This window comes from Pelodiscus sinensis, chromosome 25, assembly GCF_052426305.1.
Source record: "Pelodiscus sinensis isolate ZL-2025 chromosome 25, ASM5242630v1, whole genome shotgun sequence".
NCBI classification, from domain to species: domain Eukaryota; kingdom Metazoa; phylum Chordata; order Testudines; family Trionychidae; genus Pelodiscus; species Pelodiscus sinensis.
Genome location: NC_143076.1, coordinates 21958822 through 22028866, shown reverse-complemented (window position 1 = coordinate 22028866; position 70045 = coordinate 21958822). Strand labels below are relative to the sequence as shown.

General features: G+C 59.1%; 1 long non-coding RNA gene across 12 annotated transcripts; it reads right to left on the bottom strand.

Annotated features, from left to right (window-relative positions):
- Positions 1–28842: 28842 nt before the first annotated feature.
- Positions 28843–65336, bottom strand: LOC142825627 (uncharacterized). 12 transcript variants are annotated; one of them, XR_016347824.1, is made up of 16 exons: positions 62432–65336; positions 61568–62120; positions 61261–61390; positions 60832–60981; positions 59696–59900; positions 50151–50269; positions 49287–49839; positions 48980–49109; positions 47415–48700; positions 38327–38445; positions 37463–38015; positions 37155–37284; positions 35590–36875; positions 31681–31769; positions 30657–30928; positions 28844–30360 (listed from the first exon to the last, which is right to left on the bottom strand). It is a non-coding gene; the product is annotated as an uncharacterized LOC142825627 (long non-coding RNA). The 12 variants fall into 12 exon arrangements; XR_016347831.1 differs by lacking the exons at positions 61568–62120; positions 62432–65336 and having other exon boundaries at positions 28843–30360; positions 35590–35794; positions 36726–36875; positions 61261–61549; XR_016347830.1 differs by lacking the exons at positions 61568–62120; positions 62432–65336 and having other exon boundaries at positions 28843–30360; positions 47415–47619; positions 48551–48700; positions 61261–61549.
- Between the last annotated feature and the right edge of the window lie 4709 nt (positions 65337–70045).

Below are 70045 nucleotides of genomic sequence, written 5' to 3'. Positions count from 1 at the left end.
ACCATCGGCCACCCCCTGCCGCTGCCACTACAGGAACGGGGAGAGAAAGGAGGCTTTGAATCTCTATCCACGCTCTGTTGAACCGCCTACTGCCCCTTCACCAGTCCCCAAGCCACCAGGCTCCGTGCCCCAGCAGGAAGCTCTCTGCCTCAGAAGAAACATACTGCCAGGACGCTTGAAGATTTCAAAGCACGCATCTCTTACTCACTCTTACTCAGAGCCATGGGAAGGCCGAACGCTGAGGACCCTTCACGTGTTCCGATAGTCACGTCCAGGCAGCTCAAGTCCATCTCGGGTGGTTTCTTCTCCGCCCACGGCCCCGCACTGATTCCTCTGCAAGGGCGGCAGAAAAAGCGCAGCGTGAGCTCTCACTCACTAAGGTCTGTGGCTGCGGGAATTCTTGCCTTTAGCCCCATGGTCACCAACCAATGGATCACGATCTACCGGTAGATGTTGAGGCTCTAAGAGTAGCTCTTCAGCCCTCTCTGAACTGCGTGCATGTGCAGTACATTTACATTAGATTTCCTCATTTGAGGAGCAGCTACTCACCGATCAACAACACAGGTGAGTAGCTGCAAGGAATGGTGGGAGCTGGGAGGCCTGGAGGGCTGAAACACCCCAGCCAGCTGACTGTGGCTTTCAGCAGAAAGACGCTGCCCCGCGCTCCAGCTGATCGGCGGCTTCTCCTCTGCCCCTGCCCACGTGGAGCTTGGTGCACCCTGGCTGACCGCCATGACCAGCTCTCCGGGCAGCCGCTTCTCTTCACTCCAGCCTGGCTGCCCTGCGGTCAGTCCGGAGGGAGCGCGGGTCGGAGGCTTCCCTCCGTGGCTGGTGTAGGGAACTCCCTGCCCCCAACCTTGTTTCCTCTCCTCTGCCCCAAACCTGTCCCCCGCCCTCCTGGCCCCGTTCCCTCTCCCTTGCCCCCCCCCCCCCACCCCGCTGTCTAACCCTTCCCCACTCTGCAGAAACTTGTCCCACGGCACCCTGCCCCCCCTGCAGGAACCGGTTCCCTCTGGCACCCTGTCCCCTGCTGCAGAAACCTGTCCTGGCACCCTGCCCCCTTCTCCCCTGCCCCCACTGGAACCCTGTTCCCTGTCCCAGAACCCACTAGCACCCCTCCCCAGTATTGTGTCCCCTGCTCCCAAAGGACTTTTCTATGCGTCAGTGACCCCTGACTCAAGGCAGGTTCCCTGCCATTCTCATAAATGAAGACAATGCAGAAACTTTTTGTGCTTAACATAGTATTTTATTTAAAAATGGAGCATGGCCAACAAACCCCCAATTGGGGCCAAGCCCCCATCTGGCCACAACCACTCCTGCACTCCCCCTTCCCCAGACCCTAGATCTGAGCCTATCAAACACTGGAACCCCCTGCCCTGAGCCCTTCACATACCCCAACCCAAATTCCTGCACCCTCACATCCACAAGCCTGTGACTTGCTTAGTATCCCAACACCGCCCAGCCTGGAGTCCCCTCCCCGAGCCAGTGTCCCCTTCTCCACCTCCTCCTCCATCCAGATTTCCTCCCAGAGCTTGCACCTCTCACCCCTTCCCACCCCCAAATCCCTCATTCCCACTGCAGAGACTACACATCCTGTCTCAACCCAGCGGGGGTCTGGCTAGACTGCAGGAGTTTTTCAGGATTCTGGAGATATCTCAGAAAAACTCTTCTGCATCCAGGGTTGCGTTTGTTCTTCCGCTTTTTTAGTGGAAGAGCAATCAGGCTCTTTCGGTCAGCCCTGTATTCCTCTTTCCCCAAGGAATAAGGTGGCTTCCAGAAGAAGGGGTTTTTTTTCTGACATTTGGTCCAGTCTAGACAGGCCAAATGTTGGAAAAACCTCATTCTACAGAAGAATTGGTTTTTTTAAAGAAAAGTAGCAGTATAAGGATTGGGGACAGCAAGTGATGGAGAGGAGGAGAATAGAGAGAGCGGGGCTTCAAGGAAGGGGCAGGGCAGTAAATCTTGGCTTGGTCTGTCATTTAAAAGTGATCTTGGGTGTAAAAAGGTTGGAGACCACTGCTTTAGACCCCCCCACCGCCGCCCCTCTGTATCGGGTCCATTACAACAATACTGAGTCAGTCTGCCATGACGCACCACTGGTCTCCCGTGCTCTCCCTTGCGCGACTGGCGTACCTGCACAATTCCCCTTAGCTCCTGGGCCCTTAACCCGTGGAGATGCTCACCAGGAATGTCTGTACGTGTCCTGTACAAGGACACGGCCGAAGCAGAGCAAGGACAAAGACACAGACAGAAACAGACAGACAGAACGTACTGGCCAATATGAGAGAGCAACAAGAGAGAAACACACGAGAGGCAGTTTGCGTGGGAGGGGAGGGATTGAATACACTTGGTGGTCAGGGAAGGGGGTGCAGGTTGAGGAGGGGGTGCAGATTGGGCAGGGAGTGTTGTATGGACTGGGCGGTGGGGGAAGAGGGTTCCAGGTTTGGCAGGGAGTGTAGAATGGACTGGGGATGGGGAAGGGAGTGCAGGTTAGGCAGGGGGTGTTGTATGGACTGGGGGGTGGGGGAAGAGGGTTGCAGATTGGGCAGGGGGTGTTGTATGGACTCGGCGGTGGGGGAGGGAGTGCAGGTTAGGCAGGGGGTGTTGTATGGACTGCGGGGTGGGGGAAGAGGGTTGCAGATTGGGCAGGGGGTGTTGTATGGACTCGGCGGTGGGGGAGGGAGTGCAGGTTAGGCAGGGGGTGTTGTATGGACTGGGGGTGGGGAAGGGAGTGCAGGTTGGACTGGGGGGTGGGGAAAGGGGTGCAGATTGGGCGGGGGTGGGGAATGCACTGAGGTGGGAGAAGGGGGTGCAGGTCGGGCGGGGGGTGCAGAATGGACTGGGGGTGGGGGGAGAGGGTTGAAGATTGGGCGGGGGGTGCAGAATGGACTGGAGGGTGGGGGAAGAGGGTTGCAGATTGGGCAGGGGGTGTTGTATGGACTGGCGGGTGGGGGAAGAGGGTTGCAGGTTGGGCAGGGGGTGCAGAATGGACTGGGGGTGGGGAAAGAGGGTTGCAGATTGGGCAGGAGGTGTAGAATGGATTGGAGGGTGGGCAAAGGGGTGCAGATGGGCAGGGGGTGCAGAATGGACTGGGGGTGGGGAAGGGGGTGCAGGTTGGGCTGGGAGTGTGGAATGCACTGAGGTGGGAGGAGGGGGTGCAGGTCGGGCAGGGGGTGCAGAATGGACTGGGGGTGGGGGAAGAGGGTTGCAGATTGGGCAGGGGGTGTAGAATGGACTTGGGGGTGGGGAATGGGGTGCAGATTAGGCAGGGGGATGCAGAATGGACTGGGGGTGGGAAAAGGGTTGCAGATTCGGCAGGGGGTGTAGAATGGACTGGGGGGTGGGGAAAGGGGTGCAGATTGGGCGGGGGTGCAGAATGGACTGGGGGGTGGGGAAAGGGGTGCAGATTGGGCAGAGGGTGCAGAATGGACTGGGGGTGGGGAAAAGGGTGCAGATTGGGAAGGGGCTGCAGAATGGACTGGGGGTGGGGAAAAGGGTGCAGATTGGGCAGGGGGTGTAGAATGGACTGGGGGTGGGGAAGGGGGTGCAGATTGGGCAGGGGGTGCAGAATGGACTGGGGGGTGGGGAAAGGGGTGCAGATTGGGCAGAGGGTGCAGAATGGACTGGGGGTGGGGGAAAGGGTGCAGATTGGGAAGGGGGTGCAGAATGGACTGGGGGTGGGGGAAGAGGGTTGCAGATTGGGCAGGGGGTGTAGAATGGACTGGGGGTGGGGAAGGGGGTGCAGAATGGACTGGGGGTGCAGAATGGACTGGGGGTGGGAAAAGGGGTGCAGATTGGGCAGGGGGTGCAGAATGGACTGGGGGGTGGGGAAAGGGGTGCAGGTTGGGCAGGGGGTGCAGAATGGACTGGGGGTGGGGGAAAGGGTGCAGATTGGGAAGGCGGTGCAGAATGGACTGGGGGTGGGGAAAAGGGTGCAGATTGGGAAGGGGGTGCAGAATGGACTGGGGGTGGGGAAGGGGGTGCAGATTGGACAGGGGGTGCAGAATGGACTGGGGGTGGGGAAGGGGGTGCAGATTGGGCTGGGGGTGCAGAATGGACTGGGGTGGGGAAGGGGGTGCAGAATGGACTGGGGGTGGGGGAAAGGGTGCAGATTGGGAAGGGGGTGCAGAATGGACTGGGGGTGGGGAAGGGGGTGCAGATTGGGCTGGGGGTGCAGAATGGACTGGGGGTGGGGGAAGAGGGTTTCAGATTGGGCAGGGGGTGCAGAATGGACTGGGGGTGGGGAAAGCGGTGCAGATTGGGAAGGGGGTGCAGAATGGACTGGGGGTGGGGAAAGGGGTGCAGAATGGACTGGGGGTGGGGAAAGGGGTGCAGATTGGGAAGGGGGTGCAGAATGGACTGTGGGTGGGGAAAGGGGTGCATATTGGGCAGAGGTGCAGAATGGACTGGGGGTGGGGAAAGGGGTGCATATTGGGCAGAGGTGCAGAATGGACTGGGGGTGGGGAAAGGGGTGCATATTGGGCAGAGGTGCAGAATGGACTGGGGGTGGGGAAAGGGGTGCATATTGGGCAGAGGTGCAGAATGGACTGGGGGGTGGGGAAAGGGGTGCAGGTTTGGCAGAGGTACAGAATGGACTGGGGGGTGGGGCAGGGGGTTCAGGTTGGGCAGGGGGTGGGGAAGGGGGTGCAGGTTGGGCTGGGAGTGAGGAATGCACTGAGGTGGGAGAAGGGGGTGCAGGTCGGGCGGCGGGGCAGACGTGAGCAGGGCGTGAGTGGCGCTGCGGGGACGTCCTGAGATGCAGGTGGGGGCGGAGAGAAGCTGGAACACGCTGGGCGGGTCTATGCCAGGGGGCGGGGCGGACTGCGACATGTCCCGGGAGGCCGCACTACGAGAACTACAAGTCCCAGGATGCGTCGCTGACACTTGGAGTGACACGAGCGCGGGACCAACCGCGTCGCTCTTTCGCCAAAACCCCGTTGGGATGTCACTTCCGCTGCACCCGCCCATCCGAACAGCGCCGGGCCTACCCTGGGCCTGCCTTGGCCGATGGGAGCTGCGGACAGGGGCACTCAGTTTCCCACAAGCCACTGCGGCTACTTTCCCTACTCCCCCTCATCCCGCCCCGCCCCCACTCGGCAGAGGAGACCCCGCGGCAACCCCTTCCCCCCAAAACTCCTCCCCGCCCCGTGCAGTCTGATCCCCCCCCAAACTCCTCCCCACCCAGTGCAGTCTGAACCCCCCCAAACTCCTCCCCGCCCCGTGCAGTCTGATCCCCCCCCAAACTCCTCCCCACCCAGTGCAGTCTGAACCCCCCCAAACTCCTCCCCGCCCCGTGCAGTCTGATCCCCCCCCAAACTCCTCCCCGCCCCGTGCAGTCTGCTCCCCCCCAACTCCTCCCCGCCCCGTGCAGTCTGATCCCCCCCCAAACTCCTCCCCGCCCCGTGCAATCTGATCCTCCCCCAAACTCCTCCCCGCCCCGTGCAGTCTGATCCCCCCCAAACTCCTCCCCGCCCCGTGCAGTCTGCCCCCCCCCAAACTCCTCCCCGCCCCGTGCAGTCTGATCCCCCCCAATCTCCTCCCCGCCCCGTGCAGTCTGCTCCCCCCCAAACTCCTCTCCGCCCCGTGCAGTCTGCTCCCCCCCAAACTCCTCCCCGCCCCGTGCAGTCTGCTCCCCCCAGACTCCTCTCTGCCCCATGCAGTCTGATCCCCCCCAAACTCCTCCCCACCCCGTGCAGTCTGATCCCCGCTTAAACTCCTCCCCTCCGTGCATTCTGATCTCCTACCCCCTACCAAACTCCTCTCCGCCCCGTGCAGTCTGATCGCCCCCAAACTCCTCTCCGCCCCGTGCAGTCGGATCCTCCCCCACCAAACTCCCCTCCGCCCCGTGCAGTCTCATCCCCCCCCACCACACTCCTCCCCGCCCCGTGCAGTCTGATCCCCCCCCACCAAACTCCCCTCCGCCCCGTGCAGTCTGATCCCCCCCCACCAAACTCCTCCCCGCCCCGTGCAGTCTGATCCCCCCACCAAACTCTTTTCCGCCCCGTGCAGCCTGATCCCCCCCACCAATCTCCTCTCCGCCCCGTGCAGTTTGCTCCCCCCCAAACTCCTCCCCGCTCCGTGCAGTCTGATCCCCCCCAAACTCCTCTCCGCCCCGTGCAGTCTGATCCCCCCCCAAACTCCTCTCCGCCCCGTGCAGTCTGCTCCCCTCCCAAACTCCTCCCCGCCCCATGCAGTCTCCTCCCCCCCCAAACTCCTACCCACCCCGTGCAATCTGATCCTCCCCCAAACTCCTCCCCGCCCCGTGCAGTCTGCTCCCCCCCAAACTCCTCCCCACCCCGTGCAGTCTGCTCCCCCCCAGACTCCTCCCCGCCCCGTGCAGTCTGAACCACCCCCAAAGTCCTCCCCGCCCCGTGCAGTCTGATCCCCCCCAAACTCCTCCCCCCGTGGAGTCTGATCTCCTACCCCCCACCAAACTCCTCTCCCCCCGGTGCAGTCTGATCCCCCCCAAACTCCTCTCCGACCCGTGCAGTCTGATCCCCCCCCAAACTATTCTCCCCCCGTGCAGTCTGATCCCCTACCCCGCAAACTCCTCTCCGCCCCGTGCAGTCTCATCCCCCCCCACCAAACTCCTCCCCGCCCCGTGCAGTCTGATCCCCCCCAAACTCCTCTCCGCCCCGTGCAGTCTGATGCCCCCCCAAACTCCTCCCTGCCCCGTGCAGTCTGATCCCCCCCAAACTCCTCTCCGCCCCGTGCAGTCTGATGCCCCCCCAAACTCCTCCCTGCCCCATGCACTCTGATCCCCCCCAAACTCCTCCCTGCCCCGTGCAGTCTGATCCCCCCAAAACTCCTCTCCGCCCCGTGCAGTCTGCTTCCCTCCCCAAACTCCTCCCCGCCCCATGCAGTCTCCTCCCCCCTCACCAAGCTCCTCCCCGCCCCGTGCAGTCTGATCCCCCGCAAACTCCTCTCCGCCCCGTCCAGTCTGCTCCCCTCCCCCCCCGACTCCTCTCCGCCCCGTGCAGTCTGCTCCCCCCCAGACACCTCTCCGCCCCGTGCAGTCTGCTCCCCTCCCCCCCACCAAACTCCTCTCCGCCCCATGCAGTCTGCTCCCCCCGAAACTCCTCCCCGCCCCGTGCAGTCTGATTCCCCCCCAAACTCCTCTCCGCCCAGTGCAGTCTGATCCCCCCCCAAACTCCTCTCCGCCCCGTGCAGGCTGCTCCCCTCCAACTCCTCTCCGCCCCGTGCAGACTGCTCCCCTCCAACTCCTCTCCGCCCCGTGCAGTCTGAAGCCCCCCAAACTCCTCCCCGCTCCATGCAGTCTGAAACCCCCCAAACTCCTCCCCGCCCCGTGCAGTCTGCTCCCCCCCAGAATCCTCTCCGCCCCGTGCAGTCTGATCCCCCCACCAAACTCCTCTCCGCCCCGTGCAGTCTGATCCCCCCACCAAACTCCTCTCCGCCCCGTGCAGTCTGATCCCCCCACCAAACTCCTCTCCACCCCGTCCAGTCTGCTCCCCGCCCTGTGCAGTCTGCTCCCCCCCAGACTCCTCTCCGCCCCGTGCAGTCTGCTCCTCCCCAGACTCCTCTCTGCCCCGTGCAGTCTGCTCCCCCCAAACTCCTCTCCGCCCCGTGCAGTCTGCTCCCCCCCAAACTCTTCCTCGCCCCGTGCAGTCTGATCCCCCCACCAAACTCCTCCCCGCCCCGTACAGTCTGATCCCCCCCCACCAAACTCTTCTCCGCCCCATGCAGTCTGATCCCCCCCAGAATCCTCTCCGTCCCGTGCAGTCTGAACCACCCCCAAAGTCCTCCCCGCCCCGTGCAGTCTGATCCCCCCCAAACTCCTGCCCCCGTGGAGTCTGATCTCCTACCCCCCACCAAACTCCTCTCCCCCCGGTGCAGTCTGATCCCCCCCAAACTCCTCTCCGACCCGTGCAGTCTGATCCCCCCCCAAACTATTCTCCCCCCGTGCAGTCTGATCCCCTACCCCGCAAACTCCTCTCCGCCCCGTGCAGTCTCATCCCCCCCCACCAAACTCCTCCCCGCCCCGTGCAGTCTGATCCCCCCCAAACTCCTCTCCGCCCCGTGCAGTCTGATCCCCCCCACCACACTCCTCCCCGCCCCGTGCAGTCTGATCCCCCCCACCACACTCCTCCCCGCCCCATGCAGTCTGATCCCCCCCCAAACTCCTCTCCGCCCCGTGCAGTCTGATCCCCCCCCAAACTCCTCCGCGCCTCGTGCAGTCTGCTTCCCTCCCCAAACTCCTCTCTGTCCCGTGCAGTCTGCTCCCCTCCCCCCCACCAAACTCCTCTCCGCCCCATGCAGTCTGCTCCCCCCGAAACTCCTCCCCGCCTCGTGCAGTCTGATCCCCCCCAAACTCCTCCCCCAGTGCAGTCTGATCTCCTACCCCCCACCAAACTCCTCTCCCCCCCGTGCAGTCTGATTCCCCCCCAAACTCCTCTCCGCCCAGTGCAGTCTGATCCCCCCCCAAACTCCTCTCCGCCGCGTGCACTCTGATCCCCCCCAGCAAACTCCTCCCCGCCCCGTGCAGTCTCATCCCCCCCCACCACACTCCTCCCCGCCCCGTGCAGTCTGATCCCCCCCCACCAAACTCCCCTCCACCCCGTGCAGTCTGATCCCCCCCCACCAAACTCCTCCCCGCCCCGTGCAGTCTGATCCCCCCACCAAACTCTTTTCCGCCCCGTGCAGCCTGATCCCCCCCACCAATCTCCTCTCCGCCCCGTGCAGCCTGATCCCCCCCACCAATCTCCTCTCCGCCCCGTGCAGTTTGCTCCCCCCCAAACTCCTCCCCGCTCCGTGCAGTCTGATCCCCCCCAAACTCCTCTCCGCCCCGTGCAGTCTGATCCCCCCCCAAACTCCTCTCCGCCCCGTGCAGTCTGCTCCCCTCCCAAACTCCTCTCCGCCCCGTGCAGTCTGCTCCCCTCCCCAAACTCCTCTCCGCCCCGTGCAGTCTGCTCCCCTCCCCAAACTCCTCTCTGCACCGTGCAGTCTGCTCCCCCCCACCAAACTCCTCCCCGCCCTGTGCAGTCTGCTCCCCCCTACCAAACTCCTCCCCGCCCCGTGCAGTCTGCTCCCCCCCCACCAAAATCCTCCCCGCCCCGTGCAGTCTGATTCCCCCCCAAACTCCTCTCCGCCCAGTGCAGTCTGATCCCCCCCCAAACTCCTCTCTGCCCCGTGCAGGCTGCTCCCCTCCAACTCCTCTCCGCCCCGTGCAGACTGCTCCCCTCCAACTCCTCTCCGCCCCGTGCAGTCTGAACCCCCCCAAACTCCTCCCCGCCCCGTGCAGTCTGCTCCCCCCCAGAATCCTCTCCGTCCCGTGCAGTCTGAACCACCCCCAGACTCCACCCCACCCCATGCAGTCTGCTCCCCCCCAAACTCCTCTCCGCCCCGTGCAGTCTGATCCCCCCACCAAACTCCTCTCCGCCCCGTGCAGTCTGATCCCCCCACCAAACTCCTCTCTGCCCCGTGCAGTCTGATCCCCCCCAAACTCCTCTCCACCCCGTCCAGTCTGATCCCCGCCCCGTGCAGTCTGCTCCCCCCCAGACTCCTCTCCGCCCCGTGCAGTCTGCTCCTCCCCAGACTCCTCTCTGCCCCGTGCAGTCTGCTCCCCCCAAACTCCTCCTCGCCCCGTGCAGTCTGATCCCCCCACCAAACTCCTCTCCGCCCCGTGCAGTCTCATGCCCCCCACCACACTCCTCCCCGCCCCGTGCAGTCTGATCCCCCCCCACCAAACTCTTCTCCGTCCCGTGCAGTCTGATCCCCCCCAGAATCCTCTCTGTCCCGTGCAGTCTGAACTACCCCCAAAGTCCTCCCCGCCCCGTGCAGTCTGATCCCCCACAAACTCCTCCCCCCGTGGAGTCTGATCTCCTACCCCCCACCAAACTCCTCTCCCCCCGGTGCAGTCTGATCCCCCCCAAACTCCTGTCCGACCAGTGCAGTCTGATCCCCCCACAAACTATTCTCCCCCCGTGCAGTCTGATCCCCTACCCCGCAGTCTCATCCCCCCCCACCAAACTCCTCCCCGCCCCGTGCAGTCTGATCCCCCCCAAACTCCTCTCCGCCCCGTGCAGTCTGATCCCCCCCACCACACTCCTCCCCGCCCCGTGCAGTCTGATCCCCCCCACCACACTCCTCCCCGCCCCATGCAGTCTGATCCCCCCCACCACACTCCTCCCCGCCCCATGCAGTCTGATCCCCCCACCAAACTCCTCTCCGCCCCGTGCAGTCTGCTCCCCCCGAAACTCCTCCCCGCCCCGTGCAGTCTGATCCCCCCCAAACTCCTCCCCACCCCGTCCAGTCTGCTCCCCACCCCGTGCAGTCTGCTCCCCCCCAGACTCCTCTCCGCCCCGTGCAGTCTGAACCCCACCAAACTCCTCCCTGCCCCGTGCAGTCTGATCCCCCCCCAAACTCCTCCCCGCCCCGTGCAGTCTGATCCCCCCCTGACTCCTCTCGGCCCCGTGCAGTCTGATCCCCGCCCAACCTCCTCCCCCCCCGTGCAGTCTGATCTCCTACCCCCTACCAAACCCCTCTCCGCCCCGTGCAGTCTGATCCCCCCCAAACTCTTCCCCCCCGTGCAGTCTGCTCCCCTCCCCCCCACCAAACTCCTCTCCGCTCCATGCAGTCTGCTCCCCCCGAAACTCCTCCCCGCCCCGTGCAGTCTGATTCCCCCCCAAACTCCTCTCCGCCCAGTGCAGTCTGATCCCCCCCCAAACTCCTCTCCGCCCCGTGCAGGCTGCTCCCCTCCAACTCCTCTCCGCCCCGTGCAGACTGCTCCCCTCCAACTCCTCTCCGCCCCGTGCAGTCTGAAGCCCCCCAAACTCCTCCCCGCTCCATGCAGTCTGAAACCCCCCAAACTCCTCCCCGCCCCGTGCAGTCTGCTCCCCCCCAGAATCCTCTCCTCTGTGCAGTCTGCTCCCCCCCAGACTCCTCTCCGCCCCGTGCAGTCTGCTCCTCCCCAGACTCCTCTCTGCCCCGTGCAGTCTGCTCCCCCCAAACTCCTCTCCGCCCCGTGCAGTCTGCTCCCCCCCAAACTCTTCCTCGCCCCGTGCAGTCTGATCCCCCCACCAAACTCCTCCCCGCCCCGTACAGTCTGATCCCCCCCAAACTCCTCCCCGCCCCGTGCAGTCTGCTCCCCCCCAGAATCCTCTCCGCCCCGTGCAGTCTGATCCCCCCACCAAACTCCTCTCCGCCCCGTGCAGTCTGATCCCCCCACCAAACTCCTCTCCGCCCCGTGCAGTCTGATCCCCCCACCAAACTCCTCTCCACCCCGTCCAGTCTGCTCCCCGCCCTGTGCAGTCTGCTCCCCCCCAGACTCCTCTCCGCCCCGTGCAGTCTGCTCCTCCCCAGACTCCTCTCTGCACGGGGGATCAGACTGCACGGGGCGGAGAGGAGTTTGGTGGGGGGATCAGACTGCACGGGGCGGAGAGGATTCTGGGGGGGAGCAGACTGCACGGGGCGGGGAGGAGTTTGGGGGGGTTTCAGACTGCATGGAGCGGGGAGGAGTTTGGGGGGCTTCAGACTGCACGGGGCGGAGAGGAGTTGGAGGGGAGCAGTCTGCACGGGGCGGAGAGGAGTTGGAGGGGAGCAGCCTGCACGGGGCGGAGAGGAGTTTGGGGGGGGATCAGACTGCACTGGGCGGAGAGGAGTTTGGGGAGGGAAGCAGACTGCACGAGGCGCGGAGGAGTTTGGGGGGGGATCAGACTGCACGGGGCGGAGAGGAGTTTGGGGGGGGATCAGACTGCATGGGGCGGGGAGGAGTGTGGTGGGGGGGATCAGACTGCACGGGGCGGGGAGGAGTGTGGTGGGGGGGATCAGACTGCACGGGGCGGAGAGGAGTTTGGGGGGATCAGACTGCACGGGGCGGGGAGGAGTTTGGTGGGGGGGGATGAGACTGCACGGGGCGGAGAGGAGTTTGCGGGGTAGGGGATCAGACTGCACGGGGGGAGAATAGTTTGGGGGGGGATCAGACTGCACGGGTCGGAGAGGAGTTTGGGGGGGATCAGACTGCACCGGGGGGAGAGGAGTTTGGTGGGGGGTAGGAGATCAGACTCCACGGGGGCAGGAGTTTGGGGGGGATCAGACTGCACGGGGCGGGGAGGACTTTGGGGGTGGTTCAGACTGCACGGGACGGAGAGGATTCTGGGGGGGATCAGACTGCATGGGGCGGAGAAGAGTTTGGTGGGGGGGGATCAGACTGTACGGGGCGGGGAGGAGTTTGGTGGGGGGATCAGACTGCACGGGGCGAGGAAGAGTTTGGGGGGGAGCAGACTGCACGGGGCGGAGAGGAGTTTGGGGGGAGCAGACTGCACGGGGCAGAGAGGAGTCTGGGGAGGAGCAGACTGCACGGGGCGGAGAGGAGTCTGGGGGGGAGCAGACTGCACAGGGCGGGGAGCAGACTGGACGGGGTGGAGAGGAGTTTGGTGGGGGGATCAGACTGCACGGGGCGGAGAGGAGTTTGGTGGGGGGATCAGACTGCACGGGGCGGAGAGGAGTTTGGTGGGGGGATCAGACTGCACGGGGCGGAGAGGATTCTGGGGGGGAGCAGACTGCACGGGGCGGGGAGGAGTTTGGGGGGGATCAGACTGTACGGGGCGGGGAGGAGTTTGGTGGGGGGATCAGACTGCACGGGGCGAGGAAGAGTTTGGGGGGGAGCAGACTGCACGGGGCGGAGAGGAGTTTGGGGGGAGCAGACTGCACGGGGCAGAGAGGAGTCTGGGGAGGAGCAGACTGCACGGGGCGGAGAGGAGTCTGGGGGGGAGCAGACTGCACAGAGGAGTCTGTCCCGTGCAGTCTGCTCCCCTCCCCCCACCAAACTCCTCTCCGCCCCGTGCAGTCTGCTCCCCCCGAAACTCCTCCCCGCCTCGTGCAGTCTGATCCCCCCCAAACTCCTCCCCCAGTGCAGTCTGATCTCCTACCCCCCACCAAACTCCTCTCCCCCCCGTGCAGTCTGATTCCCCCCAAAACTCCTCTCCGCCCAGTGCAGTCTGATCCCCCCCCAAACTCCTCTCCGCCGCGTGCACTCTGATCCCCCCCAGCAAACTCCTCCCCGCCCCGTGCAGTCTCATCCCCCCCCACCACACTCCTCCCCGCCCCGTGCAGTCTGATCCCCCCCCACCAAACTCCCCTCCACCCCGTGCAGTCTGATCCCCCCCCACCAAACTCCTCCCCGCCCCGTGCAGTCTGATCCCCCCACCAAACTCTTTTCCGCCCCGTGCAGCCTGATCCCCCCCACCAATCTCCTCTCCGCCCCGTGCAGTTTGCTCCCCCCCAAACTCCTCCCCGCTCCGTGCAGTCTGATCCCCCCCAAACTCCTCTCCGCCCCGTGCAGTCTGATCCCCCCCCAAACTCCTCTCCGCCCCGTGCAGTCTGCTCCCCTCCCAAACTCCTCTCCGCCCCGTGCAGTCTGCTCCCCTCCCCAAACTCCTCTCTGCACCGTGCAGTCTGCTCCCCCCCACCAAACTCCTCCCCGCCCTGTGCAGTCTGCTCCCCCCTACCAAACTCCTCCCCGCCCCGTGCAGTCTGCTCCCCCCACCAAAATCCTCCCCGCCCCGTGCAGTCTGATTCCCCCCCAAACTCCTCTCCGCCCAGTGCAGTCTGATCCCCCCCCAAACTCCTCTCTGCCCCGTGCAGGCTGCTCCCCTCCAACTCCTCTCCGCCCCGTGCAGACTGCTCCCCTCCAACTCCTCTCCGCCCCGTGCAGTCTGAACCCCCCCAAACTCCTCCCCGCCCCGTGCAGTCTGCTCCCCCCCAGAATCCTCTCCGTCCCGTGCAGTCTGAACCACCCCCAGACTCCACCCCACCCCATGCAGTCTGCTCCCCCCAGACTCCTCTCCGCCCCGTGCAGTCTGATCCCCCCACCAAACTCCTCTCCGCCCCGTGCAGTCTGATCCCCCCACCAAACTCCTCTCTGCCCCGTGCAGTCTGATCCCCCCCCAAACTCCTCTCCACCCCGTCCAGTCTGATCCCCGCCCCGTGCAGTCTGCTCCTCCCCAGACTCCTCTCTGCCCCGTGCAGTCTGCTCCCCCCAAACTCCTCCTCGCCCCGTGCAGTCTGATCCCCCCACCAAACTCCTCTCCGCCCCGTGCAGTCTCATGCCCCCCACCACACTCCTCCCCGCCCCGTGCAGTCTGATCCCCCCCCACCAAACTCTTCTCCGTCCCGTGCAGTCTGATCCCCCCCAGAATCCTCTCTGTCCCGTGCAGTCTGAACTACCCCCAAAGTCCTCCCCGCCCCGTGCAGTCTGATCCCCCACAAACTCCTCCCCCCGTGGAGTCTGATCTCCTACCCCCCACCAAACTCCTCTCCCCCCGGTGCAGTCTGATCCCCCCCAAACTCCTGTCCGACCAGTGCAGTCTGATCCCCCCCCAAACTATTCTCCCCCCCGTGCAGTCTGATCCCCTACCCCGCAGTCTCATCCCCCCCCACCAAACTCCTCCCCGCCCCGTGCAGTCTGATCCCCCCCAAACTCCTCTCCGCCCCGTGCAGTCTGATCCCCCCCACCACACTCCTCCCCGCCCCGTGCAGTCTGATCCCCCCCACCACACTCCTCCCCGCCCCATGCAGTCTGATCCCCCCCACCACACTCCTCCCCGCCCCATGCAGTCTGATCCCCCCACCAAACTCCTCTCCGCCCCGTGCAGTCTGCTCCCCCCGAAACTCCTCCCCGCCCCGTGCAGTCTGATCCCCCCCAAACTCCTCCCCACCCCGTCCAGTCTGCTCCCCACCCCGTGCAGTCTGCTCCCCCCCAGACTCCTCTCCGCCCCGTGCAGTCTGAACCCCACCAAACTCCTCCCTGCCCCGTGCAGTCTGATCCCCCCCCAAACTCCTCCCCGCCCCATGCAGTCTGATCCCCCCCTGACTCCTCTCGGCCCCGTGCAGTCTGATCCCCGCCCAACCTCCTCCCCCCCGTGCAGTCTGATCTCCTACCCCCTACCAAACCCCTCTCCGCCCCGTGCAGTCTGATCCCCCCCAAACTCTTCCCCCCCGTGCAGTCTGGTCCCCTACCCCCCAAACCCCTCTCCGCCCCATGCAGTCTGATCCCCCCCCACCAAACTCCTCCCAGCCCCGTGCAGTCTGATCCCTCCCAAACTGCTCTCCGCCCCGTGCAGTCTGATCCCCCCCACCAAACTCCGCCCCGCCCCGTGCAGTCTGATCCCCCCCACCAAACTCCGCCCCGCCCCGCCCCGTGCAGTCTGATCCCCCTCCACCAAACTCCTCTCCGCCCCGTCCAGTCTGATCCCCTCCACCAAACTCCTCTCCGCCCCGTCCAGTCTGATCCCCCCCCCCCCCCACCAAACTCTTCCCCGCCCCGTGCAGTCTGATCCCCCCCACCAAACTCCTCCCCGCCCCGTGCAGTCTGCTCCCCTCCCCAAACTCCTCACCGCCCCGTGCAGTCTGCTCCTCCCCACCAAACTCCTTTCTGCCCCGTGCAGTCTAATCCCCCCCACCAAACTCCGGCCCGCCCCGTGCAGTCTGATCCCCCCCCACCAAACTCCTCCCCGCCCCGTGCAGTCTGATCCCCCCCCAAACTCCTCCCCGCCCCGTGCAGTCTGATCCCCCCCACCACACTCCTCCCCGCCCCGTGCAGTCTGATCCCCCCACCACACTCCTCCCCGCCCCATGCAGTCTGATCCCCCCCCAAACTCCTCTCCGCCCCGTGCAGTCTGATCCCCCCCCAAACTCCTCCGCGCCTCGTGCAGTCTGCTTCCCTCCCCAAACTCCTCTCTGTCCCGTGCAGTCTGCTCCCCTCCCCCCCACCAAACTCCTCTCCGCCCCGTGCAGTCTGCTCCCCCCGAAACTCCTCCCCGCCTCGTGCAGTCTGATCCCCCCCAAACTCCTCCCCCAGTGCAGTCTGATCTCCTACCCCCCACCAAACTCCTCTCCCCCCCGTGCAGTCTGATTCCCCCCCAAACTCCTCTCCGCCCAGTGCAGTCTGATCCCCCCCCAAACTCCTCTCCGCCGCGTGCACTCTGATCCCCCCCAGCAAACTCCTCCCCGCCCCGTGCAGTCTCATCCCCCCCCACCACACTCCTCCCCGCCCCGTGCAGTCTGATCCCCCCCCACCAAACTCCCCTCCACCCCGTGCAGTCTGATCCCCCCCCACCAAACTCCTCCCCGCCCCGTGCAGTCTGATCCCCCCACCAAACTCTTTTCCGCCCCGTGCAGCCTGATCCCCCCCACCAATCTCCTCTCCGCCCCGTGCAGCCTGATCCCCCCCACCAATCTCCTCTCCGCCCCGTGCAGTTTGCTCCCCCCCAAACTCCTCCCCGCTCCGTGCAGTCTGATCCCCCCCAAACTCCTCTCCGCCCCGTGCAGTCTGATCCCCCCCAAACTCCTCTCCGCCCCGTGCAGTCTGCTCCCCTCCCAAACTCCTCTCCGCCCCGTGCAGTCTGCTCCCCTCCCCAAACTCCTCTCCGCCCCGTGCAGTCTGCTCCCCTCCCCAAACTCCTCTCTGCACCGTGCAGTCTACTCCCCCCCACCAAACTCCTCCCCGCCCTGTGCAGTCTGCTCCCCCCTACCAAACTCCTCCCCGCCCCGTGCAGTCTGCTCCCCCCCCACCAAAATCCTCCCCGCCCCGTGCAGTCTGATTCCCCCCCAAACTCCTCTCCGCCCAGTGCAGTCTGATCCCCCCCCAAACTCCTCTCTGCCCCGTGCAGGCTGCTCCCCTCCAACTCCTCTCCGCCCCGTGCAGACTGCTCCCCTCCAACTCCTCTCCGCCCCGTGCAGTCTGAACCCCCCCAAACTCCTCCCCGCCCCGTGCAGTCTGCTCCCCCCCAGAATCCTCTCCGTCCCGTGCAGTCTGAACCACCCCCAGACTCCACCCCACCCCATGCAGTCTGCTCCCCCCCAAACTCCTCTCCGCCCCGTGCAGTCTGATCCCCCCACCAAACTCCTCTCCGCCCCGTGCAGTCTGATCCCCCCACCAAACTCCTCTCTGCCCCGTGCAGTCTGATCCCCCCCAAACTCCTCTCCACCCCGTCCAGTCTGATCCCCGCCCCGTGCAGTCTGCTCCCCCCCAGACTCCTCTCCGCCCCGTGCAGTCTGCTCCTCCCCAGACTCCTCTCTGCCCCGTGCAGTCTGCTCCCCCCAAACTCCTCCTCGCCCCGTGCAGTCTGATCCCCCCAACAAACTCCTCTCCGCCCCGTGCAGTCTCATGCCCCCCACCACACTCCTCCCCGCCCCGTGCAGTCTGATCCCCCCCCACCAAACTCTTCTCCGTCCCGTGCAGTCTGATCCCCCCCAGAATCCTCTCTGTCCCGTGCAGTCTGAACTACCCCCAAAGTCCTCCCCGCCCCGTGCAGTCTGATCCCCCACAAACTCCTCCCCCGTGGAGTCTGATCTCCTACCCCCCACCAAACTCCTCTCCCCCCGGTGCAGTCTGATCCCCCCCCAAACTCCTGTCCGACCAGTGCAGTCTGATCCCCCCACAAACTATTCTCCCCCCGTGCAGTCTGATCCCCTACCCCGCAGTCTCATCCCCCCCCACCAAACTCCTCCCCGCCCCGTGCAGTCTGATCCCCCCCAAACTCCTCTCCGCCCCGTGCAGTCTGATCCCCCCACCACACTCCTCCCCGCCCCGTGCAGTCTGATCCCCCCCACCACACTCCTCCCCGCCCCATGCAGTCTGATCCCCCCCACCACACTCCTCCCCGCCCCATGCAGTCTGATCCCCCCACCAAACTCCTCTCCGCCCCGTGCAGTCTGCTCCCCCCGAAACTCCTCCCCGCCCCGTGCAGTCTGATCCCCCCCAAACTCCTCCCCACCCCGTCCAGTCTGCTCCCCACCCCGTGCAGTCTGCTCCCCCCCAGACTCCTCTCCGCCCCGTGCAGTCTGAACCCCACCAAACTCCTCCCTGCCCCGTGCAGTCTGATCCCCCCCCAAACTCCTCCCCGCCCCGTGCAGTCTGATCCCCCCCTGACTCCTCTCGGCCCCGTGCAGTCTGATCCCCGCCCAACCTCCTCCCCCCCCGTGCAGTCTGATCTCCTACCCCCTACCAAACCCCTCTCCGCCCCGTGCAGTCTGATCCCCCCCAAACTCTTCCCCCCCGTGCAGTCTGCTCCCCTCCCCCCCACCAAACTCCTCTCCGCTCCATGCAGTCTGCTCCCCCCGAAACTCCTCCCCGCCCCGTGCAGTCTGATTCCCCCCCAAACTCCTCTCCGCCCAGTGCAGTCTGATCCCCCCCCAAACTCCTCTCCGCCCCGTGCAGGCTGCTCCCCTCCAACTCCTCTCCGCCCCGTGCAGACTGCTCCCCTCCAACTCCTCTCCGCCCCGTGCAGTCTGAAGCCCCCCAAACTCCTCCCCGCTCCATGCAGTCTGAAACCCCCCAAACTCCTCCCCGCCCCGTGCAGTCTGCTCCCCCCCAGAATCCTCTCCTCTGTGCAGTCTGCTCCCCCCCAGACTCCTCTCCGCCCCGTGCAGTCTGCTCCCCCCAAACTCCTCTCCGCCCCGTGCAGTCTGCTCCCCCCAAACTCCTCTCCGCCCCGTGCAGTCTGCTCCCCCCCAAACTCTTCCTCGCCCCGTGCAGTCTGATCCCCCCACCAAACTCCTCCCCGCCCCGTACAGTCTGATCCCCCCCAAACTCCTCCCCGCCCCGTGCAGTCTGCTCCCCCCCAGAATCCTCTCCGCCCCGTGCAGTCTGATCCCCCCACCAAACTCCTCTCCGCCCCGTGCAGTCTGATCCCCCCACCAAACTCCTCTCCGCCCCGTGCAGTCTGATCCCCCCACCAAACTCCTCTCCACCCCGTCCAGTCTGCTCCCCGCCCTGAGCAGTCTGCTCCCCCCCAGACTCCTCTCCGCCCCGTGCAGTCTGCTCCTCCCCAGACTCCTCTCTGCACGGGGGATCAGACTGCACGGGGCGGAGAGGAGTTTGGTGGGGGGATCAGACTGCACGGGGCGGAGAGGATTCTGGGGGGGAGCAGACTGCACGGGGCGGGGAGGAGTTTGGGGGGTTTCAGACTGCATGGAGCGGGGAGGAGTTTGGGGGGCTTCAGACTGCACGGGGCGGAGAGGAGTTGGAGGGGAGCAGTCTGCACGGGGCGGAGAGGAGTTGGAGGGGAGCAGCCTGCACGGGGCGGAGAGGAGTTTGGGGGGGGATCAGACTGCACTGGGCGGAGAGGAGTTTGGGGAGGGAAGCAGACTGCACGAGGCGCGGAGGAGTTTGGGGGGGGATCAGACTGCACGGGGCGGAGAGGAGTTTGGGGGGGGATCAGACTGCATGGGGCGGGGAGGAGTGTGGTGGGGGGGATCAGACTGCACGGGGCGGGGAGGAGTGTGGTGGGGGGGATCAGACTGCACGGGGCGGAGAGGAGTTTGGGGGGGATCAGACTGCACGGGGCGGGGAGGAGTTTGGTGGGGGGGGATGAGACTGCACGGGGCGGAGAGGAGTTTGCGGGGTAGGGGATCAGACTGCACGGGGGGAGAATAGTTTGGGGGGGGATCAGACTGCACGGGTCGGAGAGGAGTTTGGGGGGGGATCAGACTGCACCGGGGGGAGAGGAGTTTGGTGGGGGGTAGGAGATCAGACTCCACGGGGGCAGGAGTTTGGGGGGGATCAGACTGCACGGGGCGGGGAGGACTTTGGGGGTGGTTCAGACTGCACGGGACGGAGAGGATTCTGGGGGGGATCAGACTGCATGGGGCGGAGAAGAGTTTGGTGGGGGGGGATCAGACTGTACGGGGCGGGGAGGAGTTTGGTGGGGGGATCAGACTGCACGGGGCGAGGAAGAGTTTGGGGGGGAGCAGACTGCACGGGGCGGAGAGGAGTTTGGGGGGAGCAGACTGCACGGGGCAGAGAGGAGTCTGGGGAGGAGCAGACTGCACGGGGCGGAGAGGAGTCTGGGGGGGAGCAGACTGCACAGGGCGGGGAGCAGACTGGACGGGGTGGAGAGGAGTTTGGTGGGGGGATCAGACTGCACGGGGCGGAGAGGAGTTTGGTGGGGGGATCAGACTGCACGGGGCGGAGAGGAGTTTGGTGGGGGGATCAGACTGCACGGGGCGGAGAGGATTCTGGGGGGGAGCAGACTGCACGGGGCGGGGAGGAGTTTGGGGGGGATCAGACTGTACGGGGCGGGGAGGAGTTTGGTGGGGGGATCAGACTGCACGGGGCGAGGAAGAGTTTGGGGGGGAGCAGACTGCACGGGGCGGAGAGGAGTTTGGGGGGAGCAGACTGCACGGGGCAGAGAGGAGTCTGGGGAGGAGCAGACTGCACGGGGCGGAGAGGAGTCTGGGGGGGAGCAGACTGCACAGAGGAGTCTGTCCCGTGCAGTCTGCTCCCCTCCCCCCCACCAAACTCCTCTCCGCCCCGTGCAGTCTGCTCCCCCCGAAACTCCTCCCCGCCTCGTGCAGTCTGATCCCCCCCAAACTCCTCCCCCAGTGCAGTCTGATCTCCTACCCCCCACCAAACTCCTCTCCCCCCCGTGCAGTCTGATTCCCCCCAAAACTCCTCTCCGCCCAGTGCAGTCTGATCCCCCCCCAAACTCCTCTCCGCCGCGTGCACTCTGATCCCCCCCAGCAAACTCCTCCCCGCCCCGTGCAGTCTCATCCCCCCCCACCACACTCCTCCCCGCCCCGTGCAGTCTGATCCCCCCCCACCAAACTCCCCTCCACCCCGTGCAGTCTGATCCCCCCCCACCAAACTCCTCCCCGCCCCGTGCAGTCTGATCCCCCCACCAAACTCTTTTCCGCCCCGTGCAGCCTGATCCCCCCCACCAATCTCCTCTCCGCCCCGTGCAGTTTGCTCCCCCCCAAACTCCTCCCCGCTCCGTGCAGTCTGATCCCCCCCAAACTCCTCTCCGCCCCGTGCAGTCTGATCCCCCCCCAAACTCCTCTCCGCCCCGTGCAGTCTGCTCCCCTCCCAAACTCCTCTCCGCCCCGTGCAGTCTGCTCCCCTCCCCAAACTCCTCTCCGCCCCGTGCAGTCTGCTCCCCTCCCCAAACTCCTCTCTGCACCGTGCAGTCTGCTCCCCCCCACCAAACTCCTCCCCGCCCTGTGCAGTCTGCTCCCCCCTACCAAACTCCTCCCCGCCCCGTGCAGTCTGCTCCCCCCCCACCAAAATCCTCCCCGCCCCGTGCAGTCTGATTCCCCCCCAAACTCCTCTCCGCCCAGTGCAGTCTGATCCCCCCCCAAACTCCTCTCTGCCCCGTGCAGGCTGCTCCCCTCCAACTCCTCTCCGCCCCGTGCAGACTGCTCCCCTCCAACTCCTCTCCGCCCCGTGCAGTCTGAACCCCCCCAAACTCCTCCCCGCCCCGTGCAGTCTGCTCCCCCCCAGAATCCTCTCCGTCCCGTGCAGTCTGAACCACCCCCAGACTCCACCCCACCCCATGCAGTCTGCTCCCCCCAGACTCCTCTCCGCCCCGTGCAGTCTGATCCCCCCACCAAACTCCTCTCCGCCCCGTGCAGTCTGATCCCCCCACCAAACTCCTCTCTGCCCCGTGCAGTCTGATCCCCCCCCAAACTCCTCTCCACCCCATCCAGTCTGATCCCCGCCCCGTGCAGTCTGCTCCTCCCCAGACTCCTCTCTGCCCCGTGCAGTCTGCTCCCCCCAAACTCCTCCTCGCCCCGTGCAGTCTGATCCCCCCACCAAACTCCTCTCCGCCCCGTGCAGTCTCATGCCCCCCACCACACTCCTCCCCGCCCCGTGCAGTCTGATCCCCCCCCACCAAACTCTTCTCCGTCCCGTGCAGTCTGATCCCCCCCAGAATCCTCTCTGTCCCGTGCAGTCTGAACTACCCCCAAAGTCCTCCCCGCCCCGTGCAGTCTGATCCCCCACAAACTCCTCCCCCCGTGGAGTCTGATCTCCTACCCCCCACCAAACTCCTCTCCCCCCGGTGCAGTCTGATCCCCCCCAAACTCCTGTCCGACCAGTGCAGTCTGATCCCCCCCCAAACTATTCTCCCCCCCGTGCAGTCTGATCCCCTACCCCGCAGTCTCATCCCCCCCCACCAAACTCCTCCCCGCCCCGTGCAGTCTGATCCCCCCCAAACTCCTCTCCGCCCCGTGCAGTCTGATCCCCCCCACCACACTCCTCCCCGCCCCGTGCAGTCTGATCCCCCCCACCACACTCCTCCCCGCCCCATGCAGTCTGATCCCCCCCACCACACTCCTCCCCGCCCCATGCAGTCTGATCCCCCCACCAAACTCCTCTCCGCCCCGTGCAGTCTGCTCCCCCCGAAACTCCTCCCCGCCCCGTGCAGTCTGATCCCCCCCAAACTCCTCCCCACCCCGTCCAGTCTGCTCCCCACCCCGTGCAGTCTGCTCCCCCCCAGACTCCTCTCCGCCCCGTGCAGTCTGAACCCCACCAAACTCCTCCCTGCCCCGTGCAGTCTGATCCCCCCCCAAACTCCTCCCCGCCCCGTGCAGTCTGATCCCCCCCTGACTCCTCTCGGCCCCGTGCAGTCTGATCCCCGCCCAACCTCCTCCCCCCGTGCAGTCTGATCTCCTACCCCCTACCAAACCCCTCTCCGCCCCGTGCAGTCTGATCCCCCCCAAACTCTTCCCCCCCGTGCAGTCTGGTCCCCTACCCCCCAAACCCCTCTCCGCCCCATGCAGTCTGATCCCCCCCCACCAAACTCCTCCCAGCCCCGTGCAGTCTGATCCCTCCCAAACTGCTCTCCGCCCCGTGCAGTCTGATCCCCCCCACCAAACTCCGCCCCGCCCCGTGCAGTCTGATCCCCCCCACCAAACTCCGCCCCGCCCCGCCCCGTGCAGTCTGATCCCCCTCCACCAAACTCCTCTCCGCCCCGTCCAGTCTGATCCCCTCCACCAAACTCCTCTCCGCCCCGTCCAGTCTGATCCCCCCCCCACCAAACTCTTCCCCGCCCCGTGCAGTCTGATCCCCCCCACCAAACTCCTCCCCGCCCCGTGCAGTCTGCTCCCCTCCCCAAACTCCTCACCGCCCCGTGCAGTCTGCTCCTCCCCACCAAACTCCTTTCTGCCCCGTGCAGTCTAATCCCCCCCACCAAACTCCGGCCCGCCCCGTGCAGTCTGATCCCCCCCCACCAAACTCCTCCCCGCCCCGTGCAGTCTGATCCCCCCCCAAACTCCTCCCCGCCCCGTGCAGTCTGATCCCCCCCACCAAACTCCTCCCCACCCCTCTGCGCTGCAGCAGTTCTACTCTTCCCTGCCCCTCTCATCCCAGTTGCATGCTCCAGATGGGCGGGGAGGGGTGTCGCTTTCCAGGAGCTACTGCTGCCAGGGCACCGTCTGACTGGCACACGGCACACGCTCGTGCAACAGCCACTCACCCTGCCAAATGCTCACACTCAGGGATGCGTGTACACACTCACAAACGCGAATTAACAGATTAACACGCCTGGGCGCCCACTCATGCCCTCGCTCAGATGCGCACACACGCATCTGCTCAATCTGCCCGCACGCAGGCACGTGCACACACACGCAAATGGACACTTGCGGACGCACACACTTGCACTCATAATTACGTGCGCACGCATGCACACCGAGTAACAGTCGCCTAGAAGGACTCACCAATAATATTAAACTCAAAAGCCAAAGATTAGATCAATTAGGAGACAACTATTCCCACGAGGCCCTAATCCACGTCTGGGGCTCCTCGGTGCTGCTGGGAGACCAAGTCTTTATTTCAATCCCAGTTTTGCCAACTCTCCGCATGCGTGATGCTAGGTCAATTGGCAGCCTACTCACTTAGTTTTCCGTATGATCCTAGACACGTTAAGTATCGCCAGCCAGGAGATTCGGGGGGCGGCGAGGGGGGGGGGGATTAATGACATTTTTAAAAATACAAAAATTGGTGTTCAGTTTCCGTTGTAGATAAATCTATGTACTTCATATGACTTGACACTGTGCCTCTCCATATAACCTTGTAACTTTGTATTAATCCATATGACCTTGTCACTTTGTATTAGAACCTGAATCCATATAACCTTGTAACTTAGTTTTCTACATAGGGTTCCAATACAGAGTACATAGTTAAAGAGGTAAAAATGTCATTTGCTAGGAGTAGAATAAGATCTTTCCCCCACTCTCTCCCCCCACTCTGTAATCAATTGCCCAGTTGAATGAACGAGGTGTGAATGAGTAACACTTGGGAGCCAAGCACCTCCAGAGAGCTACACCAGTTGAAAAGGGGGTGGAAGCCAGACCCAAGGTGTCAAGAGGGCTCAAGAAAGAAGAGCAGACATATTGAAGGCCTTGGGGATTAGAAGCAAGCACCTTCTTTGGAAAACACCCTCTCTTAACAGACAGCACCCACAAAGGGACCAAAGGACACAGACCCAGATTTTGAATCTGGGATATATTTGCATAAGAGGGAAGCTGCTATAAAAGTGAGTTGTCTTGCAGAGGACTCCGGGTCTCATCTTGTCACCATCGGAGCATCGATCCGGATCAGCAGAAGCCCGGCTCCACCCCTCCCCCATCTAACTCACCTGGCCAGTGAAGTTAAGGGGAGCAACAAGTTGGTAACAACAGCAAGACGGAGTGTGCTTGTGCTTGTGCATGTGCGTGTGTGTGTGAGTGCATGAGTGACATAGAATAATCAATACTTATCATATGCATGTGATAAATAAATTATATATATATATATAATGTGGGTGTGTGTGTGGTGATCGATAAATGTGGCGTGTTGCCTTATCCCTCTGAAAAAGATCCCGAGTACAACACTGTGACTTTTGTACTTCGTATTTTCAAGTTCTTCCACCACAAGCCAGAGGGCCTCTTCTCAGGGACCCGTGCCACGCTCGCAAACGTCTGTGCGGCCCTCCCTCGATACTTACCTTGAGCCAATTGCTATTTGCTCTTCTTCCATAGATCGCTCTCTGGTTTCCATCTGCCGGCAGGGTCTCGGGGGGGTGGCTCCTTTCGGTCTCTGCCACCAGGTGGCCAGCCTCTCATCTCCTCCAAGTCTACAGGGACCGAAAAAGAGACAGAGAACGCTTAGGAGCTAGGCCACCCCACATGTGTGGAAAGGACAGACACGTGCGTCACCTGGCTGCTGCTCACTGGAGCCCAGTGTTGCCTCTAACATTTCCCCTCCAGGAGCGGAGTGAGTTTTGTCTCGTGCTCCAAGATCGAGGTCACGTGCCCTTCTTCGGACGCCTGCCACCCAGGCGAAGACATGTCTCGTCTGTGTTTTTCAAACGTTCTGGAAGAAAGAGTACTAACACAAGGGAGAATTAACAAGGTCATTTAAACTGTAAATATTTGTTTGATATGAAGTCAAATAAAAGGAAAATTAATACTGCAACATTTTCAGTGGCCAACCTCCTCTCCTCTCCTCTCCTCTCCTCTCCCCTGCCCCCTCCAGCTGGCCTAGATGATCTCTCCGGGTCCCTTATGGTAAAGCCCGCCCCGGGACCCTGTGCTGAGGTGACAAGTTCTTCACAAGATACTGGGTATGTAAACTTTCCTCCTTTAACATACACATATCAATGTTGTCTCCTCAGGATTGTCTTGAAAAACTGTATGTTTGCAGACTCCAGCCATAGGAGCTGATCTTAGCTCACATGACCACTAGATACAGGCTACATCTACACTGGCGTGATTTTCCGAAAATGCTTTTAACGGAAAAGTTTTCTGTTAAAAGCATTTTCGGAAAATCGCGTCTAGATTGGCAGGACGCTTTTCCGCAAAAGCACTTTTTGCGGAAAAGCGTCCGTGGCCAATCTAGACGCGCTTTTCTGCAAAAAAGCCCCAATCGCCATTTTCGCCATCGGGGCTTTTTTGCGGAAAAGAACTCTCTGCTGTCTACACTGGCCCTTTTGCGCAGAAGTCTTTCGGAAAAAGACTTTTGCCCGAACGGGAGCAGCATAGTTTTCCCGCAAAAGCACTGACAATCTTACATGAGATCGTCAGTGCTTTTGCGGAAATTCAAGCGGCCAGTGTAGACAGCTGGCAAGTGTTTCCGCAAAAGCAGAGGATTAGCACACTTTCCTAGTTGAAAATCCAAGGAGAAGAAAGGGGAGAATTGCAAATCAAGACTCTCTTAAGGTGTCTGAAAGCTACTTTGGTCTGGGCCGGTACTCAGTGGTACCAAGGCAGACTTTTCTGTGGCTCGGTTGTCTAATGCCACACTAGAACAAGTCTACCACACCGAACGAAAGAGCAGACAATTACATGAAAGGGAAAAAAGGTGGCTTGGCAGAGAATTTGCTTCCGGACAAAAACAAGAGACTGCGGTGGTTAAAGAAGAACGGGAGGCATACCTGTGCATAAACCAATTCACCAGAAACCTTCTCAACAACCAGTTCACTAACATGTCCTTACAGGGACAAGCACCTTAATGAGGCCCAAGCAGGAGGAAAGTTTGATTTTCTAGTACCAAATAGAAAAACAATAATAGAACAAAAAGGCTAAAAGATGCCTAAGGGCAGAGATAGGGTCCAGAATGACTTAGACAAATTGGAGGATTGGGCCACAAGAAATCTGATGAGGTTCAACAAGGACAAGTGTCGAGTCCTGCACTTGGGATGGAAGAATCCCAAGCATAGTTACAAGCTGGGGACCAACCAGTTAAGTAGTAGTTCTGCAGACAGGGACCTGGGGGTTACAGTGGATGAGAAGCTGGAGATGAGTCAACAGTGTGCCCTTGTAGCCAAGAAGGCTAATGGCATATTAGGTTGCATTAAGAGGAGCATTGCCAGTAGATCCAGAGATGTCATTATTCCCCTTTATTCGGCTTTGGTGAGGCCACATCTGGAGTACTGTGTCCAGTTCTGGGCCCCCCACTACAGAAAGGATGTGGACACAGTGGAGAGGGTCCAGCAGAGGACAACCAAAATGATTAGGGGGCTGGAGCAATTGCTCTATGAAGAGGCTGAGGGATTTAGGTTTCTTTAGTCTGAAGAGGAGACCATGAGGGGGGATTTTATAGTAGCCTTCAACTTCCTTATAAGGACACAGGAACGCAAGGTAACCTGTTCTCCCAACTCTCGCTTTCAGACGGGGTGGGGAACCTTATTGGGCGGGGGACGGGCGGAAGGCACACACTAGTAGGCTTGCCAGATGGTTTCAGCAAAAAAAAAGCGCCAGGAAAATTTTTGTTGAGGAAAAAAAGCCAACCAAACAAAAAAACCCCACCAGGAACATTTTTGTGGAGCAAAATCCAGTTGTGACCCCTTTAATTAGTCAGCCACTCTGGCCGCCAGGGGGACGTTTCTCCGCTCAGCTGGCGGCCAGGCAGGGAGGCTTTTCTGTCAGTTGGTTTGTCTGTCACCTGTTTGCCCCCCAATTCTCAGCCACTCCCCCCCCTCCCCACACGCCACCACCCAGGATGCTCTCGGCCTCTGCAGGAGGCACAGCCGGGCACTGGGCAGCACTGCGGGCAGCCAGGGCCAGAGCATCCCCCCCACCCCACAGCGCCCCCCGCCGAACTGCCCCCCCCCCCGGGCACCCGGCCCCGCCCCCAGGCAGCGAGCAGCGCGGGGAGCAGGGCTCAGGCCGCCCCGCCCCGCCCTCCCCCGCGTGTGGTACTCGTTCTGTGCGTGCCCCGCCCGCGGGAACCACCCCTCGAGGGCGCGCGGCTCCCTGGCGGAGGGAGGGGGCACGTGACTCTCCCGCGCCCCGCTGGCCCGCAGCCCCCCCTCCCCGAGACACCCACGTGACTGGAGCCCGGGTCAGCTCCCGCGCCCGAAAGGGGGGGCCACAGCCCCGTTCCCCCGGCACCACGTGGGGGGGGGGACACACGCGGCTGGGGGGGGGGGACACGCGGCCGGGGTGGGTCACAGGGGCGCTGCTCCCCGGGGAGGCTGCAGCGCCGGGGGGGGGCACAAATCGCCCCCCCACCTCCTCCAGGGGCCGCCCCGCCGAGGTCCAGCCTGGAGCCCGAAGAGAAGCAGGCGGGGAAGGGGGGGCTCTACGTCACTGCCAGCTCCCGCCCCGCCCCGCCAGGTTCCGCCCCTCAGCGCCCCCCGCAGCGTTTTCCCGCCCGCCTCGTCAGCGCGAGCGTCCCGGGAGTTTCCCGCCCAGCCAGTGGCAGGTCGTTCCCCCTAGTCACACCCCATTCGCAGACAGAGCTGTCCGTTAAGATGCAGCCGGGTCAGCCTATTGGGTGCCTCTGATTCAGAACACGCCCCATAGTCTCAGCCCATTCGCGGACAGAAGAGTCTGTTATAATCCACCCCGGACAACCTATTGGCCGCCAGCAGCCGCAGAACACGCCTTTAGTCGCCGCCCATTGGCGCACGGAGCAGTCCGTTAAGAGTCTCCTCGGACAGCCTCAGATTGGGCGCCACAGATTCCGAACACGCCCTGTACTCTCAGCCCATTCGCGGACAGAACAGTCTGTTACGATCAGTCCGGGACAGTCTCTCGGCCAGCCTTAGTGTAGGGATAACATAGTCAAGTATGAAACATGATTCCCCAAGTGGAAGTGACTCCCCAGAATTTGTTCCCCACAACTAAAAGTCTAAGGAGGAGAAGTTTGTTAAGTAGAAGAAGCATAGAAGTGTTTAGATTTATTCTTGTGAAAGTGTTTAGATTTAGTCTTATCAAGCTTGATCAGTGTTTAGATTTATTATGATTATTATTAGTTAGGATTGTTTAATTATAAATCTAAACATTTTTGCCCCTCTAGAATATAATTGGTTAGGAATGTAATATTAGGTCATGTAACTTCAAACTGTTAAAAATATACTACTATGTAGCCAGAAACAGCTCCCCTCGCTGTGCGCCAGGGCACGCTCAAACTTACTGTTACACAATTGACAACCGTTCTCTTCAAAGCATTGTGAAGCACTTAACCCTAATCGCAAAGTGAAGCATTGTAACTATAACAGTAACTAACTCAGCGCTCAGAGAGAGAATGTTTTAAGAAATGCCACCCAGAAACTTTTGTAACTTTTTGTAACTACAACTCTTGTATTATTATGCAAAATACTGTATGGGAAACATTCATTAGGGAATGTACGTAAGAGAGAGAGTGCTTGGACGATGAATGAATGGTTCTGAGAGGTGCCAGCCTGAGAATGCAGCAACAAAGGGCTGAAGAAGGTGTCAGGTGCCAGTGCAACCAAAAGGTGTCAAGTGGAGAAAACCAAGTACTGGAGATCCACCCGATGAGATCACTGACGAGCACCTGGCAGCCACCCTGGACATCAGCATGATGCAGCAATTCCCATAGACTGGCATAGGAAGAAATTCTTATAAGAACTGGACTAAAAGACTATGGAGTCAGAGTCCAAGGTTCTGCTGCCAGCCCATCAGGAGCTTGAGATGCGCATCCGATCAGGACTTCGCTCCCCACTCCCATCACTTGTGTACAGAATACCTGGCCAGTATTCTGTCACAAGCAACTTCCAGGCTGGGAACTATAACAAATACACAGAACTTGAATGAATGGATGAACGATTGACTGAATATTTATCTATATAAGTGTATAAGGGTTAAGCAGTGATAGGACTAAGTAGCTAAACAACGTTGTTTGCTTCTATCTTTTCTTTATTCTTTATCTTTACAATAAATGTGGCTTTTTGCCTTATCCCCCTCATAAGATCCTGCTTGCTTTTATTGGTACAACATTTGCATTAGGACACGCCCCTGAGTCACGCTCCATTGGCGGACAGAGCAGTCCGTTAAGATCCACCAGAGACAGCCTTTTGGCCGACAGCAGTGTCAGGATGCGCCCCTTAGTCACACCCCATACGCGGACAGAGCAGTCCGTTAAGATCATTCCTGGGTCAGCTTATTGGTCGCCTCAGATAAAGGACGCGCCCTTTAATCACAGCCCATTTGCTGACAGACCAGTCCGTTAAGATTGACTGGTTGGAGCTGGGCAGGAGCACCGGCCACGGCGCAGTTTAGAGGGCGGGGCCACGGCTGGTCCTGCGGGTGACGGGCGGGAGTGGCCGGCCGGGCTGAAGCGCAGCCTGGGCCCCACTGGGGAGCGAGAGGCAGGTGCCTGGTCCAGGGGAGGGGATGAGGTGATTGCAGAGGAGGGAACTGAGGCACGGGGGGGAGAGCCAGGGAAAGCAGAGCTGGTGGGGCTGAGGCCGGTCCTTGTCGGTTCACAGATCAGCCGATGGACTCCTGAATTCTCAGCGGCTACTCGATGACGCCGCAGTCCCGGGGCCGGTGTGACGTCACAAAAAGCTGCCGTTGCAATTGGCTCCCCGTAGCCGTTTCTGACACACACACGAGCCGCTCTGATTTGGCTTCTAACACTTTTAGCTGCTCAGTTCTGCAAGCGCGCAGAGGAAGCTGCGTCTGATAGATGGAGGTTCTCCGCGACACATTTGGCAGCCTGGACCCCGTAAGCTGAGAGATTTCCAGACCCGACACTTATCTCCCTGTCAGCGATGGCTGCTCCGCTGCCAGACGGACGGTTCTCGCTTCGATCAAGCTCCCGAGCTCGCTGATTTCGTTTCCGTTCCATCCCCAGGAGGGAGGACACCGGGAGGGTTGACTTCTTATCGCTCGCTACCGAACACAGCAGAGGGGAAAAAACAAACAACTTAGCATTTCAGTCCGCAAGGACGCGGCATCGCTTCTCCTCCCACCATCGCACCGCAGCTTCCCACCATCGGCCACCCCCTCCCGTTGCCACTACAGGAACGGGGAGTGAAAGGAGGCCTTGAATCTCTATCCACGCTCTGTTGAACCGCCTACTGCCCCTTCACCAGTCCCCAAGCCACCAGGCTCCGTGCCCCAGCAGGAAGCTCTCTGCCTCAGAAGAAACATACTGCCAGGACGCTTGAAGATTTCAAAGCACGCACCTCTTACTCACACAGAGCCATGGGAAGGCCGAACGCTGAGGACCCTTCACGTGTTCCGAGAATCACGTCCAGGCAGCTCAAGTCCATCTCGGACGGTATCTTCTCAGCCCACTGCCCAGCCAGTTTTCCAGCTGTTACCCAGTCTGGAGCCAGCAAAGCCCTTGGGCAGGAGTGACAGCAAAGGGCTAGGACCCAGAAGCCGTGTCCAGGGGTCAGTCTGGAGTGCTGTACAAAGCCCAGGACCATCCACATATCCTGTGTGGCGCAACCTGCTGAGTGGAGACAAAGGCTCAGGGCTGCTCTCATACCCTGTTCAGACACTTTACTGAATGTGGTGCAGGGAAAAGGTGGACTGATGGCTCCCATGAATGGGGGTGCAGACTGGGGTGAGGAAGGGCCCCGGGATAAGAATATGGATGGGGGTGCAGGCTGGGGGGAGGAAGGGCCCCGGGATAAGAGTATGGACGGGGTGCAGGCTGGGGTGAGGAAGCAGGAGGGGAGGGGGCTGCGCGGAGCCTGGAGTGCGGGATGAGGGGGCCATGGGCAGGAGGGGAGAGGGCTGCGCAGAGCCTGGAGTGCGAGATGAGGGGGCCGGGGGCAGGAGGGGAGAGGGCTGCGCGGAGCCTGGTGTGCGGGATGAGGGGGCCGGGGGCAGGAGGGGAGAGGGCTGCACGGAGCCTAGAGTGCGGGATGAGGGGGCCGGGGGCAGGAGGGGAGAGGGCTGCGCGGAGCCTGGAGTGCGGGATGGGGGGGCCGGGGGCAGGAGGGGAGAGGACTGTGCGGAGCCTGGAGTGCGGGATGAGGGGGCCGGAGGCAGCAGGGGAGAGGGCTGTGCGGAGCCTGGTGTGCGGGATGGGGGGGCCATGGGAAGCAGGGGAGAGGGCTGTGCGGAGCCTGGTGTGCGGGATGAGGGGGCCGTGGGAAGCAGGGGAGAGGGCTGCGCAGAGCCTGGTGTGCGGGATGAGGGGGCCGTGGGAAGCAGGGGAGAGGGCTGCGCAGAGCCTGGAAATAACGAGCTTCTTACTTTGCCTGCTGTCAAAGGGTAAGACTGGGGCCACGTGGCGTGCGGAGCAGGGACAGCAGCTGGGGGCGATGGAATTACACGTGCATTACCTGCAATGACCACCGAGCGGCACTGTGGAGGCGCTTCGGAATTACACGTGCATTACCCGCAATGACCACCGAGCGGCACTGTGGAGGCGCTATGGAATTATACGTGCATTACCCGCAATGACCACCGAGTGGCACTGTGGAGGCGCTACGGAATTACACGTGCATTACCCGCAATGACAACCGAGCGGCACTGTGGAGGCGCTTCGGAATTACACGTGCATTACCGGCAATGACCACCGAGCGGCACTGTGGAGGCGCTTCGGAATTATACGTGCATTACCCGCAATGACCACCGAGTGGCACTGTGGAGGCGCTTCGGAATTACACGTGCATTACCGGCAATGACCACCGAGCGGCACTGTGGAGGCGCTACGGAATTACACGTGCATTACCCGCAATGACCACCGAGTGTCACTGTGGAGGCGCTACGGAATTACACGTGCATTACCGGCAATGACCACCGAGTGGCACTGTGGAGGCACTTCGGAATTACACGTGCATTACCGGCAATGACCACCGAGCGGCACTGTGGAGGCGCTACGGAATTACACGTGCATTACCGCCGGTGACCACCGAGTGGCACTGTTGCTCTGCTAAGGGCCGTTATTTCCAAATAAAAAAAGATTGTTCTTAGGGTAGAAATGCCCCATTCCGAACTAAGAGCCTCTGAGCATAGACACTGAATCCATGTCACACAGGAAATGGTATTTCAATGTAAATGTTCTACAGCACAAGCCTTACAAAGTACGTACTCCCCGCAGTCACTCCCAATGGAGTCCCGGGAAGCACTGGGGAGTAACTCACAGCACCTCTATAAGACGTTCAAAATAACGGGCTTGCCTTGTGGATGCTCACGTTATCACTTTTCTTAAGTGATGTATTTCAGAATAACAGGCTTCTTATTTTTTGTGACATGAGAGTTTATTGTTCCAGAATAATGCCATTATAGAAATTGCTCTTTTTATATAGCAATATTGTGGGTGCTCCACTGTCGCTATTTACAAATAGCTCCTTCCTGGGGCCATTAAAGTAATTACGCTCTAGTGTTTCCTGGGGCTCTAAATCAAGGTAGCACAGCCACTTTAGGGAAGCCTGCCTCAGAGTAATTAAAACCAGCCAAAATATCTGAGAAGCCTTGTATTCTGAAATAGAATATGCTATTCTGAAATTGTAATGGGGAAATGCTAAAACAAGTGTGTAGTGTAGACATACTTTGACTCAAAGTAGCATGTCCTTACTAAGGGAGCCTACCTCTCACAAATTTTGATGCTTCCCTGTTGTGGGAACACACTATTTTGAAAAATATTTTCAAATACTTTAACCCCCAAAACACCTTATTTGAAATAATTCCCCAGTGTGAACATAGCCAAACATTACAGCTACAATGTAATGCTTGGCTATTTCCATAGATCCAAGAATCCCAAAATGTCAATCCATGCTTTTCTTTCTTCTATTAATAAACCCTTAGATTCTAAAGGATTGGCCCTGCGTGATCTTGTGGGTAAGATCCAAAGTGTAAACTGACCGGGGATTTGTGGCTGGTTCTTTGGAACCGGAAAGACCCGTTCGGGGAAGGTGAGATTGGGTTCTACAACCCCCTCACCTGTGTGCAGGCCCGGGGCTAATTGTGGCACAGGGAGAGCTGGGGTGTCTGAGGGGTTTTGCTCCTGAGGCTTCTGGCTGGCCACATTGGCAGCTAAAGCACTCAGTGTGACCGGTTTATGGCCTATTTGGGAAAGGCTTCCAGTCTGGGGCTGTAAGGAGCCCCGAGTTTTGAGCAATTCGCCCTGAGCGGACGCCCTCAGCTGTGCCAAGACCTGGCCCGGTCCGTCACAGCCACCTTCCCAGCTCACCTCAACCCTCACCCTACCTTCTCCCCAGTCATCTTTCAACACATAAGGACCCCCTCACCCACCCTCCTCTTCCTCCCTAACGGCCCCCAGCCCAACACGCTCTTGATCAAACAAGTTTTTCCGACACTGATAAACCTCATTCCATGAGGAATAAGCCCTCCATTGTTTCAATTGTTTCCATTTTCTTTTGAAATAATGCAATTGCTGTGTGGATGCTACTGTTGTTCTGCCAGAATAATGTCCCTTATTCCAGAAAAATGGTACAGTGTAGACACACCCTTAGGGTATGTCTACACTGCAGCACTAATTCGAACTAAGCTAATTCGAATTAGTGCATCTAGACCTAAAAACTAATTCGAATTAGCATTTTGCTAATTGGAAATAGCGTATCCACATTGAGTGGACCCTGAACCGAAGTTAAGGCTGGCCAGAACCAGTGCCTGCAGGGCATCAGGTTAGGACTTAGAGTGTGGAGCTGCTGCCTCCGTCTAGCCGAGGGTTGTGCTTAAAGGAACCCGACCCCCACCCCGGACAGACAGTTCTCAGGGTTCCCCACTTGCTTGTCTACCTCGATAAGGGACAGCAAAGCAGTCCTGTCTTGGAGTGCCCACACTCGGCACATCAAAGCACTTGGCCATCAGCCCGGCTGCACTTGCCGCAGGCTGCCATCCAAGGGGATCAATTGGGAGGCTGTCAGGATCCAGGAGGCCCTGCAGGAGAGCTTCCACCCCGAGGAGCCCGCAGAGCCACCCCAGTCCTCCCTAACCTCCTTCCACTTACCCTTCCCTAGCCCCCTTCCTGATGTAAAAAATAAATGACACGTCTGTTGTTAAATAAAGAGAGTTTCTATTTTTGAAAACTGAGGGGTGGGGATTAACCTCTGGGGAGACTGGTAAAAGGTGGTGGGAGAGGGGAAGAGAGAGGGGAGGTGGAAACCTGGGAGGAGGGAGCTGGAAGGGGGAAGCCAGGGGAAGGAGGGGAAGTATAAAACTATGGTACGCCATATCTTCAGTACTGTGTACAGATGTGGTCTCCTCACCTCAAAAAAGATATTTGGGCCTTGGAAAGGGTTCAGAAAAGGGCAACTACAATGATTAGGGGTTTGGAGCAGGTCCCATATGAAGAGAGGCTAAAGAGACTGGGACTTTTCAGCTTAGAAAAGAGGAGACTGAGGGGGATATGACAGAGGTCTATAAAATCATGAGTGGTGTGGAGAGGGTGAATATAGAAAAGTTCTTTACTTGTTCCCATAATATAAGAACTAGAGGACACCAAATGAAATTAATGGGTAGCAGGCTTAAACCTAATACAACAAAGGTCTTCACACAGCGCACAGTCAACCTGTGGAACTCCTTGCCAGAGGATGCTGTGAAGGCTAGGACTATAACAGAGTTTAAAAAAAAAAACTAGATAAATTCATGGAGGTTAGGTCCATAAAAGGCTATTAGCCTGGGGGAAGGAAGAAATGGTGCCCCTGGCCTCTGTTTGTCAAAGGCTGGAGATGGATGGCAGGAGACAAATTGCTTGATCATTGTCTTCGGTCCACCCCCTCTGGGGCACCTGGCACTGGCCACTGTTGGCAGACAGGCTACTGGGCTAGATGGCCCTTTGGTCCGACCCAGTATAGCCATTCTTATGTTCTTATCAGTATCAGAAGTGCACCGATGGATACGGAGCACGTAGCTCCGCGGGATCTGGTGCTTCTGGGGCGATGACTTAAAAGCCAGCTCCCCACGCGCACAGGCTCTCACCTCCCCCCAGCCCTTGCTGACTCTGTATTAGAGACAGCAAGGGGGAGGGAAGCGTGTGTAGTTGTCAGGATTAACCGATAAGCCCAGGCTTATCAGTTAATCGTATACACGACTATACGCTAACATCCCATTCACCGAGTGTCACTGTTAACATTTCTGTAACGCAGTAAGTGCATTGCCGGGAGCAGGTACGCCTTGAGAGGCCTCCAAGCTTACCCAGTACACGGAGAGACCTTTTTTCAAAGGCCCAGCTTCTGATGGGTTTGGTCCTCCTTCTGGGATGCCACCGGATGTGCGGGGATTTCACTGAGACTACTTGCTCCACTAGCCTTGGCTGCCTCTCCCTGTTTTGCTGACTTAGGCTCTCTGGCCTCTGGGAGCCCACGCAGGTTGGGAAGCACCAAGTGTAGAAACACAGAGTCTGGAAACAGCTCTATACGGTAAGGCTTAGCTAGAAAATCGTCCAGCACTCAATTGCAGTTCCCCTCCGGAAAGTACACCCAAAATAATATTATCTGACGCGGGAGAGAAATCACTACAATGCAAGCTCATACGTTTGCCCATCCCCTCAATGAGGAGTAACATACGCACAACTTCTCCCGCTCCCCTCCTGCTGTTAGAAATTACACAAACTACATTTGTTTGATTAAAATCTAGCTTTTACAGTTGAGAGATTGCTGTCGTTTATCAAAACAAAATAAAGCACGCATACCGTGTATGGGTGTAGGCATGCATGGAGGAAGGGCAGCGTTAGGAGTGCAGGTTGCCATGGGATGTGGGTGTAGAAAGGAAGAGAAGGGGGGTGGGACCCAATGGATGGGAGCATGGATTGGAAGGGTCTGGAGTGTGGGATGGCTTGGGATGGGGGCTTGTTGAGGAGGAAGAGGAGAGTGGTTGAGGGAGTCCTTACGTGTGGAAGGAGGCCTGGGGGGAAGGTAGTGATGGGGGTCACATGGCAGGCGGGATGGGAGTGTGGGGGGAGGGACTGTGGGTTGGGAAGGAAAGAAACGGGGTTTAAGGGTCCTATAGATGGGGGAAAGGTAGGGATAGGGATAGACTGCGGGATGGGGGAGTGTTCTAGGGAGGAAAAAGAGGGGCTGATGGGCCCCGTGAAGGGAGGGATGCTCTGGGGTTGCAGGTTGCTCTGAGTCTGTGGAGAGAAGAAGGGAAACTGAGGGACACCAGGACTAGGGGGTATGGGCTAGGGAAGAGCACTGGTGGGGGAGCAGCTTGTGTGAGGGGGATGTTGAAATGTACTGCGGGAGTGGAACCTCCGCTCGGACTCGCTGTCTCAGCAAACGTGACTTCCCTTCCTAGACCCGAGTGGGCCGTAAGCCGAGAGATTTCCAGACCCGACACTTATCTCCCGGTAAGCGATGGCTGTTCCGCTCCCAGCCGGACGGTTCTCGCCTCGCTTCGACCAAGCTCCCGAGCTCGCTCTTCTCGTTTCCGTTCCATCCCCAGACGGGAGGACACCGGGAGGGTTGACTTCTTATCGCTCGCTACCGAACACAGCAGAGGGGAAAAAACAAACAAACAACTTAGCTTTTTAGTCCGCAAGGACGCGGCATCGCTTCTCCTCCCACCATCGGCCACCCCCTCCTGCTGCCACTCCAGGAACGCGGAGAGAACGGAGGCCTTGAATCTCTATCCACGCTCTGTTGAACCGCCTACTGCCCCTTCACCAGTCCCCAAGCCACCAGGCTCCGTGCCCCAGCAGGAAGCTCTCTGCCTCAGAAGAAACATACTGCCAGGACGCTTGAAGATTTCAAAGCACGCACCTCTTACTCACACAGAGCCATGGGAAGGCCGAACGCTGAGGACCCTTCACGTGTTCCGAGAATCACGTCCAGGCAGCTCAAGTCCATCTCGGACGGTATCTTCTCAGCCCACGGCCCCGCACTGATTCCTCTGCAAGGGTGGCCGAAAAAGCCCAGCGTGAGCTCTCACTCACTAAGGTCTGTGGCTGTGGGAATTCTATCCTTTAGCCCTCCCCCCCCCCCCCTCGCCTATGTATCGGGTCCTCTACAAGAACACTGAGTCAGTCAGCCATGACGCACCACCGCTCTCCCTTGCGCGACTGGCGTACCTGCAGAATTCCCGTTGGCTCCTGAGCCCTTAACCCGTGGAGATGCTCACCTGGAATGCCTGCAAGTGTGCTGTACAAGGACACGGCAGAAGCAGAGCAAGGACAAAGACACAGACAGAAACAGACAGACAGAACGTATTGGCCAATACTAGAGAGCAACAAGAGAGAAACACATAAGAGGCAGCCAGAAACCTTACCACCTTGCGTCTTCCTCCTCGAGCCAAGCGTCTGCTGAGAAGGACACCGTGTTCCAGAGAAACCAGCACCACTGACAAATGGAAGCCCTGACAAACGGGAGCTACCAAGGAAGCACCTCGGGAACCTCCGCTCGGACTCGCTGTCTAAGCAAACGTGACTTCCCTTCCTAGACCCGAGTGGGCCGTAAGCCGAGAGATTTCCAGACCCGATACTTATCTCCCGGTCAGCGATGGCTGCTCCGCTCCCAGCTGGAAGGTTCTCGCTTCGCTTCGACCAAGCTCCCGAGCTCGCTGTTCTCGTTTCCGTTCCATCCCCAGACGGGAGGACACCGGGAGGGTTGACTTCTTATCGCTCGCTAACGAACACAGCAGAGGGGAAAAAACATACAAACAACTTAGCGTTTCAGTCCGCAAGGACGCGGCATCGCTTCTCCTCCCACCATCGCACCGCAGCCTCCCACCATCGGCCACCCCCCGCCGCTGCCACTCCAGGAACGGGGAGAGAAAGGAGGCCTTGAATCTCTATCCACGCTCTGTTGAACCGCCTACTGCCCCTTCACCAGTCCCCAAGCCACCAGGCTCCGTGCCCCAGCAGGAAGCTCTCTGCCTCAGAAGAAACATACTGCCAGGACGCTTGAAGATTTCAAAGCACGCATCTCTTACGCACACAGAGCCATGGGAAGGCCGAACGCTGAGGACCCTTCACGTGTTCCGAGAATCACGTCCAGGCAGCTCAAGTCCATCTCGGGCGGTTTCTTCTCCGCCCACGGCCCCGCACTGATTCCTCTGCAAGGGCGGCAGAAAAAGCGCAGCGTGAGCTCTCACTCACTAAGGTCTGTGGCTGCGGGAATTCTTGCCTTTAGCCCCATGGTCACCAACCAATAGAGCCTCAACATCTACCGGTAGATCGTGATCTAAGAGTAGCTCTTCAGCCCTCTCTGAACTGCGTGCGTGCGCAGTACATTTACATTAGATTTCCTCATTTGAGGAGCAGCTACTCACCGAGCAACAACACAGGTGTGTAGCTGCAAGGAATGGTGGGAGCTGGGAGGTCTAGAGGGCTGAAACACCCCAGCCAGCTGACTGTGGCTTTCAGCAGAAAGACGCTGCCCCGCGCTCCAGCTGATCGGCGGCTTCTCCTCTGCCCCTGCCCACGTGGAGCTTGATGCACCCTGGCTGAGCGCCACGACCAGCTCTCCGGGCAGCCGCTTCTCTTCACTCCAGCCTGGCTGCCCTGCGGTCAGTCCGGAGGGAGCGCGGGTCGGAGGCTTCCCTCCGTGGCTGGTGTAGGGAACTCCCTGCCCCCAACCTTGTTTCCTCTTCTCTGCCCCAAACCTGTCCCCCGCCCTCCTGGCCCCGTTCCCTCTCCCTTGCCCCCCCCCACCCCGCTGTCTAACCCTTCCCCGCTCTGCAGAAACTTGTCCCACGGCACCCTGCCCCCCCTGCAGGAACCGGTTCCCTCTGGCACCCTGTCTCCTACTGCAGAAACCTGTCCCCCCCCCCAGGACCCTGTCCCCTGCTGCAGAAACCTGTCCTGGCACCCTGCCCCCTCTCCCCTGCCCCCACTGGCACCCTGTTCCCTGTCCCAGAACCCACTAGCACCCCTCCCCAGTATTGTGTCCCCTGCTCCCAAAGGACTTTTCTATGCGTCAGTGACCCCTGACTCAAGGCAGGTTCCCTGCCATTCTCATAAATAAAGACAATGCAGAAACTTTTTGTGCTTAACATAGTATTTTATTTAAAAATGGAGCTTGGCCAACAAACCCCCAATTGGGGCCAAGCCCCCATCTGGCCACAACCACTCCTGCACTCCCCCTTCCCCAGACCCTAGATCTGAGCCTATCAAACACTGGAACCCCCTGCCCTGAGCCCTTCACATACCCCAACCCAAATTCCTGCATTCTCACATCCACAAGCCTGTGACTTGCTTAGTATCCCAACACCGCCCAGCCTGGAGCCCCCTCCCCGAGCCAGTGTCCCCTTCTCCACCTCCTCCTCCATCCAGATTTCCTCCCAGAGCTTGCACCTCTCACCCCTTCCCACACCCAAATCCCTCATTCCCACCGCAGAGACTACACATCCTGTCTCAACCCAGCGGGGGTCCGGCTAGACTGCAGGAGTTTTTCAGGATTCTGGAGATCTCAGAAAAACTCTTCTGCATCCAGGGTTGCGTTTGTTCTTCCGCTTTTTTAGTGGAAGAACAATCTGGCTTTTTCGGTCACCCCTATATTCCTCTTTCCCCAAGGAATAAGGTGGCTTCCAGAAGAAGGTTTTTTTTCTGACATTTGGTCCAGTCTAGACAGGCAAAATGTTGGAAAAACCTCATTCTACAGAAGAATTGGTTTTTTTAAAGAAAAGTAGCAGTATAAGGATTGGGGACAGCAAGTGATGGAGAGGAGGAGAATAGAGAGAGCAGGGCTTCAAGGAAGGGGCAGGGCAGTAAATCTTGGCTTGGTCTGTCATTTAAAGTGATCTTGGCTGTAAAAAGGTTGGAGACCACTGCTTTAGACCCTCCCCCCGCCCCCCCCCCTCTGTATCGGGTCCATTACAACAATACTGAGTCAGTCCGCCATGACGCACCACTGGTCTCCCGTGCTCTCCCTTGCGCGACTGGCGTACCTGCACAATTCCCCTTAGCTCCTGGGCCCTTAACCCGTGGAGATGCTCACCTGGAATGCCTGTACGTGTCCTGTACAAGGACATGGCAGAAGCAGAGCAAGGACAAAGACACAGACAGAAACAGACAGAACGTACTGGCCAATACGAGAGAGCAACAAGAGAGAAACACACGAGAGGCAGCTTGCGTGGGAGGGGAGGGGTTGAATACACTTGGTGGTCAGGGAAGAGGGGGCAGGTTGAGGAGGGGGTGTTGAATGGACTGGGGGTGGGGAAAGGGGTGCAGGGTGGGCGGGGGGTGCAGAATGGACTGGGGGTGGGGAAAGGGGTGCAGGGTGGGCAGGGGGTGCAGAATGGACTGGGGGTGGGGAAAGGGGTGCAGGGTGGGCGGGGGGTGCAGAATGGACTGGGGGTGGGGAAGGGGTGCAGGGTGGGCAGCAGGTGCAGAATGGACTGGGGGTGGGGAAAGGGGTGCAGATTGGGCAGGGGGTGCAGAATGGACTGGGGGTGGGGAAGGGGGTGCAGGTCGGGGGGGGGGCCGTGCAGAGGGCGCGGGCAGACGTGAGCAGGGCCTGAGTAGCGCTGCGGGGACGTCCTGAGATGCAGGTGGGGGCGGAGAGAAGCTGGAACACGATGGGCGGGGCTATGCCGGGGGCGGGGCTATGATAGGGGCGGGGCGCGCTGCGACGTGCCCCGGGAGGCCGCACTATGAGAACTACAAGTCCCAGGATGCGTCGCTGACACTTGGAGTGACACGAGCGAGGGACCAATCGCGTCGCTCCCTGGTCAATGCCCCGTTGTGATGTCACTTCCGCTGCACCCGCCCAACCAAACAGCGCCGGGCCTGCCCTGGCCCTGCAATGGCCGATGGGAGCTGCGGACAGGGGCACTCAGTTTCCCACAAGCGACTGCGGCTACTTTCCCTACTCCCCCTCATCCCGCCCCTCCCCATTGCTGGGCGGGGCTCCTGCCTCAGAGCCGGGAGCGTCCGCGGCTGATGCCCCGCCCCCACTCAGGAGAGGAGACTCCGCGGCAACCCCTCCCCCCCAAAACTCCCCCCCCCGTGCAGTCTGATCACCCCCAAACTCCTCCCCCCCGTGCAGTCTGATCCCCCCAAACTCCTCCCCGCCCCCTGCAGTCTGATCCCCCCCAAACTCCTCCCCCCCGTGCAGTCTGATCCCCCCCAAACTCCTCCCCGCCCCGTGCAGTCTGATCCCCCCCAAACTTCCTCCCCGCCCCGTGCAGTCTGATCCCCCCCGTGCAGTCTGATCCCCCCAAACTTCCTCCCCGCCCCGTGCAGTCTGATCCCCCCCAAACTTCCTCCCCGCCCCGTGCAGTCTGATCCCCCCCAAACTTCCTCCCCTCCCCGTGCAGACTGATCCCCCCCAAACTCCTCCCCCCCGTGCAGTCTGATCCCCCTAAACTCCTCCCCCCCGTGCAGTCTGATCCCCCCCAAACTCCTCTCCCCCCGTGCAGTCTAATCCCCCCCAAATTCCTCTCCCCCCGTGCAGTCTGATCCCCCCAAACTCCTACCCGCCCCGTGCAGTCTGAACCCCTCCCCAAACTCTTCCCCGCTCCGTGCAGTCTAATCCCCCACAAACTCCTCTCCCCCCCGTGCAGTCTGATGCCCCCCAACTCCTGTCCGCCCCGTGCAGTCTGAACCCCCCGCAAACTCCTTCCCGCCCCGTGCAGTCTGATCCCCCCCAAACTCCTCTCCCCCCGTGCAGTCTGAACCTCCCCCCGTGCAGTCTGATCCCCCCAAACTCCTCTCCGCCCCGTGCAGTCTGATCCCCCCAAACTCCTCCCCGCCCTGTGCAGTCCGATCTCCCCCAAACTCCTCCCCGCCCCGTGCACTCCGATCCCCCTCAAACTCCTCTCCGCCCCGTGTAGTCTGATCCCCTCCCCAAACTCCTCTCCGCCCCGTGCAGTCTGATCCCCCTCAAACTCCTCCCCGCCCCGAGCAGTCTGAACCGCTCCCCAAACTCCTCGCCGCCCCGTGCAGTCTGATCCTCCCCGCCCCGTGCAGTCTGATCCCCCCCAAACTCCTCCCCGCCCCGTGCAGTCTAATCCTCCCCCCGTGCAGTCTGATCCCCCCCAAACTCCTCCCCGCCCCGTGCAGTCTGATCCCCCCCAACTCCTCCCCGCCCCGTGCAGTCTGATCCCCCCCAACTCCGCCCTGCGCCGTGCAGTCTGATCCCCCCCAAACTCCTCCCCCGCAGAGCCTGGATTGCGGGATGAGGGGGCCAGGGGCAGGAGGGGAGAGGGCTGCGCGGAACCTGGAGTGCGGGATGAGGGGGCCATGGGCAGGAGGGGAGAGGGCTGCGCGGAGCCTGCACTGCGGGATGAGGGGGCCATGGGCAGGAGGGGAGAGGACTGTGCGGAGCCTGCAGTGCGGGATGAGGGGGCCATGGGCAGGAGGGGAGAGGGCTGTGCGGAGCCTGCAGTGCGGGATGAGGGGGCCAGGGGCAGGAGGGGAGAGGGCTGTGCGGAGCCTGGAGTGCGGGATGAGGGGGCCATGGGCAGGAGGGGAGAGGACTGTGCGGAGCCTGCAGTGCGGGATGAGGGGGCCATGGGCAGGAGGGGAGAGGGCTGTGCGGAGCCTGGAGTGCGGGATGAGGGGGCCAGGGGCAGGAGGGGAGAGGGCTGTGCGGAGCCTGGAGTGCGGGATGAGGGGGCCATGGGCAGGAGGGGAGAGGGCTGCGCGGAGCCTGCAGTGCGGGATGAGGGGGCCATGGGCAGGAGGGGAGAGGGCTGTGCGGAGCCTGCAGTGCGGGATGAGGGGGCCATGGGCAGGAGGGGAGAGGGCTGCGCGGAGCCTGGAAATAACGAGCTTCTTACTTTGCCTGCTGTCAAAGGGTAAGACTGGGGCCACGTGGGGTGCGGAGCAGGGACAGCAGCTGGGGGCGATGGAATTACACGTGCATTACCCGCAATGACCACCGAGCGGCACTGTGGAGGCGCTACGGAATTACACGTGCATTACCCGCAATGACCACCGAGCGGCACTGTGGAGGCGCTTCGGAATTACACGTGCATTACCCGGAATGACCACCGAGAGGCACTGTGGAGGCGCTACGGAATTACACGTGCATTACCGGCAATGACCACCGAGCGGCACTGTGGAGGCGCTTCGGATTTATACGTGCATTACCTGCAATGACCACCGAGTGGCACTGTGGAGGCGCTTCGGAATTACACGTGCATTACCCGCAATGACCACCGACAGGCACTGTGGAGGCGCTTCGGAATTACACGTGCATTACCCGGAATGACCACCGAGAGGCACTGTGGAGGCGCTATGGAATTACACGTGCATTACCGGCAATGACCACCGCGCGGCACTGTGGAGGCGCTTCGGAATTACACGTGCATTACCCGGAATGACCACCGAGAGGCACTGTGGAGGCGCTACGGAATTACACGTGCATTACCCGGAATGACCACCGAGTGGCACTGTGGAGGCGCTTCGGAATTACACGTGCATTACCCGGAATGACCACCGAGTGGCACTGTGGAGGCGCTTCGGAATTACACGTGCATTACCGGCAATGACCACCGCGCGGCACTGTGGAGGCGCTACGGAATTACACGTGCATTACCCGGAATGACCACCGAGCGGCACTGTGGAGGCACTTCGGAATTACACGTGCATTACCGGCAATGACCACCGAGCGGCACTGTGGAGGCGCTACGGAATTACACGTGCATTACCGGCAATGACCACCGAGTGGCACTGTGGAGGCGCTACGGAATTACACGTGCATTACCGGCAATGACCACCGAGCGGCACTGTGGAGGCGCTTCGGAATTACACGTGCATTACCGGCAATGACCACCGAGCGGCACTGTGGAGGCGCTTCGGAATTACACGTGCATTACCGCCGGTGACCACCGAGTGGCACTGTTGCTCTGCTAAGGGCCGTTATTTCCAAATAAAAAAAGATTGTTCTTAGGGTAGAAATGCCCCATTCCGAACTAAGAGCCTCTGAGCATAGACACTGAATCCATGTCACACAGGAAATGGTATTTCAATGTAAATGTTCTACAGCACAAGCCTTACAAAGTACGTACTCCCCGCAGTCACTCCCAATGGAGTCCCGGGAAGCACTGGGGAGTAACTCACAGCACCTCTATAAGACGTTCAAAATAACGGGCTTGCCTTGTGGATGCTCACGTTATCACTTTTCTTAAGTGATGTATTTCAGAATAACAGGCTTCTTATTTTTTGTGACATGAGAGTTTATTGTTCCAGAATAATGCCATTATAGAAATTGCTCTTTTTATATAGCAATATTGTGGGTGCTCCACTGTCGCTATTTACAAATAGCTCCTTCCTAGGGCCATTAAAGTAATTACGCTCTAGTGTTTCCTGGGGCTCTAAATCAAGGTAGCACAGCCACTTTAGGGAAGCCTGCCTCAGAGTAATTAAAACCAGCCAAAATATCTGAGAAGCCTTGTATTCTGAAATAGAATATGCTATTCTGAAATTGTAATGGGGAAATGCTAAAACAAGTGTGTAGTGTAGACATACTTTGACTCAAAGTAGCATGTCCTTACTAAGGGAGCCTACCTCTCACAAATTTTGATGCTTCCCTGTTGTGGGAACACACTATTTTGAAAAATATTTTCAAATACTTTAACCCCCAAAACACCTTATTTGAAATAATTCCCCAGTGTGAACATAGCCAAACATTACAGCTACAATGTAATGCTTGGCTATTTCCATAGATCCAAGAATCCCAAAATGTCAATCCATGCTTTTCTTTCTTCTATTAATAAACCCTTAGATTCTAAAGGATTGGCCCTGCGTGATCTTGTGGGTAAGATCCAAAGTGTAAACTGACCGGGGATTTGTGGCTGGTTCTTTGGAACCGGAAAGACCCGTTCGGGGAAGGTGAGATTGGGTTCTACAACCCCCTCACCTGTGTGCAGGCCCGGGGCTAATTGTGGCACAGGGAGAGCTGGGGTGTCTGAGGGGTTTTGCTCCTGAGGCTTCTGGCTGGCCACATTGGCAGCTAAAGCACTCAGTGTGACCGGTTTATGGCCTATTTGGGAAAGGCTTCCAGTCTGGGGCTGTAAGGAGCCCCGAGTTTTGAGCAATTCGCCCTGAGCGGACGCCCTCAGCTGTGCCAAGACCTGGCCCGGTCCGTCACAGCCACCTTCCCAGCTCACCTCAACCCTCACCCTACCTTCTCCCCAGTCATCTTTCAACACATAAGGACCCCCTCACCCACCCTCCTCTTCCTCCCTAACGGCCCCCAGCCCAACACGCTCTTGATCAAACAAGTTTTTCCGACACTGATAAACCTCATTCCATGAGGAATAAGCCCTCCATTGTTTCAATTGTTTCCATTTTCTTTTGAAATAATGCAATTGCTGTGTGGATGCTACTGTTGTTCTGCCAGAATAATGTCCCTTATTCCAGAAAAATGGTACAGTGTAGACACACCCTTAGGGTATGTCTACACTGCAGCACTAATTCGAACTAAGCTAATTCGAATTAGTGCATCTAGACCTAAAAACTAATTCGAATTAGCATTTTGCTAATTGGAAATAGCGTATCCACATTGAGTGGACCCTGAACCGAAGTTAAGGCTGGCCAGAACCAGTGCCTGCAGGGCATCAGGTTAGGACTTAGAGTGTGGAGCTGCTGCCTCCGTCTAGCCGAGGGTTGTGCTTAAAGGAACCCGACCCCCACCCCGGACAGACAGTTCTCAGGGTTCCCCACTTGCTTGTCTACCTCGATAAGGGACAGCAAAGCAGTCCTGTCTTGGAGTGCCCACACTCGGCACATCAAAGCACTTGGCCATCAGCCCGGCTGCACTTGCCGCAGGCTGCCATCCAAGGGGATCAATTGGGAGGCTGTCAGGATCCAGGAGGCCCTGCAGGAGAGCTTCCACCCCGAGGAGCCCGCAGAGCCACCCCAGTCCTCCCTAACCTCCTTCCACTTACCCTTCCCTAGCCCCCTTCCTGATGTAAAAAATAAATGACACGTCTGTTGTTAAATAAAGAGAATTTCTATTTTTGAAAACTGAGGGGTGGGGATTAACCTCTGGGGAGACTGGTAAAAGGTGGTGGGAGAGGGGAAGAGAGAGGGGAGGTGGAAACCTGGGAGGAGGGAGCTGGAAGGGGGAAGCCAGGGGAAGGAGGGGAAGTATAAAACTATGGTACGCCATATCTTCAGTACTGTGTACAGATGTGGTCTCCTCACCTCAAAAAAGATATTTGGGCCTTGGAAAGGGTTCAGAAAAGGGCAACTACAATGATTAGGGGTTTGGAGCAGGTCCCATATGAAGAGAGGCTAAAGAGACTGGGACTTTTCAGCTTAGAAAAGAGGAGACTGAGGGGGATATGACAGAGGTCTATAAAATCATGAGTGGTGTGGAGAGGGTGAATATAGAAAAGTTCTTTACTTGTTCCCATAATATAAGAACTAGAGGACACCAAATGAAATTAATGGGTAGCAGGCTTAAACCTAATACAACAAAGGTCTTCACACAGCGCACAGTCAACCTGTGGAACTCCTTGCCAGAGGATGCTGTGAAGGCTAGGACTATAACAGAGTTTAAAAAAAAAAACTAGATAAATTCATGGAGGTTAGGTCCATAAAAGGCTATTAGCCTGGGGGAAGGAAGAAATGGTGCCCCTGGCCTCTGTTTGTCAAAGGCTGGAGATGGATGGCAGGAGACAAATTGCTTGATCATTGTCTTCGGTCCACCCCCTCTGGGGCACCTGGCACTGGCCACTGTTGGCAGACAGGCTACTGGGCTAGATGGCCCTTTGGTCCGACCCAGTATAGCCATTCTTATGTTCTTATCAGTATCAGAAGTGCACCGATGGATACGGAGCACGTAGCTCCGCGGGATCTGGTGCTTCTGGGGCGATGACTTAAAAGCCAGCTCCCCACGCGCACAGGCTCTCACCTCCCCCCAGCCCTTGCTGACTCTGTATTAGAGACAGCAAGGGGGAGGGAAGCGTGTGTAGTTGTCAGGATTAACCGATAAGCCCAGGCTTATCAGTTAATCGTATACACGACTATACGCTAACATCCCATTCACCGAGTGTCACTGTTAACATTTCTGTAACGCAGTAAGTGCATTGCCGGGAGCAGGTACGCCTTGAGAGGCCTCCAAGCTTACCCAGTACACGGAGAGACCTTTTTTCAAAGGCCCAGCTTCTGATGGGTTTGGTCCTCCTTCTGGGATGCCACCGGATGTGCGGGGATTTCACTGAGACTACTTGCTCCACTAGCCTTGGCTGCCTCTCCCTGTTTTGCTGACTTAGGCTCTCTGGCCTCTGGGAGCCCACGCAGGTTGGGAAGCACCAAGTGTAGAAACACAGAGTCTGGAAACAGCTCTATACGGTAAGGCTTAGCTAGAAAATCGTCCAGCACTCAATTGCAGTTCCCCTCCGGAAAGTACACCCAAAATAATATTATCTGACGCGGGAGAGAAATCACTACAATGCAAGCTCATACGTTTGCCCATCCCCTCAATGAGGAGTAACATACGCACAACTTCTCCCGCTCCCCTCCTGCTGTTAGAAATTACACAAACTACATTTGTTTGATTAAAATCTAGCTTTTACAGTTGAGAGATTGCTGTCGTTTATCAAAACAAAATAAAGCACGCATACCGTGTATGGGTGTAGGCATGCATGGAGGAAGGGCAGCGTTAGGAGTGCAGGTTGCCATGGGATGTGGGTGTAGAAAGGAAGAGAAGGGGGGTGGGACCCAATGGATGGGAGCATGGATTGGAAGGGTCTGGAGTGTGGGATGGCTTGGGATGGGGGCTTGTTGAGGAGGAAGAGGAGAGTGGTTGAGGGAGTCCTTACGTGTGGAAGGAGGCCTGGGGGGAAGGTAGTGATGGGGGTCACATGGCAGGCGGGATGGGAGTGTGGGGGGAGGGACTGTGGGTTGGGAAGGAAAGAAACGGGGTTTAAGGGTCCTATAGATGGGGGAAAGGTAGGGATAGGGATAGACTGCGGGATGGGGGAGTGTTCTAGGGAGGAAAAAGAGGGGCTGATGGGCCCCGTGAAGGGAGGGATGCTCTGGGGTTGCAGGTTGCTCTGAGTCTGTGGAGAGAAGAAGGGAAACTGAGGGACACCAGGACTAGGGGGTATGGGCTAGGGAAGAGCACTGGTGGGGGAGCAGCTTGTGTGAGGGGGATGTTGAAATGTACTGCGGGAGTGGAACCTCCGCTCGGACTCGCTGTCTCAGCAAACGTGACTTCCCTTCCTAGACCCGAGTGGGCCGTAAGCCGAGAGATTTCCAGACCCGACACTTATCTCCCGGTAAGCGATGGCTGTTCCGCTCCCAGCCGGACGGTTCTCGCCTCGCTTCGACCAAGCTCCCGAGCTCGCTCTTCTCGTTTCCGTTCCATCCCCAGACGGGAGGACACCGGGAGGGTTGACTTCTTATCGCTCGCTACCGAACACAGCAGAGGGGAAAAAACAAACAAACAACTTAGCTTTTTAGTCCGCAAGGACGCGGCATCGCTTCTCCTCCCACCATCGGCCACCCCCTCCTGCTGCCACTCCAGGAACGCGGAGAGAACGGAGGCCTTGAATCTCTATCCACGCTCTGTTGAACCGCCTACTGCCCCTTCACCAGTCCCCAAGCCACCAGGCTCCGTGCCCCAGCAGGAAGCTCTCTGCCTCAGAAGAAACATACTGCCAGGACGCTTGAAGATTTCAAAGCACGCACCTCTTACTCACACAGAGCCATGGGAAGGCCGAACGCTGAGGACCCTTCACGTGTTCCGAGAATCACGTCCAGGCAGCTCAAGTCCATCTCGGACGGTATCTTCTCAGCCCACGGCCCCGCACTGATTCCTCTGCAAGGGTGGCCGAAAAAGCCCAGCGTGAGCTCTCACTCACTAAGGTCTGTGGCTGTGGGAATTCTATCCTTTAGCCCTCCCCCCCCCCCCTCGCCTATGTATCGGGTCCTCTACAAGAACACTGAGTCAGTCAGCCATGACGCACCACCGCTCTCCCTTGCGCGACTGGCGTACCTGCAGAATTCCCGTTGGCTCCTGAGCCCTTAACCCGTGGAGATGCTCACCTGGAATGCCTGCAAGTGTGCTGTACAAGGACACGGCAGAAGCAGAGCAAGGACAAAGACACAGACAGAAACAGACAGACAGAACGTATTGGCCAATACTAGAGAGCAACAAGAGAGAAACACATAAGAGGCAGCCAGAAACCTTACCACCTTGCGTCTTCCTCCTCGAGCCAAGCGTCTGCTGAGAAGGACACCGTGTTCCAGAGAAACCAGCACCACTGACAAATGGAAGCCCTGACAAACGGGAGCTACCAAGGAAGCACCTCGGGAACCTCCGCTCGGACTCGCTGTCTAAGCAAACGTGACTTCCCTTCCTAGACCCGAGTGGGCCGTAAGCCGAGAGATTTCCAGACCCGATACTTATCTCCCGGTCAGCGATGGCTGCTCCGCTCCCAGCTGGAAGGTTCTCGCTTCGCTTCGACCAAGCTCCCGAGCTCGCTGTTCTCGTTTCCGTTCCATCCCCAGACGGGAGGACACCGGGAGGGTTGACTTCTTATCGCTCGCTAACGAACACAGCAGAGGGGAAAAAACATACAAACAACTTAGCGTTTCAGTCCGCAAGGACGCGGCATCGCTTCTCCTCCCACCATCGCACCGCAGCCTCCCACCATCGGCCACCCCCCGCCGCTGCCACTCCAGGAACGGGGAGAGAAAGGAGGCCTTGAATCTCTATCCACGCTCTGTTGAACCGCCTACTGCCCCTTCACCAGTCCCCAAGCCACCAGGCTCCGTGCCCCAGCAGGAAGCTCTCTGCCTCAGAAGAAACATACTGCCAGGACGCTTGAAGATTTCAAAGCACGCATCTCTTACGCACACAGAGCCATGGGAAGGCCGAACGCTGAGGACCCTTTACGTGTTCCGAGAATCACGTCCAGGCAGCTCAAGTCCATCTCGGGCGGTTTCTTCTCCGCCCACGGCCCCGCACTGATTCCTCTGCAAGGGCGGCAGAAAAAGCGCAGCGTGAGCTCTCACTCACTAAGGTCTGTGGCTGCGGGAATTCTTGCCTTTAGCCCCATGGTCACCAACCAATAGAGCCTCAACATCTACCGGTAGATCGTGATCTAAGAGTAGCTCTTCAGCCCTCTCTGAACTGCGTGCGTGCGCAGTACATTTACATTAGATTTCCTCATTTGAGGAGCAGCTACTCACCGAGCAACAACACAGGTTTATAGCTGCAAGGAATGGTGGGAGCTGGGAGGTCTAGAGGGCTGAAACACCCCAGCCAGCTGACTGTGGCTTTCAGCAGAAAGACGCTGCCCCGCGCTCCAGCTGATCGGCGGCTTCTCCTCTGCCCCTGCCCACGTGGAGCTTGATGCACCCTGGCTGAGCGCCACGACCAGCTCTCCGGGCAGCCGCTTCTCTTCACTCCAGCCTGGCTGCCCTGCGGTCAGTCCGGAGGGAGCGCGGGTCGGAGGCTTCCCTCCGTGGCTGGTGTAGGGAACTCCCTGCCCCCAACCTTGTTTCCTCTTCTCTGCCCCAAACCTGTCCCCCGCCCTCCTGGCCCCGTTCCCTCTCCCTTGCCCCCCCCCACCCCGCTGTCTAACCCTTCCCCGCTCTGCAGAAACTTGTCCCACGGCACCCTGCCCCCCCTGCAGGAACCGGTTCCCTCTGGCACCCTGTCCCCTGCTGCAGAAACCTGTCCCCCCCAGCACCCTGTCCTCTGCTGCAGAAACCTGTCCTGGCACCCTGCCCCCTCTCCCCTGCCCCCACTGGCACCCTGTTCCCTGTCCCAGAACCCACTAGCACCCCTCCCCAGTATTGTGTCCCCTGCTCCCAAAGGACTTTTCTATGCGTCAGTGACCCCTGACTCAAGGCAGGTTCCCTGCCATTCTCATAAATAAAGACAATGCAGAAACTTTTTGTGCTTAACATAGTATTTTATTTAAAAATGGAGCTTGGCCAACAAACCCCCAATTGGGGCCAAGCCCCCATCTGGCCACAACCACTCCTGCACTCCCCCTTCCCCAGACCCTAGATCTGAGCCTATCAAACACTGGAACCCCCTGCCCTGAGCCCTTCACATACCCCAACCCAAATTCCTGCACCCTCACATCCACAAGCCTGTGACTTGCTTAGTATCCCAACACCGCCCAGCCTGGAGCCCCCTCCCCGAGCCAGTGTCCCCTTCTCCACCTCCTCCTCCATCCAGATTTCCTCCCAGAGCTTGCACCTCTCACCCCTTCCCACACCCAAATCCCTCATTCCCACCGCAGAGACTACACATCCTGTCTCAACCCAGCGGGGGTCCGGCTAGACTGCAGGAGTTTTTCAGGATTCTGGAGATCTCAGAAAAACTCTTCTGCATCCAGGGTTGCGTTTGTTCTTCCGCTTTTTTAGTGGAAGAACAATCTGGCTTTTTCGGTCACCCCTATATTCCTCTTTCCCCAAGGAATAAGGTGGCTTCCAGAAGAAGGGTTTTTTTCTGACATTTGGTCCAGTCTAGACAGGCAAAATGTTGGAAAAACCTCATTCTACAGAAGAATTGGTTTTTTTAAAGAAAAGTAGCAGTATAAGGATTGGGGACAGCAAGTGATGGAGAGGAGGAGAATAGAGAGAGCAGGGCTTCAAGGAAGGGGCAGGGCAGTAAATCTTGGCTTGGTCTGTCATTTAAAGTGATCTTGGCTGTAAAAAGGTTGGAGACCACTGCTTTAGACCCTCCCCCCCCCCGCCCCCCCCCCTGTATCGGGTCCATTACAACAATACTGAGTCAGTCCGCCATGACGCACCACTGGTCTCCCGTGCTCTCCCTTGCGCGACTGGCGTACCTGCACAATTCCCCTTAGCTCCTGGGCCCTTAACCCGTGGAGATGCTCACCTGGAATGCCTGTACGTGTCCTGTACAAGGACATGGCAGAAGCAGAGCAAGGACAAAGACACAGACAGAAACAGACAGAACGTACTGGCCAATACGAGAGAGCAACAAGAGAGAAACACACGAGAGGCAGCTTGCGTGGGAGGGGAGGGGTTGAATACACTTGGTGGTCAGGGAAGAGGGGGCAGGTTGAGGAGGGGGTGTTGAATGGACTGGGGGTGGGGAAAGGGGTGCAGGGTGGGCGGGGGGTGCAGAATGGACTGGGGGTGGGGAAAGGGGTGCAGGGTGGGCAGGGGGTGCAGAATGGACTGGGGGTGGGGAAAGGGGTGCAGGGTGGGCGGGGGGTGCAGAATGGACTGGGGGTGGGGAAAGGGGTGCAGGGTGGGCAGGGGGTGCAGAATGGACTGGGGGTGGGGAAGGGGGTGCAGATTGGGCAGGGGGTGCAGAATGGACTGGGGGTGGGGAAGGGGGTGCAGGTCGGGGGGGGGGCCGTGCAGAGGGCGCGGGCAGACGTGAGCAGGGCCTGAGTAGCGCTGCGGGGACGTCCTGAGATGCAGGTGGGGGCGGAGAGAAGCTGGAACACGATGGGCGGGGCTATGCCGGGGGCGGGGCTATGATAGGGGCGGGGCGCGCTGCGACGTGCCCCGGGAGGCCGCACTATGAGAACTACAAGTCCCAGGATGCGTCGCTGACACTTGGAGTGACACGAGCGAGGGACCAATCGCGTCGCTCCCTGGTCAATGCCCCGTTGTGATGTCACTTCCGCTGCACCCGCCCAACCAAACAGCGCCGGGCCTGCCCTGGCCCTGCAATGGCCGATGGGAGCTGCGGACAGGGGCACTCAGTTTCCCACAAGCGACTGCGGCTACTTTCCCTACTCCCCCTCATCCCGCCCCTCCCCATTGCTGGGCGGGGCTCCTGCCTCAGAGCCGGGAGCGTCCGCGGCTGATGCCCCGCCCCCACTCAGGAGAGGAGACTCCGCGGCAACCCCTCCCCCCCGAAACTCCCCCCCCGTGCAGTCTGATCACCCCCAAACTCCTCCCCCCCCGTGCAGTCTGATCCCCCCAAACTCCTCCCCGCCCCCTGCAGTCTGATCCCCCCCAAACTCCTCCCCCCCGTGCAGTCTGATCACCCCCAAACTCCTCCCCCCCGTGCAGTCTGATACCCCCAAACTCCTCCCCGCCCCCTGCAGTCTGATCCCCCCCAAACTCCTCCCCCCCGTGCAGTCTGATCCCCCCCAAACTTCCTCCCCGCCCCGTGCAGTCTGATCCCCCCCAAACTCCTCCCCGCCCCGTGCAGTCTGATCCCCCCCAAACTTCCTCCCCGCCCCGTGCAGTCTGATCCCCCCCAAACTTCCTCCCCGCCCCGTGCAGACTGATCCCCCCCAAACTCCTCCCCCCCCGTGCAGTCTGATCCCCCCAAACTCCTCCCCCCCGTGCAGTCTGATCCCCCCCAAACTCCTCTCCCCCCGTGCAGTCTAATCCCCCCCAAATTCCTCTCCCCCCGTGCAGTCTGATCCCCCCCAAACTCCTACCCGCCCCGTGCAGTCTGAACCCCTCCCCAAACTCTTCCCCGCTCCGTGCAGTCTAATCCCCCACAAACTCCTCTCCCCCCCGTGCAGTCTGATGCCCCCCAACTCCTGTCCGCCCCGTGCAGTCTGAACCCCCCCAAACTCCTTCCCGCCCCGTGCAGTCTGATCCCCCCCAAACTCCTCTCCCCCCGTGCAGTCTGAACCTCCCCCCCCCCGTGCAGTCTGATTCCCCCCAAACTCCTCTCCCCCCGTGCAGTCTGATCCCCCCCAAACTCCTCCCCGCCCCGTGCTGTCCGATCCCCCCAAACTCCTCTTCGCCCCGTGCAGTCTGATCCCCTCCCCAAACTCCTCTTCGCCCCGTGCAGTCTGATCCCCTCCCCAAACTCCTCTCCGCCCCGTGCAGTCTGATCCCCCCAAACTCCTCTCCGCCCCGTGCAGTCTGATCCCCCCAAACTCCTCCCCGCCCTGTGCAGTCCGATCCCCCCAAACTCCTCTCCGCCCCGTGTAGTCTGATCCCCTCCCCAAACTCCTCTCCGCCCCGTGCAGTCTGATCCCCCTCAAACTCCTCCCCGCCCCGAGCAGTCTGAACCGCTCCCCAAACTCCTCGCCGCCCCGTGCAGTCTGATCCTCCCCGCCCCGTGCAGTCTGATCCCCCCCAAACTCCTCCCCGCCCCGTGCAGTCTAATCCTCCCCCCGTGCAGTCTGATCCCCCCCAAACTCCTCCCCGCCCCGTGCAGTCTGATCCCCCCCAACTCCTCCCCGCCCCGTGCAGTCTGATCCCCCCCAACTCCTCCCCGCCCCGTGCAGTCTGATCCCCCCCAACTCCGCCCTGCGCCGTGCAGTCTGATCCCCCCCAAACTCCTCCCCCGCAGAGCCTGGATTGCGGGATGAGGGGGCCAGGGGCAGGAGGGGAGAGGGCTGCGCGGAACCTGGAGTGCGGGATGAGGGGGCCATGGGCAGGAGGGGAGAGGGCTGCGCGGAGCCTGCAGTGCGGGATGAGGGGGCCATGGGCAGGAGGGGAGAGGACTGTGCGGAGCCTGCAGTGCGGGATGAGGGGGCCATGGGCAGGAGGGGAGAGGGCTGTGCGGAGCCTGCAGTGCGGGATGAGGGGGCCAGGGGCAGGAGGGGAGAGGGCTGTGCGGAGCCTCGAGTGCGGGATGAGGGGGCCATGGGCAGGAGGGGAGAGGACTGTGCGGAGCCTGCAGTGCGGGATGAGGGGGCCATGGGCAGGAGGGGAGAGGGCTGTGCGGAGCCTGCAGTGCGGGATGAGGGGGCCAGGGGCAGGAGGGGAGAGGGCTGTGCGGAGCCTGCAGTGCGGGATGAGGGGGCCATGGGCAGGAGGGGAGAGGGCTGTGCGGAGCCTGCAGTGCGGGATGAGGGGGCCGCGGGCAGGAGGGGAGAGGGCTGCGCGGAGCCTGCAGTGCGGGATGAGGGGGCCATGGGCAGCAGGGGAGAGGGCTGCGCAGAGCCTGGAAATAACGAGCTTCTTACTTTGCCTGCTGTCAAAGGGTAAGACTGGGGCCACGTGGGGTGCGGAGCAGGGACAGCAGCTGGGGGCGATGGAATTACACGTGCATTACCCGCAATGACCACCGAGCGGCACTGTGGGGGCGCTACGGAATTACACGTGCATTACCCGCAATGACCACCGAGCGGCACTGTGGAGGCGCTACGGAATTACACGTGCATTACCGGCAATGACCACCGAGCGGCACCGTGGAGGCGCTTCGGATTTATACGTGCATTACCTGCAATGACCACCGAGTGGCACTGTGGAGGCGCTTCGGAATTACACGTGCATTACCCGGAATGACCACCGAGTGGCACTGTGGAGGCGCTTCGGAATTACACGTGCATTACCCGGAATGACCACCGAGAGGCACTGTGGAGGCGCTACGGAATTACACGTGCATTACCGGCAATGACCACCGAGAGGCACTGTGGAGGCGCTTCGGAATTACACGTGCATTACCCGGAATGACCACCGAGCGGCACTGTGGAGGCGCTACGGAATTACACGTGCATTACCGGCAATGACCACCGAGAGGCACTGTGGAGGCGCTTCGGAATTACACGTGCATTACCCGGAATGACCACCGAGAGGCACTGTGGAGGCGCTACGGAATTACACGTGCATTACCGGCAATGACCACCGAGAGGCACTGTGGAGGCGCTTCGGAATTACACGTGCATTACCCGGAATGACCACCGAGTGGCACTGTGGAGGCGCTTCGGAATTACACGTGCATTACCCGCAATGACCACCGAGCGGCACTGTGGAGGCGCTTCGGAATTACACGTGCATTACCCGCAATGACCACCGAGTGGCACTGTGGAGGCGCTTCGGAATTACACGTGCATTACCCGGAATGACCACCGAGAGGCACTGTGGAGGCGCTACGGAATTACACGTGCATTACCGGCAATGACCACCGAGAGGCACTGTGGAGGCGCTACGGAATTACACGTGCATTACCGGCAATGACCACCGAGCGGCACTGTGGAGGCGCTTCGGAATTACACGTGCATTACCGGCAATGACCACCGAGCGGCACTGTGGAGGCGCTACGGAATTACACGTGCATTACCGGCAATGACCACCGAGCGGCACTGTGGAGGCGCTACGGAATTACACGTGCATTACCGGCAATGACCACTGAGCGGCACTGTGGAGGCGCTTCGGAATTACACGTGCATTACCGGCAATGACCACCGAGCGGCACTGTGGAGGCGCTACGGAATTACACGTGCATTACCGCCGGTGACCACCGAGTGGCACTGTTGCTCTGCTAAGGGCCGTTATTTCCAAATAAAAAAAGATTGTTCTTAGGGTAGAAATGCCCCATTCCGAACTAAGAGCCTCTGAGCATAGACACTGAATCCATGTCACACAGGAAATGGTATTTCAATGTAAATGTTCTACAGCACAAGCCTTACAAAGTACGTACTCCCCGCAGTCACTCCCAATGGAGTCCCGGGAAGCACTGGGGAGTAACTCACAGCACCTCTATAAGACGTTCAAAATAACGGGCTTGCCTTGTGGATGCTCACGTTATCATTTTTCTTAAGTGATGTATTTCAGAATAACAGGCTTCTTATTTTTTGTGACATGAGAGTTTATTGTTCCAGAATAATGCCATTATAGAAATTGCTCTTTTTATATAGCAATATTGTGGGTGCTCCACTGTCGCTATTTACAAATAGCTCCTTCCTAGGGCCATTAAAGTAATTACGCTCTAGTGTTTCCTGGGGCTCTAAATCAAGGTAGCACAGCCACTTTAGGGAAGCCTGCCTCAGAGTAATTAAAACCAGCCAAAATATCTGAGAAGCCTTGTATTCTGAAATAGAATATGCTATTCTGAAATTGTAATGGGGAAATGCTAAAACAAGTGTGTAGTGTAGACATACTTTGACTCAAAGTAGCATGTCCTTACTAAGGGAGCCTACCTCTCACAAATTTTGATGCTTCCCTGTTGTGGGAACACACTATTTTGAAAAATATTTTCAAATACTTTAACCCCCAAAACACCTTATTTGAAATAATTCCCCAGTGTGAACATAGCCAAACATTACAGCTACAATGTAATGCTTGGCTATTTCCATAGATCCAAGAATCCCAAAATGTCAATCCATGCTTTTCTTTCTTCTATTAATAAACCCTTAGATTCTAAAGGATTGGCCCTGCGTGATCTTGTGGGTAAGATCCAAAGTGTAAACTGACCGGGGATTTGTGGCTGGTTCTTTGGAACCGGAAAGACCCGTTCGGGGAAGGTGAGATTGGGTTCTACAACCCCCTCACCTGTGTGCAGGCCCGGGGCTAATTGTGGCACAGGGAGAGCTGGGGTGTCTGAGGGGTTTTGCTCCTGAGGCTTCTGGCTGGCCACATTGGCAGCTAAAGCACTCAGTGTGACCGGTTTATGGCCTATTTGGGAAAGGCTTCCAGTCTGGGGCTGTAAGGAGCCCCGAGTTTTGAGCAATTCGCCCTGAGCGGACGCCCTCAGCTGTGCCAAGACCTGGCCCGGTCCGTCACAGCCACCTTCCCAGCTCACCTCAACCCTCACCCTACCTTCTCCCCAGTCATCTTTCAACACATAAGGACCCCCTCACCCACCCTCCTCTTCCTCCCTAACGGCCCCCAGCCCAACACGCTCTTGATCAAACAAGTTTTTCCGACACTGATAAACCTCATTCCATGAGGAATAAGCCCTCCATTGTTTCAATTGTTTCCATTTTCTTTTGAAATAATGCAATTGCTGTGTGGATGCTACTGTTGTTCTGCCAGAATAATGTCCCCTATTCCAGAAAAATGGTACAGTGTAGACACACCCTTAGGGTATGTCTACACTGCAGCACTAATTCGAACTAAGCTAATTCGAATTAGTGCATCTAGACCTAAAAACTAATTCGAATTAGCATTTTGCTAATTGGAAATAGCGTATCCACATTGAGTGGACCCTGAACCGAAGTTAAGGCTGGCCAGAACCAGTGCCTGCAGGGCATCAGGTTAGGACTTAGAGTGTGGAGCTGCTGCCTCCGTCTAGCCGAGGGTTGTGCTTAAAGGAACCCGACCCCCACCCCGGACAGACAGTTCTCAGGGTTCCCCACTTGCTTGTCTACCTCGATAAGGGACAGCAAAGCAGTCCTGTCTTGGAGTGCCCACACTCGGCACATCAAAGCACTTGGCCATCAGCCCGGCTGCACTTGCCGCAGGCTGCCATCCAAGGGGATCAATTGGGAGGCTGTCAGGATCCAGGAGGCCCTGCAGGAGAGCTTCCACCCCGAGGAGCCCGCAGAGCCACCCCAGTCCTCCCTAACCTCCTTCCACTTACCCTTCCCTAGCCCCCTTCCTGATGTAAAAAATAAATGACACGTCTGTTGTTAAATAAAGAGAGTTTCTATTTTTGAAAACTGAGGGGTGGGGATTAACCTCTGGGGAGACTGGTAAAAGGTGGTGGGAGAGGGGAAGAGAGAGGGGAGGTGGAAACCTGGGAGGAGGGAGCTGGAAGGGGGAAGCCAGGGGAAGGAGGGGAAGTATAAAACTATGGTACGCCATATCTTCAGTACTGTGTACAGATGTGGTCTCCTCACCTCAAAAAAGATATTTGGGCCTTGGAAAGGGTTCAGAAAAGGGCAACTACAATGATTAGGGGTTTGGAGCAGGTCCCATATGAAGAGAGGCTAAAGAGACTGGGACTTTTCAGCTTAGAAAAGAGGAGACTGAGGGGGATATGACAGAGGTCTATAAAATCATGAGTGGTGTGGAGAGGGTGAATATAGAAAAGTTCTTTACTTGTTCCCATAATATAAGAACTAGAGGACACCAAATGAAATTAATGGGTAGCAGGCTTAAACCTAATACAAGAAAGGTCTTCACACAGCGCACAGTCAACCTGTGGAACTCCTTGCCAGAGGATGCTGTGAAGGCTAGGACTATAACAGAGTTTAAAAAAAAAAACTAGATAAATTCATGGAGGTTAGGTCCATAAAAGGCTATTAGCCTGGGGGAAGGAAGAAATGGTGCCCCTGGCCTCTGTTTGTCAAAGGCTGGAGATGGATGGCAGGAGACAAATTGCTTGATCATTGTCTTCGGTCCACCCCCTCTGGGGCACCTGGCACTGGCCACTGTTGGCAGACAGGCTACTGGGCTAGATGGCCCTTTGGTCCGACCCAGTATAGCCATTCTTATGTTCTTATCAGTATCAGAAGTGCACCGATGGATACGGAGCACGTAGCTCCGCGGGATCTGGTGCTTCTGGGGCGATGACTTAAAAGCCAGCTCCCCACGCGCACAGGCTCTCACCTCCCCCCAGCCCTTGCTGACTCTGTATTAGAGACAGCAAGGGGGAGGGAAGCGTGTGTAGTTGTCAGGATTAACCGATAAGCCCAGGCTTATCAGTTAATCGTATACACGACTATACGCTAACATCCCATTCACCGAGTGTCACTGTTAACATTTCTGTAACGCAGTAAGTGCATTGCCGGGAGCAGGTACGCCTTGAGAGGCCTCCAAGCTTACCCAGTACACGGAGAGACCTTTTTTCAAAGGCCCAGCTTCTGATGGGTTTGGTCCTCCTTCTGGGATGCCACCGGATGTGCGGGGATTTCACTGAGACTACTTGCTCCACTAGCCTTGGCTGCCTCTCCCTGTTTTGCTGACTTAGGCTCTCTGGCCTCTGGGAGCCCACGCAGGTTGGGAAGCACCAAGTGTAGAAACACAGAGTCTGGAAACAGCTCTATACGGTAAGGCTTAGCTAGAAAATCGTCCAGCACTCAATTGCAGTTCCCCTCCGGAAAGTACACCCAAAATAATATTATCTGACGCGGGAGAGAAATCACTACAATGCAAGCTCATACGTTTGCCCATCCCCTCAATGAGGAGTAACATACGCACAACTTCTCCCGCTCCCCTCCTGCTGTTAGAAATTACACAAACTACATTTGTTTGATTAAAATCTAGCTTTTACAGTTGAGAGATTGCTGTCGTTTATCAAAACAAAATAAAGCACGCATACCGTGTATGGGTGTAGGCATGCATGGAGGAAGGGCAGCGTTAGGAGTGCAGGTTTCAATGGGATGTGGGTGTAGAAAGGAAGAGAAGGGGGGTGGGACCCAATGGATGGGAGCATGGATTGGAAGGGTCTGGAGTGTGGGATGGCTTGGGATGGGGGCTTGTTGAGGAGGAAGAGGAGAGTGGTTGAGGGAGTCCTTACGTGTGGAAGGAGGCCTGGGGGGAAGGTAGTGATGGGGGTCACATGGCAGGCGGGATGGGAGTGTGGGGGGAGGGACTGTGGGTTGGGAAGGAAAGAAACGGGGTTTAAGGGTCCTATAGATGGGGGAAAGGTAGGGATAGGGATAGACTGCGGGATGGGGGAGTGTTCTAGGGAGGAAAAAGAGGGGCTGATGGGCCCCGTGAAGGGAGGGATGCTCTGGGGTTGCAGGTTGCTCTGAGTCTGTGGAGAGAAGAAGGGAAACTGAGGGACACCAGGACTAGGGGGTATGGGCTAGGGAAGAGCACTGGTGGGGGAGCAGCTTGTGTGAGGGGGATGTTGAAATGTACTGCGGGAGTGGAACCTCCGCTCGGACTCGCTGTCTCAGCAAACGTGACTTCCCTTCCTAGACCCGAGTGGGCCGTAAGCCGAGAGATTTCCAGACCCGACACTTATCTCCCGGTAAGCGATGGCTGTTCCGCTCCCAGCCGGACGGTTCTCGCCTCGCTTCGACCAAGCTCCCGAGCTCGCTCTTCTCGTTTCCGTTCCATCCCCAGACGGGAGGACACCGGGAGGGTTGACTTCTTATCGCTCGCTACCGAACACAGCAGAGGGGAAAAAACAAACAAACAACTTAGCTTTTTAGTCCGCAAGGACGCGGCATCGCTTCTCCTCCCACCATCGGCCACCCCCTCCTGCTGCCACTCCAGGAACGCGGAGAGAACGGAGGCCTTGAATCTCTATCCACGCTCTGTTGAACCGCCTACTGCCCCTTCACCAGTCCCCAAGCCACCAGGCTCCGTGCCCCAGCAGGAAGCTCTCTGCCTCAGAAGAAACATACTGCCAGGACGCTTGAAGATTTCAAAGCACGCACCTCTTACTCACACAGAGCCATGGGAAGGCCGAACGCTGAGGACCCTTCACGTGTTCCGAGAATCACGTCCAGGCAGCTCAAGTCCATCTCGGACGGTATCTTCTCAGCCCACGGCCCCGCACTGATTCCTCTGCAAGGGTGGCCGAAAAAGCCCAGCGTGAGCTCTCACTCACTAAGGTCTGTGGCTGTGGGAATTCTATCCTTTAGCCCTCCCCCCCCCCCCTCGCCTATGTATCGGGTCCTCTACAAGAACACTGAGTCAGTCAGCCATGACGCACCACCGCTCTCCCTTGCGCGACTGGCGTACCTGCAGAATTCCCGTTGGCTCCTGAGCCCTTAACCCGTGGAGATGCTCACCTGGAATGCCTGCAAGTGTGCTGTACAAGGACACGGCAGAAGCAGAGCAAGGACAAAGACACAGACAGAAACAGACAGACAGAACGTATTGGCCAATACTAGAGAGCAACAAGAGAGAAACACATAAGAGGCAGCCAGAAACCTTACCACCTTGCGTCTTCCTCCTCGAGCCAAGCGTCTGCTGAGAAGGACACCGTGTTCCAGAGAAACCAGCACCACTGACAAATGGAAGCCCTGACAAACGGGAGCTACCAAGGAAGCACCTCGGGAACCTCCGCTCGGACTCGCTGTCTAAGCAAACGTGACTTCCCTTCCTAGACCCGAGTGGGCCGTAAGCCGAGAGATTTCCAGACCCGATACTTATCTCCCGGTCAGCGATGGCTGCTCCGCTCCCAGCTGGAAGGTTCTCGCTTCGCTTCGACCAAGCTCCCGAGCTCGCTGTTCTCGTTTCCGTTCCATCCCCAGACGGGAGGACACCGGGAGGGTTGACTTCTTATCGCTCGCTAACAAACACAGCAGAGGGGAAAAAACATACAAACAACTTAGCGTTTCAGTCCGCAAGGACGCGGCATCGCTTCTCCTCCCACCATCGCACCGCAGCCTCCCACCATCGGCCACCCCCCGCCGCTGCCACTCCAGGAACGGGGAGAGAAAGGAGGCCTTGAATCTCTATCCACGCTCTGTTGAACCGCCTACTGCCCCTTCACCAGTCCCCAAGCCACCAGGCTCTGTGCCCCAGCAGGAAGCTCTCTGCCTCAGAAGAAACATACTGCCAGGACGCTTGAAGATTTCAAAGCACGCATCTCTTACGCACACAGAGCCATGGGAAGGCCGAACGCTGAGGACCCTTCACGTGTTCCGAGAATCACGTCCAGGCAGCTCAAGTCCATCTCGGGCGGTTTCTTCTCCGCCCACGGCCCCGCACTGATTCCTCTGCAAGGGCGGCAGAAAAAGCGCAGCGTGAGCTCTCACTCACTAAGGTCTGTGGCTGCGGGAATTCTTGCCTTTAGCCCCATGGTCACCAACCAATAGAGCCTCAACATCTACCGGTAGATCGTGATCTAAGAGTAGCTCTTCAGCCCTCTCTGAACTGCGTGCGTGCGCAGTACATTTACATTAGATTTCCTCATTTGAGGAGCAGCTACTCACCGAGCAACAACACAGGTGTATAGCTGCAAGGAATGGTGGGAGCTGGGAGGTCTAGAGGGCTGAAACACCCCAGCCAGCTGACTGTGGCTTTCAGCAGAAAGACGCTGCCCCGCGCTCCAGCTGATCGGCGGCTTCTCCTCTGCCCCTGCCCACGTGGAGCTTGATGCACCCTGGCTGAGCGCCACGACCAGCTCTCCGGGCAGCCGCTTCTCTTCACTCCAGCCTGGCTGCCCTGCGGTCAGTCCGGAGGGAGCGCGGGTCGGAGGCTTCCCTCCGTGGCTGGTGTAGGGAACTCCCTGCCCCCAACCTTGTTTCCTCTTCTCTGCCCCAAACCTGTCCCCCGCCCTCCTGGCCCCGTTCCCTCTCCCTTGCCCCCCCCCACCCCGCTGTCTAACCCTTCCCCGCTCTGCAGAAACTTGTCCCACGGCACCCTGCCCCCCCTGCAGGAACCGGTTCCCTCTGGCACCCTGTCTCCTACTGCAGAAACCTGTCCCCCCCCCCAGGACCCTGTCCCCTGCTGCAGAAACCTGTCCTGGCACCCTGCCCCCTCTCCCCTGCCCCCACTGGCACCCTGTTCCCTGTCCCAGAACCCACTAGCACCCCTCCCCAGTATTGTGTCCCCTGCTCCCAAAGGACTTTTCTATGCGTCAGTGACCCCTGACTCAAGGCAGGTTCCCTGCCATTCTCATAAATAAAGACAATGCAGAAACTTTTTGTGCTTAACATAGTATTTTATTTAAAAATGGAGCTTGGCCAACAAACCCCCAATTGGGGCCAAGCCCCCATCTGGCCACAACCACTCCTGCACTCCCCCTTCCCCAGACCCTAGATCTGAGCCTATCAAACACTGGAACCCCCTGCCCTGAGCCCTTCACATACCCCAACCCAAATTCCTGCATTCTCACATCCACAAGCCTGTGACTTGCTTAGTATCCCAACACCGCCCAGCCTGGAGCCCCCTCCCCGAGCCAGTGTCCCCTTCTCCACCTCCTCCTCCATCCAGATTTCCTCCCAGAGCTTGCACCTCTCACCCCTTCCCACACCCAAATCCCTCATTCCCACCGCAGAGACTACACATCCTGTCTCAACCCAGCGGGGGTCCGGCTAGACTGCAGGAGTTTTTCAGGATTCTGGAGATCTCAGAAAAACTCTTCTGCATCCAGGGTTGCGTTTGTTCTTCCGCTTTTTTAGTGGAAGAACAATCTGGCTTTTTCGGTCACCCCTATATTCCTCTTTCCCCAAGGAATAAGGTGGCTTCCAGAAGAAGGTTTTTTTTCTGACATTTGGTCCAGTCTAGACAGGCCAAATGTTGGAAAAACCTCATTCTACAGAAGAATTGGTTTTTTTAAAGAAAAGTAGCAGTATAAGGATTGGGGACAGCAAGTGATGGAGAGGAGGAGAATAGAGAGAGCGGGGCTTCAAGGAAGGGGCAGGGCAGTAAATCTTGGCTTGGTCTGTCATTTAAAGTGATCTTGGCTGTAAAAAGGTTGGAGACCACTGCTTTAGACCCTCCCCCCGCCCCCCCCCTCTGTATCGGGTCCATTACAACAATACTGAGTCAGTCCGCCATGACGCACCACTGGTCTCCCGTGCTCTCCCTTGCGCGACTGGCGTACCTGCACAATTCCCCTTAGCTCCTGGGCCCTTAACCCGTGGAGATGCTCACCTGGAATGCCTGTACGTGTCCTGTACAAGGACATGGCAGAAGCAGAGCAAGGACAAAGACACAGACAGAAACAGACAGAACGTACTGGCCAATACGAGAGAGCAACAAGAGAGAAACACACGAGAGGCAGCTTGCGTGGGAGGGGAGGGGTTGAATACACTTGGTGGTCAGGGAAGAGGGGGCAGGTTGAGGAGGGGGTGTTGAATGGACTGGGGGTGGGGAAAGGGGTGCAGGGTGGGCAGGGGGTGCAGAATGGACTGGGGGTGGGGAAAGGGGTGCAGGGTGGGCGGGGGGTGCAGAATGGACTGGGGGTGGGGAAAGGGGTGCAGGGTGGGCAGGGGGTGCAGAATGGACTGGGGGTGGGGAAGGGGGTGCAGATTGGGCAGGGGGTGCAGAATGGACTGGGGGTGGGGAAGGGGGTGCAGGTCGGGGGGGGGGCCGTGCAGAGGGCGCGGGCAGACGTGAGCAGGGCCTGAGTAGCGCTGCGGGGACGTCCTGAGATGCAGGTGGGGGCGGAGAGAAGCTGGAACACGATGGGCGGGGCTATGCCGGGGGCGGGGCTATGATAGGGGCGGGGCGCGCTGCGACGTGCCCCGGGAGGCCGCACTATGAGAACTACAAGTCCCAGGATGCGTCGCTGACACTTGGAGTGACACGAGCGAGGGACCAATCGCGTCGCTCCCTGGTCAATGCCCCGTTGTGATGTCACTTCCGCTGCACCCGCCCAACCAAACAGCGCCGGGCCTGCCCTGGCCCTGCAATGGCCGATGGGAGCTGCGGACAGGGGCACTCAGTTTCCCACAAGCGACTGCGGCTACTTTCCCTACTCCCCCTCATCCCGCCCCTCCCCATTGCTGGGCGGGGCTCCTGCCTCAGAGCCGGGAGAGTCTGCGGCTGATGCCCCGCCCCCACTCAGGAGAGGAGACTCCGCGGCAACCCCTCCCCCCCAAAACTCCCCCCCCCGTGCAGTCTGATCACCCCCAAACTCCTCCCCCCCCGTGCAGTCTGATCCCCCCAAACTCCTCCCCGCCCCCTGCAGTCTGATCCCCCCCAAACTCCTCCCCCCCGTGCAGTCTGATCCCCCCCAAACTTCCTCCCCGCCCCGTGCAGTCTGATCCCCCCCCAAACTCCTCCCCGCCCCGTGCAGTCTGATCCCCCCCAAACTCCTCCCCCCCGTGCAGTCTGATCCCCCCCAAACTTCCTCCCCGCCCCATGCAGTCTGATCCCCCCAAACTCCTCCCCGCCCCGTGCAGTCTGATCCCCCCCAAACTTCCTCCCCGCCCTGTGCAGTCTGATCCCCCCCAAACTCCTCCCCGCCCCGTGCAGTCTGATCCCACCCAAACTCCCTCCCCGCCCCGTGCAGACTGATCCCCCCCAAACTCCTCCCCCCGTGCAGTCTGATCCCCCCAAACTCCTCCCCCCCGTGCAGTCTGATCCCCCCCCAAACTCCTCTCCCTCCCGTGCAGTCTGATCCCCCCCAAACTCCTCTCCCCCCGTGCAGTCTGATCCTTCCCCCGTGCAGTCTAATCCCCCCCAAAGTCCTCTCCCCCCGTGCAGTCTGATCCCCCCAAACTCCTACCCGCCCCGTGCAGTCTGAACCCCTCCCCAAACTCTTCCCCGCTCCGTGCAGTCTAATCCCCCCAAACTCCTCTCCCCCCCGTGCAGTCTGATGCCCCCCAACTCCTGTCCGCCCCGTGCAGTCTGAACCCCCCGCAAACTCCTTCCCGCCCCGTGCAGTCTGATCCCCCCCAAACTCCTCTCCCCCCGTGCAGTCTGAACCTCCCCCCCGTGCAGTCTGATTCCCCCCAAACTCCTCCCCGCCCCGTGCAGTCTGATCACCCCCAACTCCTGTCCACCCCGTGCAGTCTGATCCCCCCAACTCCTGTCCGCCCCGTGCAGTCTGATCCCCCCCAAACTCCTCCCCGCCCCGTGCAGTCTGATCCCCCCCGTGCAGTCTGATCCCCCCCAAACTCCTCCCCGCCCCGTGCAGCCTGATCCCCCCCACTCCTGTCCGCCCCGTACAGTCTGATCCCCCCAACTCCTCCCCGCCCCGTGCAGTCTGTTCCCCCCAAGCTCCTCCCTGCCCCGTGTAGTCTGATCCCCCCCAAACTCCTCCCCGCCCCATGCAGTCTGATCCCCCCCAAATCTCCTCCCCGCCCCATGCAGTCTGATCCCCCCCGTGCTGTCTGATCCCCCCCAAAAACTCCTCCCCGCCCCGTGCAGTCTGATCCCCCCCGTGTAGTCTGATCCCCCCCAAAAACTCCTCCCCGCCCCGTTCAGTCTGATCCCCCCGAACTCCTGTCCGCCCCGTGTAGTCTGATCCCTCCCCCCAAACTCCTCCCCGCCCCGTGCAGTCTGATCCCCCCCAAACTCCTCCCCACCCCGTGCAGTCTGATCCCCCCCAACTCCTCCCCGCCCCGTGCAGTCTGATCCCCCCCCAAGCTCCTCCCCGCCCCGTGCAGTCTGATCCCCCCCCAAGCTCCTCCCCGCCCCGTGCAGTCTGATCCCCCCCCAAGCTCCTCCCCGCCCCGTGCAGTCTGATCCCCCCCAAGCTCCTCCCTGCCCCGTGCAGTCTGATCCCTTCCCCGAAACTCCTGTCCACCCTGTGCAGTCTGATCCCTTCCCCCAAACTCCTGTCCGCCCCGTGCAGTCTGCTCCCTCCAACACGAAATTTCCCAGCCGGCTTGTGCGGGGACGGGCAGCGGGACAGGCTGATGCTGCTGTTGCCTTCGAAAGTGCTGCGGGGAGCGTGAGGCGGGTGGGGGGGAGGGGGGCGGCTGCCTCTGCTGCGTCCCGTTCACAAGCCCAGAGGGGCCGCGCGAGGATTTTCCGGAGACCCCGAGGAGTTTTCTGCCGCTCACTTCTGTGTCCTAGCTGAGTTCTTGCCAGTCAGTGGTCCTGCCCCCAGACCGGCCCCGCCCCTGCCATTAATGACGGAGCCTGGGACCCGTCTGTGTGCCCCACAAACCCACGTGTCACTCGCCGGGGAGCCGATAGAACGTGCCCCGCGTTCCATCATTTGCATGCACCGCGCCAGGGCAATGACGTCACTAGCAGTGCGCTGCTGTTCGTAGCCGGCAGTGGCAGGTTCGCACCAAGCCGGGCCACGAGGCAGTGGGCGCAGTGCTGGGGGCGGAGCTACAGGGGAGCGGCCCGGCCGGGCGGGGTGCACACTGGGGTGCCCAAGTGCTGAGATCCGGGCGGGGCAGCGTCACGCTCTGACCTCGCTGCCGCCTCCCGCCGCCACTCCCTTGGGGCCGGGTGGCGCAGACCGGAAGCCGCTGCGCTGCCCGGATTTCCTTGGGAACATGCTCCCTGTGATGTCAGGACCTGCCACAGAGGCAGGGCGCCACCCCGGCCAAGCAAGGAGCAGAGCTAGGGTTGCCAGATGGTTTCACCAAAAATACCAGACACACCTGACATGACATCACAATCTGCATTCCATCTGATTTAGAAAATACCAGACATTTAACAAGGAGTAGCCGCGTTAGTCAGAATCTGCAAAAGCAGCGAGGAGTCCTGTGGCACAGAACTCCTTGCCGCTTTCGCGGACATTTATATTTTCTCAATTTGTTTCCCGAAGAAAAAGCTGAAACTCTGGACCGTCCAGTTCAAAACCGGACACCTGGCAACCATAAGCAGAGTGGTGCCTTGTCGGAGCGGTTCCAGCCTCCACTCTGCTGTCCTTTCTCTGCCCCATGTACCACGGGAGCTGGTGGCCTACGCTGGCTGCACCGCCGCAGGAAACCTCCAACCCCAGTCGCTGTCCCAGCCAGGCACCCCGTGTCTGAACCCGTTCCGCCTGGCCCCGTGTCTCCTGCCTACCACCCGCTGACCTGGCACCAGCTGAGCGCTCGTACCTGGGCACCTTCTGGTCACGGTTCCCAGTCAGTTGCTGTCAGGCCGTGGACCAAGCAAACGTCACTTCCGGCCCGTGGGACTGAACGCACGTGGCGCCGGCATGATGCGAGGCCGCTCCTTGTTGCCCCACGTCGGATACAAAAGGAGCAGCTACCGCGTGGCAGTTAGAGCCTCGTGCTGAAACGTGCTGCAGCAGTTCTACTCTTCCCTGCCCCTCTCATCCCAGTTGCATGCTCCACATGGGAGGGGAGGGGTGTCGCTTTCCAGGAGCTACTGCTGCCAGGGCACCGTCTGACTGGCACACGTCAGACGCACACGCCCATGCCACAGCCACTCACCCTGCCAAATGCTCACACGCAGGGATGCGTGTACACACTCACAAACGCGAATTAACAGATTAACACGCCTGGGCGCCCACTCATGCCCTCGCTCAGATGCCCACACACGCATCTGCTCAATCTGCCCGCACGCAGGCACGTGCACACACACGCAAATGGACACTTGCGGACGCACACACTTGCACTCATACTTACGTGCGCACGCATGCACACCAAGTAACAGTCGCCTAGAAGGACTCACTAATAATATTAAACTCAAAAGCCAAAGATTAGATGAATTAGGAGACAACTATTCCCACGAGGCCCTAATCCATGTCTGGGGCTCCTCGGTGCTGCTGGGAGACTAAGTCTTTATTTCAATCCCAGTTTTGCCAACTCTCCGCATGCGTGACGCTAGGTCAATTGGCAGCCTACTCACTTAGTTTTCCGTATGATCCTAGACACGTTAAGTATCGCCAGCCAGGAGATTCGGGGGGTGGCGGGGGGGGGGGATTAATGACATTTTTAAAAATACAAAAATCGGTGTTCAGTTTCCGTTGTAGATAAATCTATGTACTTCATATGACTTGACACTGTGCCTCTCCATATAACCTTGTAACTTTGTATTAATCCATATGACCTTGTCACTTTGTATTAGAACCTGAATCCATATAACCTTGTAACTTAGTTTTCTACATAGGGTTCTAATACAGAGTATATAGTTAAAGAGGTAAAAATGTCATTTGCTAGGAGTAGAATAAGATCTTTCCCCCACTCTCTCCCCCCACTCTGTAATCAATTGCCCAGTTGAATGAACGAGGTGTGAATGAGTAACACTTGGGAGCCAAGCACCTCCAGAGAGCTACACCAGTTGAAAAGGGGGTGGAAGCCAGACCCAAGGTGTCAAGAGGGCTCAAGAAAGAAGAGCAGACATATTGAAGGCCTTGGGGATTAGAAGCAAGCACCTTCTTTGGAAAACACCCTCTCTTAACAGACAGCACCCACAAAGGGACCAAAGGACACAGACCCAGATTTTGAATCTGGGATATATTTGCATAAGAGGGAAGCTGCTATAAAAGTGAGTTGTCTTGCAGAGGACTCCGGGTCTCATCTTGTCACCATCGGAGCATCGATCCGGATCAGCAGAAGCCCGGCTCCACCCCTCCCCCATCTAACTCACCTGGCCAGTGAAGTTAAGGGGAGCAACAAGTTGGTAACAACAGCAAGACAGAGTGTGCTTGTGCATATGTGTGTGTGTGTGTGTGTGTGTGTGTGTGTGTGTGAGTGAGTGCGTGAGTGACATAGAATAATCAATACTTATCATATGCATGTGGTAAATAAATAAATTATTTATATATATATATATATATATATAATGTATGTGTGTGTGTGTGATCAATAAATGTGGCGTGTTGCCTTATCCCTCTGAAAAAGA